The following is a 72,089-nucleotide window of genomic DNA, read 5'->3' as shown; positions in this document are numbered from 1 at the left end:
TTTGTCTGGAACACTGAGAACAATGTGTCAGTGAGAGATGCAGTACATTCACAGGTTAACTATCATGGGGATTGCCAATGTTTTCTATGAGAGGGAGATTAAAACAAAAACAGGCCATTAAAGGTTACTAAAGGTGTTATGGAAGCCCTGGGGCTTGACTTGTGAGAATGCTGCCTTTAATAACTTGGCATGGTCTGGTTGTGACAGACATGACATTCAGGCTCTCATTATGAGCAGCCCATTAGCTGTGCCAATCAGCATTTCAGAGGGAGTGCAGAGACACAGCACTAAAGGGAGGAGCAGCACATTCTTCAAGAGTTTTCCCAGGTGAGCCCCAGACAAGACCAATGTGAGTCTCAACTAGGGCTGTTGAGGAGACCGTATTACCGCAAAACCGGCGGTCACGAGTCATGAAGGCAGTCAAATTCCACGTGACCGTTTAGTCATGTTATTAAGCTTCTCCAAGCTCTGATGCTGCTGATGGTCATTAGTAGCCTACCAAACTTGCTAACTGCCTGGTACTCAGCACTCTATTGTCCCTCTAATCACTCTGACATCAATGCAAATGTATTAAAAAAATCGAATCAAACACTTCATGAGAGCTCATTTTGCACAACATTTCAATAGACTATACCATTGTTCCAGAAAACAGAGTGATGGCCTCTACTAAAATGAGGAGGATCAGCTTTCTATAGGCTAGGCCTACTATATTTATTTCTCAACTTTCCTAATATTAAGCACATTTGCTTATATTTACAACAGGAGTATAGCCTACCTGGCTGGAATAAAAACAAACCATGAGGAAAAGTGTCCTCCATTCACTATTTAAGTGCAGAGATGACATGTATTTTTTCCCGCTGCCCCGTTTCGATACAGGTGCATGATAATGGTCCATTCTAAATCCCCCCAAAATTCACACATGTATTATTTAGTATACAAAAAGACAAGATTAAATCAGGAATAGTCTGATGGTGACAATATTAGCCTATCACTTGTGAATGATATATTATCATGATGCCCAGCATAAGAAACAATGCCTTTTTTTGCAACTTTTTTTAATCATAGTCGTACACCTACGTCATTGTAAGTAAGAATTTGTTCTTAACTGACATGTCTAGTTAAATAAAGGTTAAATAAAAATGAAGCACATTAATCCGCTTTATACGGTGTGTAGAGCCTAACTAGCATACATAAGCAGTGCAGTATGCGTTTCAAGTTTGGGGAAGATCATTGGTGCTTGCCTACGGAGCTGTGAGGGGAACGGCACCTCCGTACCTTCAGGCTCTGATCAGTCCCTACACCCAAAGAAGGGCACTGCGTTCATCCACCTCTGGCCTGCTCGCCTCCCTAACTCTGCGGAAGCACAGTTCCCGCTCAGCCCAGTCAAAACTGTTCGCTGCTCTGGCACCCCAATGGTGGAACAAGCTCCCTCGACGCCAGGACAGCGGAGTCAATCACCACCTTCCGGAGACTCCTGAAAACCCACCTCTTTAAGGAATACCTGGGATAGGATTAAGTAATCCTTCTAACCCCCCCCCCCCCCCCCCCCCCAAAAAAAAGATATAGATGTACTATTGTAAAGTGGTTGTTCCACTGGATATCATAAGGTGAATGCACCAATTTGTAAGTCGCTCTGGATAAGAGCGTCTGCTAAATGACGTAAATGTAAATCATTTTCACCATAAAAATTCACCTTATAATAAAAGCATTACATACATGATTGTATTTGCGGTCACTTTTGATAATGTTGTTTTCCACTAATGGAACATTCGTGGGGATAGTAGATTGACATAGGCTGGTGCTTTTGTTGTTCGTTAGGCCTACTCATCTTCTTGGCTGACGAAAAGTAAATGTCGACAGTTCTTTCAATATCTTCAACATGCACCATGTAATTGGGTAAGGATGTGCCCAGTTGCGTCTCCGATGTGTCTGTCTTCCCTTGTAGCCTATGAGAAAGACCTGATCAACTGATGGAGTGCGCAGCACTCCGGGAGACAGGCACAACGGCCACTGGCAGCAAAAGGCATGGATTTTTTTAGGGTGCATTACGGCCACACAAAGGGGATGCCAGCATGAAATTCCAGGCATTATCAAGAAAGTGTCAAATTGTGAATGAGTGACTGATGTAGTGTCTACAGCCTGCACAAAAATCTGTTTTCAAATCATCATTAGAGTCTCATCATGCAGCCTTACACTGTATTAAACATCTAAACATATAGCCCAACGTTTGTAGAACAACTAAAGTTACATTAATAACTCTAAATGAAGCATATAGGAGTACCTATTTCTTAGTTAACCACGCAACACAGAATAGCCGCATGTGCGCACTCCCTCAAATCGTTTGGAGAAAATATATTTTCTGTTTTATTCAGCTTTGTTCAATTGTATTCTTCATACTATAAAATAAAGCCACGTAATTCTAAGCAAATCTAGTCTGCTAAATTAACTAGTCTAGCCCACAGCCAATTGGCATAGCCAGATCAGGACCTAACATAAAGACAACTCAGAGTATGCTATTCTGTTCCTCTGAGATAGACCTGTCTAAAATAAATAATGGGTTTATTGTGAAGGTGTAGGCTATATTACATGGATTTATTACACTTTTTAAAATGTAGATGTTCCAATGTGTGGAAGCCAGGAGATGCTAAATGTGTTTATGTTAATTAACGGTCAATTACCGTGAAACCGACTTGACAATCACCAGCTAACAAGATTTTGTGACCAGCAAAGCCCTAGTCTCAGCCTCACCTCAAACCCACTGTCTCTAACATGCCCACACACACGCACAAATACACACACAGATACACACACACAGATACAAACACAGATACACACACAGCCTAAACATCTAACTAAATACAGGTAAATGATGATGCCATTTCAACTATCAAAGGCTCAAATTTCCTAAAATTCTACATGTATCATTACACCACCAGTCAATACTACTTTGATGGAATCAAAGCAACAATAAGTTTCAAGTGAAGAAGTTTCTTTGTAATTTAAGATATAAACAAATATACAACAAACAAAGCATCTCATTTGTTAATTTGTGATGACAGAAAAGGTCATGAACCTCAGAGTGTAGGAAAAGAAGTGTGTGGAACCATATTGCAATTACGCTCCACATGAGTGTCTGTCTCACCTCACCTTATTTTACTGTACACGCCACTTGATAAAAAAGAAGCAGGGAACATTCTGGAGAACATTTGCTGCACGAGGCAGGAGCCAGCCATGCTTCATTTAGCAGCACCCTGGCTCATCCTGAAGTACAGAAAATGACAGAGCAATTAAGTATTGCCTGTGTGTGACGCGGGGAGTGTTACCGACTGCTGCCGTTCTAACGTCGAAATAAGTCAGCAATTAGAGCGATGTAAACATGTTGCTTTCGCCGCCAAAACAGACGACGGCTGCCGCTCGCCAGTCACACCTCCCTGTGTCAATCACGGCTTGTCACAATACATCAGCTACATGGCCAAACAGTGGAAAACTCTCCCTGACAGCGCCACACCTCACACCTGTGGGAGCTGCTTCCCGTTACTGTGGACCCGCACTCAGCCCAGAGAAGATCCAACACACTTTTAATTTGGAGTGAATTGAATTGAAGTTAATGACAGCCTCAAGTTGGACTATTTTTATTAAATATAACTCTCTGATTTATTCATAATTTATATTCCATTCTCTTTTCTTTCTTATTTATGAAGTTCTTTAATTTCACAGAGTCAACATGGAACATGAATCAAAGACAAGGATCACAAGGTAGAGAATTTTATATAATTTCCCCAGATACAGTACAAGAAATCAGAAGTTAATTTCACTTTTACAATATACATGTGACACCAGACCATAGGTCTAGCCTTGTCACCCCACAAAACGTTGGGTTATTGTATGTATTACACATACTCTGAGTTTGCTAGGACCCTCTCCTCCTCCCAGTTCTTAACTAAGGTGTGCTAATTCTGGTCTGTGCCCTCCACTCTTCCCGGCCTGGGCACACACACACCTAGCAGCTCGGATCTCTGCAGACAGGGCCCATCTGCCACCTGCTCCACTCCCTGTCTCTCTGTCTCAGTGACAACTGTCGAGGAGCGCAAGATTGATTATCAGTCAAGACACATCGTGCTGCACCAGATTTTGCTGGGTTAAGCTTGCTGATCCAGCAAAGAGCCGGTGCAAAGCCTCAGCGTGTCGTGCCAATGGCGCAGGCATCATGGCGCTCGGAGAACAGCAGTGCGTGTCGCCATGAAACCCAGCCAAGGAAACACAGCTGCAGCACAGAAGTTCCGGGCTTCAACTTGGCGCTCGACAAAGGGTTCATAAATAAACTTAGCTGTGGATGGCACAGTTTTAGCATCTCTGGTGCCAGGATAAAATGGCACATGAACTTTTGAAACCCCTCTTTGTAAAAAAAAAATATGAAAAAAACTTGAGAAACATCTCAATAGGGTTTCTAATCAGGTGTTCTCTGTAACTGAATGCATAGTCTTACTTAGATGTTTTATTTAATTATTTAGAAATTACTTAAAATAGGACAATTTACACTAAATGTTTTGTTTATATATGCTCTTCCAAGAAATACAAATACCATTCAGATTAAAATACAACCTGATGCTAACCCGACTGATGGCACAGTATTGTACTAAGTAGAATTTCCTGCCCAAAATCTTATCATCTCTTCAGCTCCCCCGTGTCTGAATAGTGATTAGTAGTGATAGTGGTTAATAGTGATTAATAGTAATAATAGGGTTAATAGTGATAAACCCTATTAATGAAGAGCTGTGGGTTTAGCTTGGGGATCCATACCTCAGATATCTCTTTGTGTGTCCAGGAAAGCATCTCCAATTGAGACGAACACCTCTAAATCGATGGCCAGATCCTTAGGTAGAGAAAGCTCTGTACCGACTGACAGGAAGATCCTTCTGGCTGCAGAGTTTAGCTTCAGGTTAGATGTGACCTCCTGAAGCTGAAATACCAACAAGGCACAAGTATCATTAGGATTCAAGGGGGCTTTGTATAAATCAGGGGTGCCCGCAAGTGGGTCCAATCCGGCCCCAGGGTGGTTTGAATTAAAATAAACTCCAAATACTTTAAAATGACTAAAACCAAAATCTAAACTCTGTTGAAATTATAATGGACCTACATTTATACAGTTTCTTGACTATGTCCAGCACACAAAAAAATCACCAAAATTAAAGCTAGACAGTCAGAGAGCTTCAAAAAATCTAAAAACGATGGATAGAGGAAATATAACCAATGTGGCCCTCCGGACCTCGTTGAAGACCGAATGCGGCCCCGGGGCAAAATGAGTTGGACACCCCTGGTATAAATACAAAATGTAAAGAAAACATTTGTGAAAAAGGTAGAGAGGAACTTCACTGTGGTTATGTTAGAAGCTGTGACTTTAGCAGAGGTTTCTCTTGTCCCGTTCTTGTAGGCAATCACTCTGATTGTATGTGGCTGGCGCATAAAGACGGGAGGCTTCCCGGCAGATCAGATTCTTAATAAAGACATATAAAATAATATAGAGAAATAAAAAATATTCATACACACACCATGCCTATAAGTCATGTCAAAATGTACAATTATCCTAAAAAGTATTTGAGTACATTAAGTTAATATTTAAAAGCTTTGTTCTTTAGTTTTGTAAAAGGTCATAGAATTGTTGGAATTCATTTCCTCCTACAAATGGAATGGCATCAAATACCTGGAAACCATGGAAACCATGTATTTGATACCATTCCACCAATTCCGCTCCAGCCATTACCACAAGCCTGTCCTCCCCAATTAAGGTGCCACCAACCTCCTGTGTTATGGATTAGGTGGAAACATACTATACTTCTAGATACCGAAGTCCAGAGACAGGGGCACTGTGGACTCTTCTTCCCTGGGGTGGGGGTCTTGAACTTGACCACTCCTTTACTCTCTTTAAGGTCAAAGGTTATTGGAGCATGGTGCTTTCTCCCACTCGTCCTCCAAGAGCTCCTGTTGCCAGCATATGTCAAGGAGGATTGTCTGTAATCAGAACATAGCAAGACAATAAAAGATTACACTTATCTCATACTGTACTTTACAAAAGCTATGATAAATCCTTTCAAATTAAAAATGATTAAATTTAAATGTGTGTGATTAAGTATGGTGAAAAGGAACACTTAGAGTAACGTACAAGTAATGTGATTTTGCAATAGTAGATCACACCAGTCCTTCATATCTCTGAAAACATTTCCTTTGATGCAGCATCAAGACAGTGGGGATACCTACTGTAGCCCCCACTCTAGTCAGTTTGCCTGCTCTGAGGAACAATTCCCCCATGAGGCCAGAGATCCTATTGAAAAACAGAACAACAACTCCAGGATGTGACCACTTACTCCAGGATAGGTATGTGGTTTGGGCCTGTGAGGCAGCACTCTGGTGGTGAGTTCACCCCATGGATAATGACAGTTGGCAGGGATGGCGCCATTCCCCCTGGCTCCCAGCCAAACGACTGTCGGTCAAACTCCCCTCCTCTGCCTCTCCCTTCATTCTGCCGAGGGGACTATTGTGAGAAATTTGCATTGGCTGGTAATTCTGTGTGGACACAGTGTGTCACGCTGCGACATAACTCTTTAATCCGTCATTACTCACGTGTTCCTTTCTCTCCATGCTCTGCTGAGCTACCTCTGTGCCGTCGCAGGTGTTACAGGGACCTTTGCAACCTTTTTCTCCCTGGTCCTCTTTCACTCGCTGACAAGTAGGGGGTAAGCCATCTTGTGTTACATTTCACTGTAAAGGGAAAATCAAAGGGCCCCCCCATCCTGACGGAGACATCAGCCGAATAGCCTGGCAGCCAGCCAAGACCTCAACATTCTTCCCTCTCGTGGATGCCAGGGCATAGAGACTGGTTTCTCCTTTCTCTCTCTGGATCTTCTCTCCCTCCCTCTTTCTTTCTTTCTTTCTTTCTTTCTTTCTTTCTTTCTTTCTTTCTTTCTTTCTTTCTTTCTTTCTTTCTTTCTTTCTTTCTTTCTTTCCACTCCCCCCAGTGTCAGTAGAGTCCCTCCGCTCCGCTTAGTCTGGGTTCGGGTTCGGGGGCACGAATGTCGGTGAGAAACAATGGGAAAACTGGGGGACAAAGCTGCCCACTCTACTTGAATTACAAGTGGTTGGTGCTCCTTGTGAATAATAGGTTCTTCAATGGTCTATTCAAGGGGAATCATGGATCCTCACCTTAGGTGCATGCTGGGCAGAGACACACAGGCTGATAAACATCCACAAACAACCTTGAGTAGCAATCTCATCGTCATTACTGTACAAACAGCCTGGGTCTCTCTGGACATGTTGACCTGGTTATGTTGTGCTAAATACAAAAAGTGCCTCAGCATTATAATGCATTTGGGGAGATTTGCCCATTTTGCTGATGAAAGACTAGCAAACATCACAGGAGTACACTCGGTCAACCCAGTTCAGAGCACCAAAAAGTATACTGGAACTAACGTTACAGCATTAGGACAAACCCTACTGCAACTTGAGATGAAGTGCATAGGGATGTTAGGTGATTCCTAGGGGAACTGGGAGTGGTACCTCCATTCTAAATAGAGTTACAAGCCATTCAATCTACAACATTACAAAAGTCTGCATTCGAAACTCGTCTATACGTGTGAGGGTGTGAAAATGCTGATCTTGTATGAATGACATCAGAGCAGGTTACCTGGGCAGAGAGGGGAGAGGAGGATGTTGACGGGCTTGTACTGGTACTGAAGTGCTGGCTGTACTCCTTCACTAGCTCTTCCTCTAATGTGTATTGATGCATGGTCACTCCACCCCTACCTACATGTACAAATGACCTCTAACCTGTACCCCCCCACATTGGTTCAGTACCGGCACCCCCTGTTTATAGCCTCGTTATTGTTATTTATTGTGTTACTTTTTATTATTTTTTACTTTAGTTTATTTGGTCAATATTTTCTTAACTCTTTCTTGAACTGCACCGTTGGTTAAGGGCTTGTAAGTAAGCATTTCACAGTAAGGTCTACAGCTGTTGTTTTCGGAGCATGTGACAATTAAAGTTTGATTTGATTTGATCTAGGAGAGGAGGATGACATGCTGCTACTCCTACTGCACCCTGACTTTGACCACTGGTTGCCGCTGCCGCTGCCGCTACCGCTGGCCTCCCTTCTCCCCTCAGCCATCACTGGCAGGAGATCATCATATCATCATTATTGCCTAAATCACTTGTATCACATTCTGTTAGCAGATGTCCTTTGACCGAGCCAGGGTTAGGGTTAGGCACGCAACCTGTAGACCTACCCTCTGAAAAAAAGTTAAGAAGATATTACAACACAATCAATGTAATACAATTTTACCAACATATCTACAGTACAGGCCTTGGATATATCAACCATATAACATGTGTATGTAAGTGAACCATAAAACCACATTTCCACAGTGGATATGCCTGTAGGTAAAAGTGACGCAGCATTACGTCATACTTCCAGTGTCAGTCCTCTATAATATTTTGAATGGGCTTGGCAGTGATGTAATCAAATTTGTGAAAACGTGGTCTATGCATCACACCAATAGGGTTAACCCACCAATTTTAACGCCACTCAAATAATGTAGCGAGGATCGCGACACTGGTCGGAATTGTAATGTACCTCATAGAGCGAGTATCGCTACAATTGTCACGGATTGCCCGGTACTGCTGCTCATTCGTTTCACCAGCTCCAGAGGTCTACGTCACCGGCTTTCTAGGCATCACTGAACTGGATCATTACCACCAACCCGAGACTGTCTTGTCTCATTATGCACCCCTGGTTCCCATTCCCCCTGATTACTATGTGCATGTAAGTGCCCTCTGTTCCCCATTGTCCTGGTTGATTATTGTTCCACGTCCGTTGGTCTTGTGAGTACCTGTGCTCTGTTGTATCGGCTTGCGTGTTACCATGTTAGTGTGCACTTGTTATTATGGGTCTCATCCCGTGTATTGTTATTACGGGTCTCATCCCGTGTATTGTTATTACGGGTCTCGTCCCGTGTATTGTTATTACGGGTCTCGTCCCGTGTATTGTTATTACGGGTCTCGTCCCGTGTATTGTTATTACGGGTCTCATCCCGTGTATTGTTATTACGGGTCTCGTCCCGTGTATTGTTACTACGGGTCTCGTCCCGTGTATTGTTATTACGGGTCTCGTCCCTTGAATTTATTAGAGGTTTACACCTGGCGCTTTGCTTGGGTTACCTGTGTTAAATATATACAGTTGAAGTCGGAAGTTAACATACACTTAGGTTGGAGTCATTAAAACTTGTTTTTCAACCACTCCACAAATTTCTTGTTAACAAACTATAGTTTTGGCAAGTCGGTTAGGACATCTACTTTGTGCATGACACAAGTCATTTTTCCAACAATTGTTTACAGACAAATTATTTCACTTATAATTCACTGTATCACAAATCCAGTGGGTCAGAAGTTTACATTCACTAAGTTGACTGTGCCTTTAAACAGCTTGGAAAATTCCAGAAAATTATGTCATGGTTCTAGAAGTTTCTGATAGGGTAATTGACATCATTTGAGTCAATTGGAGGTGTACCTGTGGATGTATTTCAAGGCCTACCTTCCAACTCACTGCCTCTTTGCTTGACATCATGGGAAAATCAAAAGAAATCAGCAGAGACTTCAGAAAAAAGATTGTAGACCTCCACAAATCTGGTTCATCCTTGGGAGCAATTTCCAAACGCCTGAAGGTACCACGTTCGTCTGTACAAGCAATAGTATGCAAATATAAACACCATGGGACCACGCAGCCGTCATACCGCTCAGGAAGGTGACGCGTTCTGTCTCCTAGAGATGAATGTACTTTGGTGCGAAAAGTGCAAATCAATCCCAGAACAACAGCAAAGGACCTTGTGAAGATGCTGGAGGAAACAGGTACAAAAGTATCTATATCCACAGTAAAACGAGTCCTATATCGACATAACCTTAAAGGCCGCTCAGCAAGGAAGAAGCCACTGCTCCAAACCCGCCATAAAAAAACAGACTACGGTTTGCAACTGCACATGGGGACAAAGATCGTACTTTTTGGAGAAATGTCCTCTGGTCTGATGAAACAAAAATAGAACAGTTTGGCCATAGTAACCATCATTATGTTTGGAGGAAAAGGGGAAGGCTTGCAAGCCGAAGAACACCATCCCAACCGTGAAGCACGGGGGTGGCAGCATCATGTTGTGGGGGTGCTTTGCTGCAGGAGGGACTGGTGCACTTCACAAAATAGATGGCATCATGAGGATGGAAAATTATGTGGATATATTGAAGCAACATCTCAAGACATCAGTCAGGAAGTTAAAGCTTGGTCGCAAATGGGTCTTCCAAATGAACAATGACCACAAGCATCCTTCCAAAGTCGTGGCAAAATGGCTTAAGGACAACAAAGTCAAGGTACTGGAGTGGCCTCACAAAGCCCTGACCTCAATGCCATAGAAAATTTGTGGGCAGAACTGAAAAAGCGTGTGCGAGCAAGGAGGCCTACAAACCTGACTCAGTTACACCAGCTCTGTCAGGAGGAATGGGCCAAAATTCACCCAACTTATTGTGGGAAGCTTGTGGAAGGCTACCCGAAACGTTTGACCCAAGTTAAACAGTTTAAAGGCAATGCTACCAAATACTAATTGAGTGTATGTAAACTTCTGACCCACTGGGAATGTGATGAAAGAAATAAAAGCTGAAATGAATCATTCTCTACTATTATTCTGACATTTCACAATCTTAAAATAAAGTGGTGATCCTTACTGACCTAAGAGAGGGAATTTTTACAAGGATTAAATGTCAGGAATTGTGAAAAACTGAGTAGAAATGTATTTGGCTAAGGTGTATGTAAACTTCCAACTTCAACTGTTTATACACGTGTTTGCTTTAGGCTTCGTCCCTGTCATGTTCGTATTTCCGATCATTATACAACGTGACAACAATATACAATTATATTTGTGTATGAATTTACTTCTGACAGATGCCTTTAATTAAGTTTCTGTGTTTCTGTCAATTGAAAACCATTCAAAAAGCCTATAAAAGTTCAAAAACAACAAGGCTACTTCCTGGAAAATACTGCGTCACTTTCACTTTCAGACCGTATTAATTGCTCAGGGGGAGGCTGGTGAGAGTCTGGTAGACCCCACGTGTGCCAAGTGAGTTCTTTGGCAGGAATACATGCTTATACCTGTTCTTTTTATTTGATATACATTCAGTGTGTTTCATTTGTTTTTGTTTGTCTTTTTAAAATATTTTCCAGACTTTAATTTGTCAACTTATTATTTAATAAACCCATTTTGCACCTTTTAAAAAAAATGTTTTACTTTGCCTCATGCTATTGTAACGCGGGTCGTATAAAGGTGACCAAGGTGCAGCGTGTAAAGTGCTCATATTTCCTTTTAATGATAACACTTAAACAAAATAACAAAAACGACAGCCAACAGTTCCGTCAGGTACATAGACAAAACGGAAAACAACTACCCACAAAAACCCAGGAAGAAAAACCCCTACTTAAATATGATCTCCAATCAGAGGCAACGAGGACCTGCTGCCTCCAATTGGAGATCAACCCAAAAAACAACAACATAGAAATAGAAAACCTAGAACATAAACATAGAAATAGAAAACATAGAAAAACACAAAACACCCCCTGTCACGCTACTATAGAAAATGACATCTTTCTAAGGTCAGGACGTGACAGTACCCCCCCCCCCCCCAAAGGTGCAGACACCGAATGCAACAAACCAACAACAACAAAAAAACACAAAACAAAAAGGGAGTGTAGGGAGGGTGATAATTGTCTTTGGCGGCTCAAATGCAGTCCACATAACCTCCAGCATAGGAGGCGGCTCCGGTTCTGGGCATACTCCCCACTCCACCCGCTGATCCTTCTGCTTTATTACCACCTGACCGTGGATCATCGTCGAAGGAACCGGACTGTAGATCATTGCTGGAGGTTCTGGGCTGCAGGCCGCCGCTGGAGGTTCTGGGCTGCAGATCGCTGAAGACTCCGGGCTGCAGACCGCTGCTGAAGACTCCGGGCTGCAGACCGCCACTGAAGACTCAGGGCTGCAGACCGCCGCTGAAGTCTCCGTGCTGCGGATCGCCGTTGAAGACTCCGTGCTGCGGACCGCCGTTGGAGGCTCCGGACTGGGGAGCGTCGCTGGAGGCTCCGGACTGGGGAGCGTCGCTGGAGGCTCCGGACTGGGGAGCGTCGCTGGAGGCTCCTGACTGAAGAGCGTCGCTGGAGGCTCTGAACTGAGGAGTGTCGCTGGAGGCTCCGGACGGAAAAGCCTCGCCGGAGGCTCCGGACTGGGAGGCGTCATAATAGGTTCCGGACTAGTGACCGTTGCTGCTGGCTCCATGCCATGGATCATCTCTACAGGTTCCACGCCAAGGATCATCACTGGAGGCTTCTTACCATGGATTATCTCTACAGGTGCCGGGCCATTGATTATTCCTACAGGCTTCGTGCCATGGTTTATCCCTACAGGTACCGGACCATTTATAATCCCTCCAGGCTTTTTGCCAAGGATTATTTCTTCAGGTTCCGGGCCATGGATTACCTCTTCAGGCTTCGTGCCATGGAATATCCCTACAGGCTCCAGGCCATGGATCATCACTAGAGGCTTAGTGCCATGGATCATCTCTACAGGCGTCAGACCATCAATTATCACTGGAGGCTTTGTACGTGGAACAGGAACCGGTCTCACCGGACTGGGGAGACGCACTGAGGACCAAGTGCTCAAAGCAGGCACCGGCCGTACTGGGTTATGGATGCGCACTGGAGGGAGAGTGCGAAGAACAGGCACAGGACGTACTGGATTCTGGAGGCGCACTGGAGGGAGAGCGCGAGGAGCAGGCACAGGACATACTGTGCTATGGAGGCAGGCACATGCCCCCCCCAAAAAAAATGTTTGGGGGGCTGCCTCTCGTTCTTCCCAGGTAGGCTCCGGTATCTCTCGATTACCTGGCCCCAGGTCCAATTTCTCCTCTCCGTCCACTCACTATGTGACCAGGTGTCCATTTCAGCCCGGGCACGCCATGGTGGGTAGTTCTGTAACGTGGGTCGTCTAAATGGGACCAAGGCGCGGCGTGTGAAGTGCTCATATTTCCTTTAATGAATACACTTAAAACAGAAAACAACAAAACGACCAAACAGTTCCGTCAGGAACTACAGACAAAATGGAAAACAACTACCCACAAAAACCCAGGAAGAAAAACCCCTACTTAAATATGATCTCCAATCAGAGGCAACGAGGAACAGCTGCCTCCAATTGGAGATAACAACATAGAAATAGAAAACCTAGAACACAAACATAGAAATAGAAAACATAGAAAAACCCAAAACACCCCCTGTCACGCCCTGACCTCCTCTACTATAGAAAATGACATCTTACTAGGGTCAGGATGTGACAGCTATGTCATGCCCAAGACACGCTACCTCTTTCACAAGGCCAATTCCATCATATGATGCAATGGCAATGGCATATGCACATCAATGTCAAAGCACACAGCTATTTCCAATTTGATCAGTAGCCTACATTCAAATGTTTAAACACTATTGAAATGAAACTCCACTCATGGTACTTTTTCAGACAAAGCCTGGCTCGTTCCTTATTTAATGAGTATCTTGGCATCAAACAGGCTGCAGCTAACCACTCATCTGCTCTCTCTGGGGAGATGAATGCTCTTCCCCGCTCACTCTGGGGAGAGGGTCACATTGAGCACCACCTGACAGTTCTCCGGTTCGCCCCACACACCTTCGAAGACACCTAGCACACGGTTGAGCCGCGCTCACCGCTTCAACAATTTCTGCAAATTGAGACGGGTAAGATGTGTGATGTACTGTAAAACTGACACCTTTCTACACTACTTCAATTCTCAGAGACAAAACATCTGTAAGCTAAACCTTCCAGGTCTCACTGTCTTTGTTTTTTTTTATAGCTTATTAAGCCATCACCAGTATGAGTGATAGTTATATTTAACAACATTTGTGTTTGGTAGATTTTCATTACTCTATACCAGACGTATAGATTTATATTATTATACATTTGAAATGTTTTCTTGAAAGAAACAAATGAATTCCTGTAGGGACCTTATGAAAAGCTTGAACCAAAAGGGATTTCAAATATGAACTAAACAAGTAGTTAAAGAGCAGCAGTAAAATAACAATAGCGAGACTATATAGTGTGGTACCGGTACAGAGTCAATGTGTGGGGGCACCGGTTAGTCGAGGTAATTGAGGTAATATGTACATGTAGGTAGAGTTATTAAAGTGACTTTGCGTAGATAATAACAGAGTAGCAGCGGCGTAAAAGAGAGGGGGGGGGGGGCAATGCAAGTAATCAGGGCAGCCATTTGATAAGATGTTCAGAAGTCTAATGGCTTGGGGTTAGAAACTGTTCAGAAGCCTCTTGGACGAAGACTTGGCGCTCCGGTACCGTGACGAGGGCAACATTATGGAGCATTATTGATGCTTTATGGATGCATACTTCAGTGATGGACACCACAGGTGATGAATATCATCCATTTTCGGCAATTTATCAGCGTGCTAATATGTTCCATGATTCAAACATCTATTCAGTTCAATGGTTAGTTAAAAGTTAACCTGATCTTATCAAATCCCAAAGAAAAGAATGAAAGGTATTTTGATGAAAGTACTTTGTGTACTTTCTTGGTTTCCGATGCAAGGAAATATTTTGCCAGCATTATAATCAACATATGAGCAATTAAAACGTTATATTAGTAACTAATACAGTCACAGAAAGTGAAACATCCATTCAATTAAAACGTGAGTGTCTTAGTGTGATCAACAAAACAGAAGAAAAATACTAATCTAATATCTATTTTTGTTGCCAACTGAATGACTCAAACTCATGGGTCAGTAATTCCATAAATTAACGAGACTGACAAGAACACCAAGGACAGTGAGGTATTATTATACCTTTATTCATACCCTAATGAGCATGCACAACTCCCGTTCAGAATCACTTCAATCGCTAGTCAGAAATAAACATGTCTCAAATTAGCAGTGAAGTACAACTGAAGACAAGTTACGTTGTAGCTGAGTTTCTCAATACAACTTACGAACAATCTGTCACTCGTATGCTGCATGAGCTTGCTATCTATCATAGCGATAATTTAAGCAGTTTGCAAATGAGCTACAAGACGTGAACTGAAGGTGTGCGCAATATTTTTCACCTTAAAATCTTAATTGTAACTCCATTCGCAACACAGTTAACGAATTACAGCTTCCTTAATAGTCATGCACATGTTAGTATTTTATTGTTCACTGCAGTTCTGTAAGATGCAATGCAATAGAATTGGTATGGTTTGCCTTAGTCTACCTTTCAGAATAGGCCAACTAAGTAATTGATATTTTATAACAAATGATTAATATTTAATCACATACACAATGTGTATTTTCCTCATCTGATATAGATTATAAATGTGGGCTGAGATGCAAGCCAATCCTCCTGCATGTCAAGTCTTATTCAGCTGTCATCTATACCATATGTTATTAGCTCTAAATACCAATCAAATCCTTGATTTGTGGATTTATACACTCCATATGTGTTGACAATGAAAATTTTGAGAGCGTGATGGGGGGAAAAAGGCAGGCATGCATATGCTTTTGAAAGCCTGGAAAGAGACAAATATGTTATTAAATATGGCCTAATAAAAGGAAAGGCTTGAGAGCGAGAGAGAGACAGAAATCGAGAGAGAGAGACAGAAAGCGACAGAGAGAGAAAGCCAGAGAGAGAGGTGACAGGGAGGGAGAGAGAGAGAGAGAGGTAAGAAGCTAGCTAGCTAACGAAGAACAACAAAGAATATCTAGTTAACAGAATAAAAGAAAGAGAAAATCAGGACAGAAGAAAAAGGATATCAAAGTGAAACAGTTCTCTAAAGACACAAGAGACAATAATACAAGAAATAACACTTCTGTAGCTTGTCAACTATGTGTCTGTCTATCCCTGTTCTCTCCTCTCTGCACAGGCCATACAAACGCTTCACACCGCGTGGCCGCTGCCACTCTAACCTGGTGGTCCCAGCGCGCACGACCCACGTGGAGTTCCAGGTCTCCGGCAGCCTCTGGAACTGCCGGTCTGCAGCCAACAAGGCTGAGTTCATCTCAGCCTATGCTACCCTCCAGTCCCTAGACTTCCTGGCGCTGACGGAAACATGGATTACCACAGATAACACTGCTACTCCTACTGCTCTCTCTTCGTCTGCCCACGTGTTCTCGCATACCCCTAGAGCATCGAGCCAGCGGGGTGGTGGCACTGGAATCCTCATCTCTCCCAAGTGGACATTCTCTCTTTCTCCCCTGACCCATCTGTCTATCTCCTCATTTGAATTCCATGCTGTCACAGTTACCAGCCCTTTCAAGCTTAACATCCTTATCATTTATCGCCCTCCAGGTTCCCTTGGAGAGTTCATCAATGAGCTTGACGCCTTGATAAGTTCCTTTCCTGAGGATGGCTCACCTCTCACAGTTCTGGGTGACTTTAACCTCCCCACGTCTACCTTTGACTCATTCCTCTCTGCCTCCTTCTTTCCACTCCTCTCCTCTTTTGACCTCACCCTCTCACCTTCCCCCCCTACTCACAAGGCAGGCAATACGCTTGACCTCATCTTTACTAGATGCTGTTCTTCCACTAATCTCATTGCAACTCCCCTCCAAATCTCCGACCACTACCTTGTATCCTTTTCCCTCTTGCTCTCATCCAACACTTCTCACTCTGCCCCTACTCGGATGGTATTGCGCCGTCCCAACCTTCTCTCTCTCTCTCCCGCTACTCTCTCCTCTTCCATCCTATCATCTCTTCCCTCTGCTCAAACCTTCTCCAACCTATCTCCTGATTCTGCCTCCTCAACCCTCCTCTCCTCCCTTTCTGCATCCTTTGATTTTCTCTGTCCCCTATCCTCCAGGCCGGCTCGGTCCTCCCCTCCAGCTCCATGGCTCGACGACCCACAGAACAGGGCTCCGGGCAGCCGAGCGGAAATGGAGGAAAACTCGCCTCCCTGCGGACCTGGCATCCTTTCACTCCCTCCTCTCTACATTCTCCTCTTCTGTCTCTGCTGCTAAAGCCACTTTCTACCACTCTAAATTCCAAGCATCTGCCTCTAACCCTAGGAAGATCTTTGCTACCTTCTCCTCCCTCCTGAATCCTCCTCCCCCCCCCCCCCTCCCTCTCTGCGGATGACTTCGTCAACCATTTTGAAAAGAAGGTTGACGATATCCGATCCTCGTTTGCTAAGTCAAACGACACCGCTGGTCCTGCTCACACTGCCCTACCCTGTGCTTTGACCTCTTTCACCCCTCTCTCTCCAGATGAAATCTCGCGTCTTGTGACGGCCGGCCGCCCAACAACCTGCCCACTTGACCCTATCCCCTCCTCTCTTCTCCAGACCATTTCCGGAGACCTTCTCCCCTTCCTCACCTCGCTCATCAACTCATCCTTGACCGCTGGCTACGTCCCTTCCGTCTTCAAGAGAGCGAGAGTTGCACCCCTTCTGAAAAAACCTACACTCGATCCCTCCGATGTCAACAACTACAGACCAGTATCCCTTCTTTCTTTTCTCTCCAAAACTCTTGAACGTGCCGTCCTTGGCCAGCTCTCCTGCTATCTCTCTCAGAATGACCTTCTTGATCCTAATCAGTCAGGTTTCAAGACTGGGCATTCAACTGAGACTGCTCTTCTCTGTGTCACGGAGGCTCTCCGCACTGCTAAAGCTAACTCTCTCTCCTCTGCTCTCATCCTTCTAGACCTATCTGCTGCCTTTGATACTGTGAACCATTAGATCCTCCTCTCCACCCTCTCCGAGTTGGGCATCTCCGGCGCGGCCCACGCTTGGATTGCGTCCTACCTGACAGGTCGCTCCTACCAGGTGGCGTGGCGAGAATCTGTCTCCGCACCATGCGCTCTCACCACTGGTGTCCCCCAGGGCTCTGTTCTAGGCCCTCTCCTATTCTCGCTATACACCAAGTCACTTGGCTCTGTCATATCCTCACATGGTCTCTCCTATCATTGCTATGCAGACGACACACAATTAATCTTCTCCTTTCCCCCTTCTGATAACCAGGCGGCGAATCGCATCTCTGCATGTCTGTCAGACATATCAGTGTGGATGACGGATCACCAGCTCAAGCTGAACCTCGGCAAGACGGAGCTGTTCTTCCTCCCGGGGAAGGACTGCCCGTTCCATGATCTAGCCATCACGGTTGACAACTCCCTTGTGTCCTCCTCCCAGGGTGCTAAGAACCTTGGCGTGATCCTGGACAACACCCTGTCGTTCTCCACTAACATCAAGGCGGTGACCCGATCCTGTAGGTTCATGCTCTACAACATTCGCAGAGTACGACCCTGCCTCACACAGGAAGCGGCGCAGGTCCTAATCCAGGCACTTGTCATCTCCCGTCTGGATTACTGCAACTCGCTGTTGGCTGGGCTCCCTGCCTGTGCCATTAAACCCCTACAACTCATCCAGAACGCCGCATCCCGTCTGGTGTTCAACCTTCCCAAGTTCTCTCACGTCACCCCGCTCCTCCGCTCTCTCCACTGGCTTCCAGTTGAAGCTCGCCTCTGCTACAAGACCATGGTGATTGCCTACGGAGCTGTGAAGGGAACGGCACCTCCATACCTTCAGGCTCTGATCAGGCCCTACACCCAAACAAGGGCACTGCGTTCATCCACCTCTGGCCTGCTGGCCCCCCTACCTCTGAGGAAGCACAGTTCCCGCTCAGCCCAGTCAAAACTGTTCGCTGCTCTGGCACCCCAATGGTGGAACAAGCTCTCTCACGACGCCAGGACAGCGGAGTCAATCACCACCTTCCGGAGACACCTGAAACCCCACCTCTTTAAGGAATACCTAGGATAGGATAAAGTAATCCTTCTAACCCCCCCCCCCCCCCCCCCTTAAAAGATTTAGATGCACTATTGTAAAGTGGTTGTTCCACTGGATATCATAAGGTGAATGCACCAATTTGTAAGTCGATCTGGATAAGAGCGTCTGCTAAATGACTTAAATGTAAATGTAATGTAATGTAAGGGAGTGAGAGAGAGAGAAAATAATTACCTCAAGGCTGTGAGCGATCTAAGAGACAAGGAAAGAAGGACCATCTATACCATCAAAAGGAACATAAAACTCAACATCCCAATTAGGATCTGGCTAAAAATACTTAAATCACTTATCAAATCAAATCAGGGGTAAAGTGACTATGCATAGATAATAAATAGAGAGTTGTAGCAGCATAAAAAAAGGGGGAGGGGGGCAATGCAAAAAGTCTGGGTAGCCATTTAATTAGCTGTTCAGCAGTCTAATGGCTTGGGGATAGAAGCTGTTAAGAAGTCTTTTGGACCTAGACTTGGCACTCCTGTACCGCTTTCAATGTGGTAGCAGAGAGAACAGTCTATGACTAGGGTGGCTGGAGTCTTTGGCAATTTTTAGGGCCTTCCTTTGACACTGCCTGGTATAGAGGTCCTGGATGGCAGGAAGCTTAGCCCCAGTGATGTACTGGGTCGTTCGCACTACCCTCTGTAGCGCCTTGCGGTCGGAGGGCGAGCAGTTGCCATACTAGGCGGTGATGTAACCATTCAGGTTGCTCTCAATGGTGCAGCTTTAGAACTTTTTGAGGATCTGAGGACCCATGCCAAATCTTCTCAGTCTCCTGAGGGGGAATAGGCGTTGTCGTGCCCTCTTCATGACGGTCTTGGTGTGTTTGTATCATGATAGGTTGTTGGTGATGTGGACACCAAGGAACTTGAAGCTCTCAACCTGCTCCGCTGCAGCTCCGTCGATGAGAATGGGAGCGTGCCCGGCCCTCCTTTTGCTGTAGTCCACAATCATCTCTTTTGTCTTGATCACACTGAGGGAGAGGTTGTTGTCCTGGCACCAAATCAAACTTTATTTGTCATATGCGCCGAATACAACAAGTGTAGACCTTACCGTGAAATGCTTACTTACAAGCCCTTAACCAACAGTGCAGTTCAAGAAGAGTTAATAAAATATTTACCAAATAAACTAAAGTTAGAAATTATAAAAACTAAAACAATAAAATAAGAATAACGAGGCTATAAACAGGGGGTACCGGTACCGAGTCAATGTGGGGGGGTACAGGTTAGTTGAGGTAATTTGTACATGTAGGTAGGGGTGGAGTGACAATGCTTAGATAAAACAGCGAGTAGCAGCAGTGTACAAAACAAATGGGGGGGGGGGGCATTTGATTAACTGTTCAGAAGTCTTATGGCTTGGAGGTAGAAGGAGCCTTTTGGTCCCAGTCTTGGCCCTCCAGTACTGCTTGCCATGCGGTAGCAGAGAAAACAGTCTATGACTTAGGTGACTGGAGTCTCTGACAATTTTTGGGCCTTTCCTCTGACACCGCCTATAATATAGGTCCTGGATTGCAGGAGCTTGTCCCCAGTGATGTACCACACTGCCAGGTCTCTGACCTCCTCCCTATATGCTGTCTCATTGTTGTGGATGATCAGGCCTACCACTGTTGTGTCTGCGGCAAACTTAATGTTGGAGTCGTGCTTGGCCACGCAGTCATGGGTGAACAGAGAGTACAGGAGGGGACTAAGCATCCACCCCTGAGGATCAGCGTGGCAGATGTGTTGTTACCTACCCTTGCCACCTGGGGGTGGCCCGTCAAGAACTCCAGGATCCAGTTGCAGAAGGTGGTGTTTAGTCCCAGGGTCCTTATGAGCTTTTAGGGCACAATGGTGTTGAACCCTGAGCTGTAGTCAATGAACAGCATTCTCACATAGGTGTTCTTTTTGTCCAGGTGGGAAAGGGCAGTGTTGAGTGCAATAGCGATTGTGTTATCTGTGGATCTGTTGGGGTGGTATGCAAACTGAAGTGGGTCTAGGGTTTTTGGGATGATGGTGTTGATGTGAGCCATGACCAGCCTTTCAAAGCACTTCATGGCTACAGACGTGAATGCTACGAGTCGGTAGTAATTTAGGCACATTACCTTTGTGTTCTTGGGCACAGGGACTATGTTGGACTACTTGAAATATGTAGGTATTGCAGACTCGACCAGGGACAGGTTGAAAATGTCAGTGAAGACACTTTCCAGTTGGTCAGCACATGCTCAGAGTACACACGTCCTGGTAATCCTTCTGGGCCTGCGGCCTTGTCAATGTTGACCTGTTTAAAGGTCTTACTCACATTGGCTATGGTGAGTGTGATCACACAGTCGTCTGGAACAGCTGGTACTGTCATGCATGCTTCAGTGTTGCTTGCCTCAAAATGTGCATGTAAGTAATTTAGCTCGTCTGGTAGGCTTGTGTCACTGGGCAGCCCATTGCTGGGCTTCCCTTTGTAGTCTGTAATCATTTACAAGCCCTGCCACAGGGATTCAATCTTAGTCCTGTATTTACGCTTTGTCTGTTTGATGGTTCGTCTGAGGGCATAGAGGGCATATGCCTACATGACTACCGACCCGTAGACTTCCTTAATAATTGAATTCACCCACCAGCTGTTATTGACAAATAGACACAGACAGGCTACTGTAGATAATTCATGTAGTCGTTCGGTCACGACTTGGTGAAACATAAGATATTACCGTTTTTAATGTCCCGCTGGTAGGATAGTTTTGAACAGAGCTCATCCAGTTTATTCTCCAATAATTGCACGTTGGCCAATAGGACGGATGTTAAAGGCAGGTTACCCACTCGCCGACGAATTATAACAAGGCACCCGGACCTGCGTCCCCTGTATCGGTGTCTTTTCTTCATGCGAATGACGGGATTTGGTCCGGTATCTGGAGTAAATCCTTCGCGTCCGACTCGTTAAATGAGGTAAATAATCGCTGTTTGTCACGGCTGTCTGTGGAAGTAGACCAAGGTTCATCTTTGAATTATAATTAACTAACAAACATGATACAACACAAAACAAGAAAACCGACAGCCAAACAGTACTGTCAGGTGCAAGACACTAAACAGAAACAATCCCCCACAAAACCCTAAGGAAAAACAGGCTCCTTATGTGTGACTCCCAATCAGCAACAACAAACTACAGCTGTGCCTGATTGGGAGCCACACACGGCCCAAAACAAAGAAATACAAAAACATAGAAAAATGAACATAGAACGCCCACCCAATGTAACACCCTGGCCTAACCAAAATAAAGAACAAAAACCCCTCTCTATGGCCAGGGCGTTACACTGTTCTGATATCCAGAAGCTTTTTTCGGTCATAAGAGACGGTGGCAGAAACATTATGTACAAAATAATTTACAAACAACGTGAAAAAACACACCATATAGCACAATTGGTTAGGAGCCCGTAAAACAGCAGCCATCTCCTCTGGCGACATTCTAAAAACTCATTGCCCTCTAGAACTCATTGCCCTCTATGGTTGTGAGGTCTGGGGTCCACTCACCAACCAATAATTTACAAAATTGTACCAACACCCAATTGAGACTCTGCATGCAGAATTCTGCAAACATATACTTTGTGTACAAAGCTCCAAACAATGCATGCAGAGCAGAATTTCAACTATATCAGCAAATTATCAAAATGTAAAAAAGAGCTGTTAAATTCTACAACCACCTAAAAAGGAAGCAATTCCCACCCATTCCACTACAAAGCCCTCACCTACAGAGAGATTAACCTAGAGAAGAGTCCCATCAGCCAGCTGGTTCTGGGGCTCTGTTCACAAACACAAACCGACCCCACAGAGCCCCAGGACAGCAACACAATTAGACCCAACCAAATTGTGAGAAAGCAAATAGATAACTATTTGACACACTGGAAAGAATCAACCAAAAAACAGAGCAAATTGGAATGCATATTGCGCTAAACAGAGAGAACACAGTGGCAGAATACCTGACCCCTGTGACTGACCCAAAATTAAGAAAATCCTTGACTATCTACAGACTCTTTGAGCATTGCCTTGCTATTGCACTTCCTCACCTCCTGCCAAATGTACAGTATAACCACATTAGAGACAATGCACAATGCACTGTACATGGCTGATAATATAACACCTGACATGTATTTATCTTTCTGAGTGCAATGTTTACTAATGGTTTTATGTTGATGTTGTTTATGTTTATTCTCACTTATGTTTATATTTTATTTTACTTGCTTTGGCAATGTAAACATATGTTTTCCCTGCCAATAAATCCCCTTTGAATTGAAATGAGAAACACACACACACACAGAGAGACACAGAGAGACACAGAGAGACAGAGAGACAGAGAGAGAGAGGAGAGAGAGAGAGAGAGAGAGAGGAGAGAGAGAGAGAGAGAGAGAGAGAGAGAGAGAGAGAGAGAGAGAGAGAGAGAGAGAGAGAGGAAAAACAACACAGAGCAAACTGGAATGGTATTTGGCCCTAAACAGAGAGTACACAGTGGCAGAATACGTGACCACTGTGATTGACCCAAACTTAAGGAACGCTTTGATTATGTACAGACTCAGTGATCATAGCCTTGCTATTGCCGTAGGCAGACCTGGCTCTCGAGAGAAGACCGGCTATGTGCACACTGCCCACAAAATGAGGTGGAAACTGAGCTGCACTTCCTAAACTACTGCCTATGTATGACCATATTAGAGACACATATTTCCCTCAGATTACACAGATGTACAAAGAATTTGAAATCAAATCCAATTTTGATCAACTCGCATATCTATTAGGTGAAATACCACAGTGTGCCATCACATCAGCAATATTTGTGACCTGTTGCCACAAGAAAAGGGCAACCAGGGAAGAACAAACACCATTGTAAATACAACACGTATTTATGTTTATTTATTTTCCCTTTTGTACCATAATATAACATTTGAAATGTCTCTATTCTTTTGAAACTTTTGTGAGTGCAATGTTTACTGTTAATTTCTGATTGTTTATTTCACTTTTGTTTATTATTGATTTAACTTGCTTTGGCAATGTAAACATACACTGAGTGTACAAAACATTAGGAACACATTCCTACTATTGAGTTGAACCCACTTTTCCCCTCAGAACAGACAAAATTTGTCCGGGCATGCTTTACAAGGTGTCGAAAGCGTTCCACAGGGATGCTGGCCCATTTTGACTCAAATGCCTCCCACAGATGTCAAGTTGGCTGGATGTCCTTTGGTTGTTGGACAATTCTTGATACACACGTCATGACGTTGGCCTGTGGGTAAGGTTTATGACCCCCCCCCCATAAATACCTTTCTCTCTTCCCCTCTCTGAATCTACTGAAGGACGTGAATAGCCTGTGTTAAATATAGAGAGTCTGGGAACATCAAACAAATGGGGAAAAGGAACCATATTTTGTTAATAAAACCAGTTGGAAATATGCTTGATAAAGTAATGAGTATGGATTTCATTTCAGTTGTCATCTGAGACATTATGATTGATGACAGGACGACATAAACTGTACCTGGGAAAGTATCCACCCTCTAGTTATCAGAGTCACATGGAATTGTTATGCAATTGAAATGTTTGATATTGAAAATGTTTGTTAGGAGATGAAATGTAATTTTAGCTTCCAAACGAGAGAATTGGGTTTTCATAAGGAAAGTGCCCTGCTCGATCAGTGGCCCAACCCTGTGAAGAGACAGGGGTTATAAACGATGAAACACCTCCCTCCCCCTCTCCACTATATAATCCTTTGACGAAAAGATAACCAAGGTTGTTCCAGTACGGGAGGTCTGCAGCCTCTACGTTAGAAGGACACACATGTCAAGTACAGAACTAAGCCAACCTCGGCGTGAGCTTTGGTGGCGAATGGTATGAACTTTGAGCTTATTCACTAAAGAAGTGCTACTTCCTAGCCGTTGAGTTAGCAGCGGCCGCTGCTTACGTGGGCTAGGAAAGGACGGACGACGGATCCAGTCTAACAGACGGACGAAGATACCACCACTTATCCAATTTACCACCAGAGACATTCTTAAGAGTTTACAGGAAGATCTGTTGGCCAACCCGGCCAGCATCTACGACCAATCTACCGAAGCGCAGCTCAGAGTAAATATTTATTGCATTTTCCTTTTCCAAATGGGCGGTCATTTAGAATGCATAAGATAATGTATTTACGATAGCATAGCTGCTGTTTCTCTGTTCCTAAATCTTCCCGCTCTTTCATTCAAGCCCAACCCCCTTTCCTTTGTGTAACCAGCTTTCATACAGGTTCCGTTCACCAGGGACGTTTTCTGTATGACATCATTGTATTCTGTGTATTTGTAATTCTGTGTGATTAGTTAGGTATTTAGTAAATAAATAATTAAACCCAATTTTGTATTGCTGATTCAACTTGTTAGCCAGGGTTCGTGAAGATAACCAAGAATTTACAACTTTCATTATGAGACTGAAAATAAAACAAGGGTTAATATTGACTGCTATCGATGTAAAATATTACAAAGTATTTTAAGAGTTTATTCGGAAGATAACGGCTCTATAAACGTTCTTCCGTGGTGCCCCGACTTTCTAGTTAATTACATTTACATGATTAGCTTAATCAGGTAATATTAATTACAGAGAAATCATTTTATAAGTTAGCATGTCATATCACTTAATCCGGCATAGCCAAAGACACGACACACAGGAAACTGTTGAGCGTCATAAACCCAGTAGCATTGCAGTTCTTGACACACTCAAACCGGTGGAACCTGCTACCATACCTCGTTCAAAGGCACTTAAATAATTTTGTCTTGCCCATTCACCTTCTGAATAGTACTCATACACAATCAATGTCTCAATTGTCTGAAGGCTTAAACATTTCTCCTCCCCTTCATCTACACTGATTGAAGTGGATTTTTCAAGTGACATCAATAAGGGATCACAGCTTTCACCTGGATTCACCTGGTCAGTCTGTCATGGAAAGAGCAGGTGTTCCTAATGTTTTGTAGACTCAGTGTTTGTTTCCCATGCCAATAAAGGCATTTGAATTGGAAAGAGAGAGAGAGCGCATTTCTCTGTTGAGTGAAACATGAGCATGCGCACTTCTTCGCATGATATTCCTCGAACTAAAAAAACAAATGCCCGTAGCAGAGACAAGCATTAACTTGTATCCAAAGTAATTCCTAGTTTTCAAAATGTTTTAAAACATTATTGACTTGTAAGATGGTAACGTGCTGGACGTTTCTTATCCCAGATGTGCTTGGTGCATGCCCTGCATTTAGCTAACGTTAGTTTCCATGGAGATCCTCTCATCCGTGTTCTTATGTCTGTATTGCAATATTTACTTCGTGTAGAAAAATGTAATATCCCGTTCAATTACTGGCTCAATGGCTGAAACCGACGATAATTAGTACTTGTACAGATATTGAACTTTTATGCATAATTCGTTGATGACAATAGGATCTATATTTATAATATAGCACATCATATTTTATCTCTAAAGCGCTATAGGACATGTTTCCGCGGGGGCTGTAAAAACTGATGCACACGCTTACACAGGGGCATCACGTGACACAGGCACGCGGCTGGAAAAGCAAAGTGCCAGACATTTGTATAATGTGCTGGTTTCAGCTTGCTAGTATTACAGCGCTTTTGGTTGAACCCTTTTGGAATTACGATATATAATGCAGTTTAACAAACGAATATTTTGATGTCATGTTTATAACGATAATGTTTGCTGACTGGTTAGCCTGCAACGAACACGTGGACATTGTTGTTGTTAGCCTTGTGGCTAGCTGTCATTCATAGGCGACGAAACGGTTAGATCGCACCTATTCTGGTAATGAAACTACCTTGCTTGGCTCACAAATTTATTCAAAAGATGATTGTTTTCTCAGCATGACAAGTGAACGTAGATCCCAGAAAGACTGGTATTCTATACTTGAATCCAGTCCATCGGATGGGTTACAAGACCTCAAACAGAAGTACCAAAGACTGGCCTTAATGGTATGTGTAAACTCTGGCGTTCTCCTGTGTCATGTCTTTTCAATTGTACTGATGAATAAACTGCTGTTAGGTTTATTTGCATCTTGATGAACCATGTCAAAATAGGTCCCAATAATTGAGTGAGAGGCGGGGTGAGAAAGTATCTTGACATCACGTTACTGTTGGTCCGTTAGCACTTAGCTTGTATTTCTAGAAAGTAATACATTTTATGAATATAAACACACCCAAGACTACATTAATCCACTGCGCTCATGCTTTGGCATGAGTTCTGGGAGTGTCTTCAAGATAAATCTTCTAGGTGTCGGGCAAGGTTAGGCTACTTATCATGCAAGCTTAGATTGTCGATGTGATTGATGACTGTATGATGAAGTATTAACTGCATCTTGCCCTCTGATATTAATCTGTAAATTTCTTTTAATCCTTGACAGAGAACAACATAAAATGGATTTGTATAATCCAAAACCCATTTTAATTACTGAAATCACCTAGAAACTGTAAAATCAATCATACTCTAATCAATAAGCTATAACCTAAAAACTATTTTGGTGTTGATTTTCAGAGTAATGCTTTTTTTATCTGAAAATGTTTTTGTCTGAAAATAGCTGCACTGTTCTATAAACACAGGGCTTTGAGCAAGAGTATGTTAGTTCTAGTAATTATGTATGTTTATTAGCACACGGTAAGTAGGACATAGGCGTAGGCCACAGATATCACCATTAACTGATTACTGGGTATTATTTTGTCAGACTTTCTGGATTTAAGGTGCTGTTGGATTTCACATAAACCATAGGCTTTATGCTTATCAATTGTAAAAACATTCAAACCTCAAGCTACCATCAATGTCAACATTTCTTAAAATAATATTTGATTAATCCAATGTTACTTTGAACAAAACATCCTAGACTTTGCTGTTGGCATTCCCCTTCCCCCCTCAGTAATGCCCGCTCACGTCCGGCCTCCCTCAGACATTAGGGGGCAGTAGTGTGATGATGGTGGCCTTTTGCTCTGCCACCAGCTCATCCGCTCCCATCTTCTGAATGCCTGCACAGCACACGCCTCAGCCTCGTGGTAGAAACAGACAAGTCTGATACAGCACAGAGGGAGAGAGAGATGATTCATGGTAAGAAGCGCCTAGTGCTCCAAATTGCCAGTGCTTTATATTGTGTTCCAGCCTCTCTAAGCTCCATTAGCCCCAGTAAATGAATATTTTACAATGCGTGCAAAGAGACATCAATTAAAGTACGTAACTCCACAGGAACGGAGGGTGGGCCATTTTATAAGAGCCGGGGCTTTTCATTGTGTTATGTATTTATGAAAAATAACCTGAGCTGCATGGGGACTCAGAAGTGGGGGGGAGGAATTACAGCAAATAGGTTTCTCTGCTGTAAAATGTCAAAATACTGTCTGTGGCTAGAATTTTTACAGTAGATGAAAATATGTTTAATTCTGAGCTTCAAATTTTCTCAAATGTCATTAGCAAATAGTCAATCACCAGGCTATAGTGAGTTTTAATCAGAAACTTGTGAGAAGTACTGTAGCAGCATGGACTAGTGGGTCTGGAGATGGAGGTGTAGGCTGTTTTCAAGCCTTACACCATGTCTACACTGGATTTTGTCTCCCCATACCAAACGCGATCACGACACACAGGTTGAAATATCAAAACAAACTGAACCAATTATATTAATTTGGGGACAGATCGAAAAGCATTAAACATATGGCAATTTAGCTAGCTTGCAGTTGCTAGCTAATTTGTCCTATTTAGATTGCTAGCTTGTTGTTGCTAGCTAATTTGTCCTGGGATAAACAACATTGAGTTGTTATTTTACCTGAAATGCACAAGGTGCCTTCCAGGCTTTTTCTTCTTTGGACTTTATATGGCGATTGGCAACTAACTTTAATAATAAGGTGTATTACCATAATTTACCTCAGTTCATCTTTCTATCACCCATGTGGGTGTTACCAATGAGATGGCACGTGGTTATATGCTTCTAAAAGCCAATGAGGAGATGGGAGAGGCAGGACTTGCAGCGCGTTCTGCACCACAAATACAATCAACTTCTATTTTAGCGCCTGGCAACGCAGACGCTCGCGAGCAGTGTGGGTGCAATGATTTGAATAACATGTATGTGTAAATTTATTTTGCAACACTCGTGCACGCGATGTGACCGGTGTGGTCAGCATGTTAGTTCCACAGCCAGATACTTCACACCTGTAAGCTTCCAGCACAGAGCACTGTCACAATCAGATCACAAATGGGAGTTGGACATGCACACCCTCTGGGACTATATCACCACTGTGGAAACAAGCAGCTTCTCTAGGTTTGCTTTGATTTCCTTCAGGATTTGAGAGAGCCACAAAGCTGGTTCAATGGTGTGAGAAGGATTTTGTAATGTTCTTTAGAAAGAGAACAATATATTTTTCTGTCAGAATGTTGACTGAATCAGTTCCTCACCCCATCCATCAGAAAGCCAGACCCATTTCTTGATCACAGGCGCCTGGTCACGTACATATACTTGTCATTTGCATTGTGTGACCGCTCTGAATGTTTTAGAAAATGAGCTTCCTTTCTCAGCCTTCTGTTGAGTCTTTGTCCTTTTAAACTGTAACACTTCCATTGCTGAACAATACTTTTAAATAGGCTAGACGATAAAGAGGTTAGCACTGGTGTTACAGGTTTTGTTTTTTCCATTTATGTTTTGAGGTTGGACTATTAGCACGTATAGCATGTAGGGTGCACCGATTTGGTGTCACCTCGTTAGTCAGTATGTGTTACACCTGTGCTGGCCCAGGTGACAGTTACGAGTGGCTGGACCAGTGCTCCAGTTGTCTTGAGAGATGTGGAGGGTCAACACCTTTAGTTGGCTCTCCCTATTTGATTTCAGAAAAACATTCCTTTGTCTGATCTTCCCTGTTTTTTTGTTTTGCTCAACTTTTTTGTTTGCTTCCTGTCTTAAGTTTGGTGTGGGTTTTTCTTTTATTTGCCTCTTAGTGGGCACATTTAGTGGGTGCTCATGGTGGGTGTCTTTTAGGTCCCAGTTGTTGTTGCTAGTCAACTGTCAGTGCCCCATGAGTGTCTTTCAGAACCCCTCCTAAAATCCCACATTTTGTTTTGTCAGTGACTCTTTGTTAATTCCTCCTTATGTTTCAGCATAAGTTTGGTTGTCTTGCACGGGAAGGTAACACAATGGGGGCTCATCCAGGATCTATTTTCCCATGAGTATGGTAGTTGCTCTAATCACCTACTCTGAAGCTTTGCTCTGCCCACATATTGGAGTGTTCAAAAGACACATTTGTGGTGGAGTTTCGGTCCCTGAACGGTTATAAGATTGGTGGAATCATTTTGAAACTTGCATAAACACACAGCCTTGTAAAAATAAAAAGCCATGGACTTTAAGTTGGAAGCATTTGTGGAAAACCCTACATGGGAGATGCTAGAAACATGTACGAAGGTGAATATGCTCATCATTGCAAAGCATTATGACATCAAGGTGGCATCTGGCGATCCAAAAGCAGTAGCGGTAGTTGGTCACTGCTCCTCCAAAGTGTTCTTGTGAGAAAAGCTCAGTGTACGCTGCTTTATCTCTTGATCAGAGTTCAGATTATGACACTGTTAACCTGTTGAGGACAGACGTTCCGCTAGCGGAACCCCTAGCCAACAGCCAATGGCATCGCACGGCGCGAAATACAAAACCAACTAAAATACCACAATTCAATTTTCTCAAACAATCAACTATTTTACACCATTTTAAAGATAAGACTCTCGTTAATCTAACCACATTGTCCGATTTCAAAAAGGCTTTACAGCGAAAGCAAAACATTAGATTATGTTAGGAGAGTACATAGACACAAATAATCACACAGCCATTTTCCAAGCAAGCATATATGTCACATAAACCCAAATCACAGCTAAATACAGCACTAACCTTTGATCTTCATCAGATGACACTCCTAGGACATTATGTTATACAATACATGCATGTTTTGTTCAATCAAGTTCATATTTATATCAAAAACCAGCTTTTTACATTAGCATGTGATGTTCAGAACTAGCATACCCACTGAAAACTTCCGGTGAATTTACTAAATTACTCATGATAAACGTTCACAAAATACATAACAATTATTTTAAGAATTATAGATACAGAACTCCTTTATGCAATCGCTATGTCCGATTTTAAAATAGCTTTTCGGCGAAAGCACATTTTGCAATATTCTGAGTACATAGCTCGGCTATCACAGGCTAGCTAATTTGACACCCACCAAGTTTGGGGCTCACTAAACTCTGAATTACTATTAGAAAAATTGCATTACCTTTGCTGTTCTTCGTCAAAATGCACTCCCAGGACTTCTACTTCAACAACAAATGTTGTTTTGGTTCCAAATAATCCATAGTTATATCCAAATACCTCCGTTTTGTTTGTGCGTTCAGGTCACTATCCGAAGGGTGACGCGCATTTCGTGACAAAAAAAATCTAAATATTCCATTACCGTACTTAGAAGCATGTCAAACGCTGTTTAAAATCAAGTTTTATGCTATTTTTCTCGTAAAATAGCGATAATATTCCAACCGGGCAACGTTGTATTCATTCAAAGGCTGAAAGAAAAAAATGGAGAAGTCTCGTGACCGCGCATCTCCAGTTTCACTGTCCCCAGGCTGACCACTCACAAACAGAGCTGCTGTACTTTGCCCAGAGACAGCAGACACCCCATTCCACTTTCTGGCGGCTTTAGAGAGCCAATGGAAGCCTTAGAAAGTGTCACGTTACAGCACAGATGCTGTAATGTCGATAGAGATGCAACAGAAGGACAACAAATTGTCAGACAGGGCACTTCCTGTATGGAATCTTCTCAGGTTTTGGCCTGCCATATGAGTTCTGTTATACTCACAGACACCATTCAAACAGTTTTAGAAACTTTAGTGTTTTCTATCCAAATCTACTAATTATATCCGTATTCTAGTTTCTGGGCAGGAGTAGCAACCAGATTAAATCGGGTACGTTTTTTATCCAGCCGTGAAAATACTGCCCCCTATCCCAAAGAAGTTCAAGCTGCTATCCTTCGGGCTTACGAGTTGGTCCCAGAGGCATACAGACAACATTTCCATAAATTACGAAAGACAGAATCGCAAAATCATGTTGAGTTCGCAAGGGAACAAGCATGTCTTTTTGATCGGTGGTGTGGTTCTCAGGAGGTCAAGGACCTTGAGGACTTAGACACTCATACTTCTCCAGCAGTTAAAAAATTGCCTTCACAAAAGGGTTGCTACCTACATTTGAGCACAAGGATCTCTCTTGAGAAAGCTGCAGTTCTTGCAGATGAGTTTGTTTACACCCAAAACTACCATCACAAATAAAGCACCCAGTAGTTATGTGTTTAGCCTGTGTGTAGCCCTGGCACACATTTTATTTTGATGTATGTTTTTCCATTTTGGAGATGTTTTTGTTTGGGCTTGTTCCAAGGGGACAAGAGTTACAGAAACATACATGAGTTTTTCAAAACCTCTGAGTTTTAGGCAACTATGTCCCCCCCCCCCCAAAAAAGTATAAAATAAAAACTAAATAAGAAAATATTGTCAAAAAGAAGTGGGTGTATATATTAGAGGTCGACCGATTTATGATTTTTGGAGGACCCCAAAAAAGCCGATACCGATTAATCGGCCAATTTATTTATTTGTAATAATGACAATTACAACAATACTGAATGAACACTTATTTTAACTTAATATAATACTATAAATTTAGCCTCAAATAAATAATGAAACATGTTCAATATGGTTTAAATAATGCAAAAACAAAGTGTTGGAGAAAGTAAAAGTGCAATATGTGCCATGTGAAAAAGCTCACGTTTAAGTTCCTTGCTCAGAACATGAGAACATATGAAAGCTGGTGGTTCCTTTTAACATGAGTCTTCAATATTCCCAGGTAAGAAGTTTTAGGTTGTAGTCAGCTATTATAGGACAATTTCTCTCTATACGATTTGTATTTCATACACCTTTGAATATTGGATGTTCTTATAGGCACTTTAGTATTGTCAGTGTAACAGTATAGCTTCCGTCCCTCTCCTCGCTCCTACCTGGGCTCGAACCAGGAACACATCGACAACAGCCACCCTCGAAGCAGCGTTACCCATGCAGAGCAAGGGGAACAACTACTCCAAGTCTCAGAGCGAGTGACATTTGAAACGCTATTAGCGCGCACCACGCTAACTAGCTAGCCATTTCACATGGGTTACACCAGCCTAATCTCGGGAGTTGATAGGCTTGAAGTCATAAACAGTGCAATGCTTGAAGCATTGCGAAGAGCTGCTGGCAAAACGCACGAAAGTGCTGTTTGAATGAATGCTTACGAGCCTGCTGGTGCTTACCATCGCTCAGTCAGACTGCTCTATCAAATCATAGACTTAATTATAATATAATAACACACAGAAATATGAGCCTTAGTTTCCGGATTCGACCATATTAATGACCTATCACGTTTATTCTTTCAGTGAAATACGGAACCGTTCCGTATTTTATCTAACGGGTGGCATCCATAAGTCGAAGTATTCCTGTTACATTGCACAACCTTCAATGTTATGTCATAATTACGTAAAATTCTGGCAAATTAGTTCGCAACGAGCCAGGCGGCCTAAACTGTTGCATATACCCTGACTCTGCGTGCAATGAATGCAAGAGAAGTGACACAATTTCACCTGGTTAATATTGCCTGCTAACCTGGATTTCTTTTAGCTAAATATGCAGGTTTAAAAATATATACTTCTGTGTATTGATTTTAAGAAAGGCATTGATGTTTGTGGTTAGGTACATTCGTGCAACGATTATGCTTTTTCGCAAATGCGCTTTTGTTAAATCATCCCCCTGTTTGGCGAAGTCGGCTGTCTTTGTTAGGAAGAAATAGTCTTCACAGTTCGCAACGAGCCAGGCGGCCCAAACTGCTGCATATACCCTGACTCTGTTGCAAGAGAAGTGACACATTTTCCCTAGTTAAAAGAAATTCATGTTAGCAGGCAATATTAACTAAATATGCAGGTTTAAAAATATATACTTGTGTATTGATTTTAAGAAAGGCATTGATGTTTATGGTTAGGTACACATTGGAGCAACGTGTACCTAAGCGATTATATGCAACGCAGGACAGGCTAGATAAACTAGTAATATCATCAACTATGTGTAGTTAACTAGTGAGTATGATTGATTGTTTTTTATAAGATAAGTTTAATGCTAGCTAGCAACTTACCTTGGCTTCTTACTGCATTCGCGGAACAGGCAGGCTCCTCGTGGAGTGCAATGTAAAGCAGGTGGTTAGAGCGTTGGACTAGTTAACCGTAAGGTTGCAAGATTGAATCCCCGAGCTGACAAGGTAAAAATCTGTCGTTCTGCCCCTGAACAAGGCAGTTAACCCACCATTCCTAGGCCGTCATTGAAAATAAGAATGTGTTCTTAACTGACTTGCCTAGTTAAATAAAGGTGTAAAAAAACAAAATTGGCCAAATTGGTGTCCAAAAATACCGATTTCCGATTGTTATGAAAACTTGAAATCGGCCCTAATTAATCGGCCATTCCGAATAATCGGTCGACCTCTAATATATATACATTTAAAATGTTTATTTTGGAGGAGGCGACACATTTTAGTTGTGAAATGGAAGTTGTTTTCTGTTGGTGAGAACTTGTCCAACAAAAATATAGGATATATTTGTTGTCTTAAGGGGGAAGGTGTCACAGGTTTAGTTTTTCCCATTTATGTTTTGAAGTTGGACTTTTAGCACGTATAGCATGTTAGTACGTAGGGGGCATGAATTGGTATCACCACGTTAGTCAATGTGTTACACCTGTGCTGGCTTGTCCATCTCGTTAGTCGGAAGGTGTTTAAGAGTGGCTGGCCCTGTGCTCCAGGTGTCTTGAGAGATGTGTGAATGCTGTCCCCTCAGTCATAAAACACAATTCTGCTTCAGTTCAGTGCAAATTGCTGTTAATGATTCAATCAGGAAGTACATTTTTGGCTTGTTGTAAAGTTGCTTTTTTTCTCATCCTATTCAGATTGTCCTTTTACAAAGTGAAAACAACACTGTGTAGTGTAATATTTGATAATGCCTCAGTGCGTTGTAAGGAAATGTCGTGGTTGGACTCCAAGGGTGTGTGTTTTAGGTAGTGAGTTGTGATTGTACACTGAACAAAAATATAAATGCAACCATTTCAATGATTTTACAGTTACAGTTCGTATAAGGAAATCTGTCAATTTAAATAAATACGGCCCTAATCTATGGATTTTGACATGACTGGGAATACAGATATGCATCTGGTGGTCACAGGTTCCTTAAAAGAAAGTTAGGGACGTGGATCAGAAAACCAATCAGTATCTGGTGTGACCACCATTTATTTGCCTCATGCAGCGTGACACATCTCCTTGATTGTGGCCTGTGGAATGTTGCCTCACGCCTCCTCAATGGCTGTGCGAAGTTGTTGGATATTGGCGTGAACTGGAACAAGCTGTCGAGCAAAGCATCCCAAACAGGCTCAATGGGTGACATGTCTGAGCTGGTAGGCCATGGATGGACTGGGACATTTTCAGCCTCCAGGAATTGTGTACAGATCTTTGCGACATGGGGCTGTGCATTATCATGCTGAAACATGAGGTGATTGTGGCAGATGAATGGCATGACAATGGGCCTCAGGATCTCATCACGATATCTCTGTGTATTCAAATTGGCATCGATTTAAAATGCAATTGTGTTCATTGTCTGTAGCTTATGCTTGCCCATACCATAACCCCACCGCCACCATGGGGCACTCTGTTCACAACATTGACAGCAAACAGCTTGCCCACACAACGCCATACACACTGTCTGCCATCTGCCCGGTACAGTTGAAACCGGGATTCATCCATGAAGAGCACACTTCTCCAGTGTGCCAGTGGCCATCGAAGGTGAGCATTTGCCCACTGAATTCGGTGACGACGCAGAACTGCAGTCAGGTCAAGTTCTTGGTGAGGACAACGAGCACGCAGATGAGCTTCCCTGAGACGGTTTCTGACAGTTTGTGCAGAAATTCTTTGCTTGTGCAAACCCACATTTTCATCAACGGTCCGAGTGGCTGGTTTCAGACGATCCTGCAGGTGAAGAATCCAGATGTGGAGGTCCTGGGCTGGCGTGGTTACACATAGTCTGCAGTTGTGAGGGCAGTAGACGTACTGCCAAATTCTCTAAAGCGGCATCTGAGGCGGCTTATGGTAGAGAAATTAATTAACATTACGTTAGGGCTGGGCGATATAGACTAAAAATCATATCTTAATTTTTTTTTAAGTTATGGGCTATTCACAATGTCTAAATGTTTGTTTTCTGTAAATAAGTGTTGTTGTACAATTTTAAGGTCAAATACACTGCATTTCAAACAGTCAGCAATAATCTAATGTAATCAGGGCTTATGAAGTTACACCTAGGCTAAATATAAGCCTTCCACAACCATAAGACCCACTAATAATTTAATTATTTCATAAATAATTTAACCTGCTTTTTTGGGGGGGCAATAATCACTCATCTGGCTTTCAAGTCTATCTATGAAAGTGCCTTTTTTTTGTTACAAATTTAACTAGAACCATGCATAATGCACATTCACTAATAATGGCTTATTGTATCAAGCATTAAGCTATAGAAAAGGAACACAGGTCTCATCAACAATCTCTCAAGCCTGCATGCTAGTGATTAGTCAGCTAATCTTTATATTTCAAGTTTAGCTAACTTGGATGTATTTGCTAGCTAACAAGGTAGAACAGTTGAATTGTTATGAGCACACCCTTCTGTCAACTGTTTGAAAAGCATGTTAGCCTGTCCACTTAGTTCAGATGTTCAAATAAAGTGGCCTAACTTATTTCTCAGAATGGGAACGAGTTGCCAATTCCGTATATAATTGTTTTATGCTTATTGCACATTTTATAAAACACAGACTAGACAGCTAGTATAACAGTCTTTGGCTAAAATGCTGCTAACAGTACGTAGTACCCCAATGCCAAACATGACACTGAGCATTCATTTTCCAGAATCAAACTTCACTGATTCTCGTTTTAGTAGTGTCTGCTCTGCGCGCAATTTGAGTAGTTGAGACATAAAAAGGGTATCGTTAGAAAAGGTAACTTCTTCTTTATAACAGTAAGATAATCTCTCAATGTGTTTGTGTCCTTACGACCGATTTTTCTGTTGGACCAAACCGCAAATGCAAATAGCGAGTTGAAATTGCTTGTCAGAGCGAAGGATTTCTCAACTTTGTTGGAGTGTGAGGTGTGGAGGGGCCTGGTCTGTGTAAACGATAGAGGAAGAGGCGAAACGAAGTTTCACTCTCGCTAAGATCTGTCCAAAATAAGGCCAATGCTTTTCTATGTGCTTATTTTGGACCTCAGGGAAATGTTGTGGTATGGTTATGTTAGATCTCCAAAAGGTGTTTGGTACAGTGGATCATGAGATTCTGTTAATCAAACTAAGAGCCATGGGCTTGAACAACTTAGATGTAAAATGGGTTAGCTTTTATCTACAAGGAAGAAAACACATGGTGAGTGTGGATGGGACCCTGTCTAAACCCAAAATCTTGAACTGCAGTGTACCCCGAGGGAGTGTGCTGGGTCCACTTTTCTTTCTGTTGTGTGTATAAATTATCTAAAATCTGCCTGTACATGTGACCTTTTCCTTTATGCAGATGATTCTGCACTGTTGGTTTCTTACAAAGACAAAATTGTGGTTGAGGAGGCCCTCAGTGCTGAACTTCTGAATGTCAGTAAACGGTTATATTATGACAAGCTGTCACTTCACCTTGGAAACAGTCCATCTTGCTCGGGTCCAAAGTGAAACTGAGGAAATCCCTGGATTTTAAGGTGGTAGTAGGTGACTTAGTAGTTACAGCAAAAGAGTCTGTTAATTATCTTGGATGTGGGCTAGATAACCTTTTGTGCCATGCTCTCCCCTGTCAGATGGTTATATCCAAAGTGAACCATAAAATGTGGTTTCTGGCAAGAACCTCCAAATATCTGGATAAGAATGCAATGGTGGCATTGGTAGGGGCTCTTGTTCAGTGCCACTTCGACTATGGGTCGTACTCAGCTGCCATTCTTTGGAATAGTCTTCCGAGGAATTTGAAATGTATACCTTCAATGGGTAGTTTCAAATTCTCAATGAAAAAATTGCTAAATAGTTGCATGTTTCAAGTGAGTCAAGATTATAGTACAGTACGTGGCTGAGAAGAAAATACCCAGGATAGCATGTGGTCTGCCTATTGTCTATCATATTGTGAATGTCTTGTATATATTAGGGATTGACTTGTTTTATATGTTAGGGGTATGAGAGACAAGGGAGATGTACCTATCAATTGTTGTTTATTAGTAAATTGAACTAGTAATTAGCTAATTTTATGAAACAACAATTTTGTCTGTCATTGTGTGTTGCCAATGCAGTTCCTAATCTTGCTGCATTCCCCTCTTCCCCCTCCAAAAGGACCACAATGGAAATAAGCTGCTAAGCTTTATTGTGTTATCCTTGACGATCTTTCTTAAATTGTATGTGGAGGCGGACATTATGTATTTTTTTTTAATTGTTTGCCAGTCTTCAAGTTACTTAAAATGTAAATTATATTTGCGGTGGACATGTATTTGCCTAGCTGAGACCATTGGTCATTGTAGTTCAGTATCACCCCATGTATCATTACCCGTTCTTGAAGAGCTTCCGTTTCTGAACTACAGTGACCATACAAGAACACACGCAATGGTCTGTGTGAATGCTGCTAGGATAGATCTAAGTTTTCCAAAAGCCCCTCCACCACCTCCCTCCTCTCCCATAGGCGGATCAGGAGCCCATGATCCATCCTCCTGCGACCCTCACTAATCGGTGGCTGAAGGCTGGACTGCATAGACCTGCAGGAGGAAATTAGAGCTGTTCCATGTGCAAGGAAACACACAGACAGGGCCGTCAGTATCCACTAGAGAACAGGGACATACCTCAGGGCCAGTGTGAGCATTACATGAGGGGATCCTTCAATATTGATATTAGTCAGCGGATGACATAATGCAGATATTGCTATAGCCCCTCTCCCCTAACAAAACAACAATAAAACGCAAAAGAGAGCATGGGTGGTATTGCTACTGTATTTGGCCAGAGGTGTCATGGGATGGCCAATACTCTTCTCCAGCTCTCTGCCCAAAGCTGTCTGGGATAACGGTTCTGTCCTCTGATGTCTCAATCTAGTTGTGTTTGCAAAACTGTACTCTGCCTCCTCTGGTAAATTGTCCAGAAGAAGAGCATTGGTCCATCAGCAAATTACCCAGAAAAAGCTGACAGTGCAGGTGCAGGCTTTTTCACTGGCAGATTGTCAACGACTACTATGGTCTAATTAACCTAGCTTCTGTCTAGTGTGTCTGAGCCATCCCCTCTCCTCTCCCCTCCCACACCTCTCCTCTCCCCTCTACCATCTCAAACAAAGTACTGGTTCAAGGGACTGATGGCTGCTGTGATTTTGGTCATTGTTTCTGTTGTGATGGCTGTTGTCAGTCTTGTCATTGTGGCTGTCTCTAACCTGTGTTTCTCCTGTCCTCTGTACTGGCTGACAGTATCACCCCGACAAGCAGGGCCCAGGTGTGACTGTGACTGAGGCAGAGGAGCACTTACACAGGTTCATTGAGGTCGATCAGGCTTGGAAGGTCCTGAGCAACCAGGAGACAAAGAGAGCCTATGATCTGCAGTTGCGTGGTAAGTCGTCCTTCCACAGTTCAGAGGAGTCTCTCAGAGGAACACACTACAATCCGGCTCCGTTAAACATTCACTCTCCCATAATGTACATTACATCTACACTAGCATATTGTACTCCCACTCTCTGATGCTCTTCTTTCAGCCACCATCTCATCCCTCTCACTCTTTTTTTTTTAATAGCTCTGCTGTGATTCATTTGAACATGAAACATGATTTTTCATTTCATTACACGTTTGGAATTTTATATTTTTATTTATTCTTACTGGTTGGTTCATGCTCAATTAAATTCAATAGCAATTCCCCTTGGGACCATCCCTTGCTTAATATTGAGTGATAAAGAGTGACGCTGTGTGAAGTCACTAAGGCCACATATAACTAGTAGGCCTATTTTGTGCCTGAAAAGGTCACACTAAATGAGGCATGAACCAATCCAGTTTGCATAACTTAAATTCTATTTCCAAGATTTCCTTGAAACTTTAAAAGTCAGAAGCAATAATAGTCTCTAGTACCGACTGGCCTGTTTTACGAAGTATGTTCACGTGATCATTTCTCACTTATCTGGGTGCACAAGAAAGGGCAGAGAGTGTGTTTTGCAAAGACCCTCCTATTCACCCACACACACAGCAAAGACATGAATAAAACAAGCAAGAGATTGTGTCGGGCTCCTGACAATGGTTGTTTTCTGCCATCTCTGTCCCTCATAAAATGCTCCTTGGAGGACAAGAGGGGAGGAGAGCAGGGGCTTCTGGGAGGAGAGAAGGGGGAAATGTAGGTCAGGCCTGTTACACATGGCCTAGCTTTACATGAAGTGATATGCTCCCCCGTGATCCCAGGAAAGAGGTTCCCCTAGCTAGCTCTCCATTAGGACCTTCAACAACTCTACATCCAGGCCCTGTGTGTGTGTCTGTGTGCACCATTAGCAGGGGAGAGCTCTCATCGCCTTTGGGGGCAAACACTCAGCCAGCCAGCCACAGCACAGTGCCACTCTATAAGGCAACACATTCCAGCCATAGCATTGACATATAGAGTGTCTGTAATATAAAGAAACCCCTCTCTGGCCCTCCATAGATGGTATTGACTTTGTCTTCCATTGTATGCTGCCTTACAATAACCAAACTCCAAAGATTCCCTCCGTAAACACCCTTTTTTAACCGCTTTTTAAATCATTTTTTCACTCATCCTCTGAATATCTAACATTTAGATCTCCATGGACAGTTATCCATTATGACCTAACAATGAGTAGGAAAGAATTGAAGGTTGTGTTTTCATTTAACAATCATTTTGATTTCCAGCATGAATACTTTATATCCAACACACATTTTTATAACACAGACAAATCAGAGTTTCTCTGTTGAATGTGAAATCTGGGCATTCTTTGTTGGCCGGTCTAAGAATATTGTATGTACTTCATGGCTGGTTGCAGGGTGATTGTTGTATGCACCCAATAGCAGAGGTGTAAAGTACTACTTAAGTCGTTTTGGGGGTTATCTGTACTTTACTATTTATATTTTTGACAGCTTTTACTTCACTACATTCCTTAAGAAAATAATGTACTTTTTTACCCCATACGTTTTCCCTGCACCCAAAAGTACTCGTTACATTTTGAATGCTTAGTGGAACAGGAAAATGATCCAATTCACGCACTTATCAGGAGAATATCCCTGGTCATCCCTACCTCCTCTGATCTGGTGGAATCACTAAAGACAAATGCTTTGTTTGTAAATTATGTCTTGAGTATTGGAGTGTGACCCTGGCTATCCATAAATTAAAAAAAGAATGTCGCTGTCAGGTTTGCTTAAAATAAGGAATTTTGAAATGATTTATACTTTTACTTTTGATACTTAAGTATATTTTAGCAAATACATTTACCTTTGATACTTAAGTATATTTAAAACCAAATACATTGACTTTTGCGCAAGTATTTTATGCAAGTATTTTCTCTTATGGTATCTTTCTTTTATGACAATTGGGTACTTTTTCCACCACTGCCCAATAGGTAGGGTTGGGTAGTAGACTAGCAGCGCACAGCTCCCATCTGTCTGGCTGCTGTAGATCTCTGTAGTGTTCAATCAGAGGCAGATCTCCAGTACCTACCAGTAAACATCACCATAGTGTTTAATGTTGCCCAGCCATTCAGAAGGACTGGCTCATTCTCCACTGTGATCAAGTGGGGCTGATAATTAAAACAAACACGACTGAAGCCAGCTCAAAGGCCTGTTTCATCCAGATTTCAGAGGAACTCAGTCAGTCCTCCTGTTGTTTATCAGAGGGAGATGGATGAAACTCTGTTGCTAGGCCCTTTTGAACTTCATCATGAGTGGAATGTTTTATCTTCTTGCTCATTAGAAATGAAGGGGGATGGATATTCATCCATTACTATCCCCATGTCTATTACAACTGATAATGTATAGCCTTTCCTTCCTCAAAGTGATATTCAATACCATTACAACAAAGAAATAGTTAAAAGCTGATAGTCTCAAAGCATTAGGAACCAATCCCATGTTGGCTGGCAAACTATATCATAAACAACCGGCGTTGCAAATCAGTTTGGTACTGAGACCAGGGTTGCATTTTCCTGTGTTTAGGCAGACATGTATGGTAATTACTAGGGACGGTAATTGTGTTTTGTGGCGGAGGGAGAAGTGTGTGTGTGTGTGTGTGTGTGTGTGTGTGTGTGTGTGTGTGTGTGTGTGCAGGGTGGACTCGTTCTGCTCCAGGTCTCTGACACGCTGTTGGGTTGTCTAGGAGCGATGTGCAGCCGGCCCTGACTAACACTAAATCATCTCATTCTTAATGTGCACCACCTCCACCGCCCCATCGCCAAACACATAGTGGTCGTCTTCCCGGGTTGTTTCAGGGCACCTTGCAGCAGCCCACTGGAGAGCATGTTTCTCCACCTCCCCAACACTGAGACCAGTGACCTCCATAGATCTCCAACCGCTCGCCACGAGGCAAAATACATGCTTTAGTTAACACTATCTGCTCTAATTCACTCACAAAACAGTAGCTATGCTATGTAGGCCTACATCAGGGGTCGGCAACAGGTGGAAGGATTGTTTTTTTCTCCCTCAAAGTAAAAAATAAATACAAATTATGTGCGTGTTTTGTGGGGGATTTCAGTTTTTAGTAAAATAAAACACAAATCACCAGGAGTTTCATTTAGTAAATCTGTTCCCAAGTATTCCCACAAATAAAATGAAAGGATGTGATCGTGTCTCAGTCGTATGTTTTAATTATCAGCCCCACTTGAGGTATGAAATTATTATTTTGAAATACAATCTCTTTTTGAGCTTAGTTGTCGTCAATTTCCTGTGTACAAATGATTATTATCATTATGTTCGTGCCCCCGACCATCCGCGCTGACAAAAATGGTCCCGCGGCTGAATGGAGTTGCCTACCTCTGACCTGACCTACATAATTCAAGAAGATTTAAATGGATATTCCCATGAAACTGATTGAGATGAAATTATTGACTTGTAGATGCAGTTTGGACATTTCACCTGTAAAACGTGAAGAATTATCATTCATGATTGACAGTGATGGCCTAATTTGGTGTATTGCGAAAATATACACCAAAAATATGCCTATGCAGTGGTAGCATTTTGAGGAGGCATTTTATGCACTTTCTAAAATGATATTCAATAGGCTACATCTTGTCGATACAAACTTAGAGAAATGCTGACGTCATAAAAAATGGTGCTCCGGCACCTGAATAAAATAGCAGTTGTTCATGGGACCTGGCAGAGCCTCCTTGGGATCTCTCAGTAGTGACTGGCTGTCATCTGGGCCTTCTGGGCAGGGTGCATCAACTGGCTGAGTCACCCTATTATTAGGACATGGTCACTCTGACTCCCTCAACACTAGCAAGACTACAGTGTCCCTTCAAGACTACAGTGTGCAGTGTAGTTGATCTACTTTTGTTCCTTTACAAGTCATTTTGAGGCTCTGATCAGGCATGGACATTTATTTGCCCTGTAGTATTAGCTTAACTGTTGAAGCACTGTGACAAAGGGTACCAGTGAATGTATAGCCTCGTTTTGTATGATGTATTGAATCACCTAGATGTAGGACTGTAATTTGCACCTGACCACTGGCAAATTATGGTCTCACAAGATTGCAGTAACAACGGCAGAAGTTACACCAATCAAAATGTAGATTTGGTTATCTGTCATTTGAGCCTCATCCCTAAAATGGTACAGTATATCACCAGGATGAATTAATAGACACCTTTACTCAATCTCACTGTACCGCTACTTAAAACACTCATGAGAACAGCAGGTGAAAATGTATTCACCAAACCTATCCAATGATATCCATACATAGCTGTGAGGTAGGCCACTTAGGCTCGTCTCCTGACTAATTAAAGACCAGCATTAAAGAGTGGCATCAAAATGTGCTAATTACCGTTTCCTCACAGAGACTGGTGAAGAGGTACTGCTGGGAATGGAGTGAAGTGTTAATATCTATTACTGTAGTTGTCTGTCTTTGTTCTTATATTAACAGTAGGCTGGCCCATAACGTCAAATGTCTGACACAGTTTGAAGTACAATACAGATAAGACTAGGCTATATGCACTGTTATAAACCAGGACGTTTGGGTCCAGGATACTGAGACATAGTTCATCCATCCTTTGCAGGGAGGTATATCTGTATCTTGCATATTCAGCACTATGTGTCCTAACGTTACCTAAGAGCGTGTCGGAATTGTCACCAAAGATGACCGCACTACTCTGCGTACTTTCAAAGTTCTTGAAATGTTCCGGATTGACTGACCTTCATGTCTCAAAGTAATGATGGACTGTCATTTCTCTTTGCTTATTTGAGCTGTTCGTGCCACAATATGGACTTGGTCTTTTACCAAATAAGGCGATCTTCTGTATACCACCCCTACTTTGTCACAACACAACTGATTGGCTCAAACGCATTAAGAAGTAAAGAAATTCCACAACTTAAATTAAGGCACACCTGTTAATTGAAATGCATTCCAGTTGACTACCTCATGAAGCTGGTTTAGAGAATGCCAAGAGTGCAAAGCTGTCATCAAGGCAAAGGGTGGCTACTTTTAAGAATCTAAAATAAAATATATTTTGATTTGTTTAACACTTTTTTGGTTACTACATGACTCCATATGTGTTATTTAATGTCTTCACTATTCTACAATGTAAAAAATAAAGAAAAACCCTTGAATGAGTAGGTGTCCAAACTTTTGAGTGGTTCTGTATAAAAACATATAAACAATCCTGGAGGGGCTGCCTAATGCCTTCATATTCCTTACTATGTAGACAGAGATTCATGCAAGATCTCAATTGTCTTCCCCAAGAAACTACCATTGAATGAGATCAGAGTCCAACATCTCACATCCTCCCATCTCCCCTCTATCTGCCTTTCGTTTGTGTGCTTTGCCTGTGATACTCTTGAATCTCCTGTGTCACTCTCTTGAACACTGAATGTCACTGGCACAACAGTAGCCTACAAATATTTATCTGAGAGCGTCAATGTGATTTTTAAAATCTGTATTTTCTATTGTCAATTATTGTATCATTGTGGAGTGACACTTTTTTTTAAATATAGATTTGTGATATTTTCATGTTTCTTCTGTGTCTCAATACAGCCAGCGAACTGAATCAGAGTTGGCCAGTCGACGCCTGTGTCTGTCTGGATGACATGACTTGGGATGACGGTGAGTCAAGTTATAGTCATCTTCTTTATCTTACTTATTTAACCATGATCTCTTCTCTGCTGCCATTGAAGTCATCGTAGATAGATCCATAAAGTCCTTCTCCACCTGTCTCATCCCATGTGCCCCTTTTCTCTCAGCTGTCTGTGTTCTCTTTTCAGATAACGAGGTGTACACGTATGGCTGTCGCTGTGGAGGGGAATTCTCCATTGGAAGAGAGGAGGTGGAGGGGGAAGAGGCCATTGTGTGCTGTGATACCTGTTCACTCAGCATAGAAGTCAAGACGACAACCTGACTGACTGTCTCATTGTTCGCCAGATGCCTCTAAATCCTGAAGAACTAGATCAAGGAGGTTCATAGTTTTATTTTAATCTACATCCACCGAACACGTGTCACATTTGAACCTCTTTTTAAATGTGCACCCCATGGGACCTTGTGCACCTGTCTATTGGACAATGAAAGCAAATGTGATTTTGCTCCTTTAAATGTCATGCAATAAAATCATGGTGCAAAATTCAACTAACAACCAATCAAGTGAACTGTGTCATGGTAATGGGTGTGTGGGTCTCACATGCACGCACATATAATGGGCTCTAGTTTAACAGACCTTACACAATGGTAAATCTAAGGGCTCTAGTTTAACAGACCTTACACAATGGTAAATCTAAGGGCTCTAGTTTAACAGACCTTACGCAATGGTAAATCTAAGGGCTCTAGTTTAACAGACCTTACACAATGGTAAATCTAAGGGCTCTAGTTTAACAGACCTTACACAATGGTACATCTAAACGCAGGTGGTAGCGCTATAGGTTCAGGGGTGTGTCTGAAATATGTTTGCTATTTTCATAATGAAAGATATCGGCGCACTTGCTGCTGTTGGTGCCGAAAGGGCTGGGTTTTGAATAAACAGTGTGTAGAGGCTTGGCCCCTCACTGGCCAATCAGAACATGCTCCATGGTGAAATATTTGGTTGCTTCAAGTTGTGTATTTAGGGTCTTTTATGTATTGCCTTGGAATCAACTCCAATTCCAATGTTAGTCCGTTTTATAGTTTAAATAATACAAAATAAAAAAATGTATACCTTTGCTAAATACATTAACTTGAACCCATTTGTTGTGGCTTCAATAGCATTCACACTGGTTTAGGGGTTAGGACTCCTGTAAATTGCATTATGGCTGAGCATGGACATGTCAAACATTGTCAATGCACAAGATTCAATTCATTGTTGATAAGGCCTAGAAAGAGAGCGAATAATTTGAAGCAAGTTCTGAACAAAACAACTTGATCTTAAATAGGCTGTGTCACACTTACAGGCACCATCATTTCTCCCTGTGGGCATATAATATTAAAACAACGTGGAGGGTTTTACGTACATCCAAACTTTCAAAAGTAGCTGGACAAAATCCACTGTAAAGAGAGAGATAATGTCCACTCACTGTTATAGTGCTCCCAAATAGGTCTATGTTTTCTGAACATAATTGAAACCTATTAGATCGCATTCAGATCGGGGGTTTTATGCACGTCCAAAAAAAGGGACCTGCATGGCTAAAATAATGTGGGCATGCCTACAGTGCATATATAAAAAGGGAATGCCAGCTCCCTGTTTTACTCCTCTCAAACTTTAATAAATCTTTGGTGATTTTTAAGATTAATTTCCAAGCGGTCTCAGGAGCCAAACCCTTTATCGACAGTCTTGACTACTTCGTGATTGCATTGGGCAGGACCAAAAAAAATTACTTAATTGAGAGGAGGGAAGGCTATGCTTGGTTTTTAACCAAATAAAACGAAATGGGGAAAAAACATTTAGTGTTTTTGTTTCTCAATACGATGTATACAGGCACCAAAAGCACATTAGGTTCCTCTAGTTCCATGTTCATATGGGCAGTGGTCATCACGGCTAGATGGGCAGTGTTTCCACTGTCAGAATTCATGCCATAACTGTGTTAATGCTAAAACCTGCTTTTGATTGGTCTTAACTATCCCTGTCAACACTGCCTGAAATTAGCACGTTTTTAAGGCCACACCTAAAATATTTCCACCTCTCCCATCTGAGCGCAAGCGAGCTGATATAAGACAGGTAAATTGCCAAACCTGGCGTTAGGCCTGGAAAATACCAGTGTGCCAGTTTTTACATGACGAAATTGCAAACTATAATGCGTTTGACACTTTTGATGCCTTAACGCCAGCAGAAAATGGAGCCCTTAGTCTCTGGTAGATCCTGAAGTCCTGTTGAGTAGACCCTGAAGTCCTATTGAGTAAAATAATCTGCACTTTGTTTGCACCCCCCTTCCATTGTGAAAAGCAAATGGCTCGGTAACTTGTTAGCTCTTAACTTTGTTTGCATGTAAATAAATTCTTTTTTTATAGACTCAATGCGGTTACAAACGGCGTCCACACTTCACCACAGAAGACCACCCTAGTGAATGCCAACATTTTTGTCTTATTGTCCCTCAGCCCCCATGTTGGCAGATAGCAGAGGTTACAGCAATGGGACGGGGTCATGGCTTCATTATACTTCAAACAGAGTCATTAGGCTGTTCGCTAAAATCTATCCTTTTGTAGCAGAAACAGCTTGAGCGGGGCGAACCACACTTTTCACCAATATCCCACAGTCTGAACCAGGGCTAGACCTGCCATTGGGCCAGCAACAGTCCGAACCCTAATCCACTGTGACATCAATTAGGAATAATCTCATCACTTTTAGAGATTGGGCTTGTCAAAGCTTTAATTAAGTTCTCTCGGTGTCTCTCCTATATAGTGCAGACAAGATCAACAACACATTATGGTGTAGTGATGGACATTAGAATCCCAGAGGCGATATGTGTGGATGTCACTTTTAACCTGGTGTGAACTTGGGTTTCTGTTTGGAGAAATCTTCTATATTAGTTTACAGTTGGAAAATGTGTATGTTCAGCTCCGTATTGATTTAAATGACTTCCAATAGTAGTCGGAATGAACGATCGATATGATGGCATTTTGAGCTTTGTTTTGTTGTGACTTAGAAATGTTGTAGATTCCGATGATCCTCTGTAAAGGTACAACAGTGGGGTCTGAAATTATTGACACTTGATAAAGATGCAAAAATGACTGTATAAAATAAATAATTCAAATACTGAGCTATATTGTATGCTCCAAAAAATTGGGAAATCTTATTATTTTATACCTGTACTATTGCTCAGAGAGATTTCCTTTTTTCAATACCTTTCAATACCTCAGCGTGCGAGGATAACAGCACTGAGCCTTTTTCTAAATGTTTTATGAGTTGGAGAACACAATGGGGGGATCTTGGACCATTCCTTCTTACAGCATCCTTCCAGATCCTTTATATCCTTCATCTGTGCTTATGGGCTGCCCTCTTCGATCCAAACCACATGTTTTCAATGGGTTTCAAGTCTGAGATGGCCATTGCAAAATGTTGATTTGGTGGCCAATTAACCATTTCTTTGTGGATTGTGATATGTGCTGTTTTCTGCTCAGGGATTCTCATTTTGATGCCAAACACACCACTGGTGTGTGTGGCAAAGAGCTTGACTTTCATGTCATTCAACAAATGTAAAGCCTGGTGTTTGCTAAAAGGCATTGGCACTTGGATTGAAACCAGTGCTTTGGTCAAATGACATGAAAATGGAGCTCTTTGCCCACGCACACAAGTGGTGGGTTTGGTCTCGAAATGAGAAGACACAAGCCGAAAATAACCCCATACCTACTGTCAAATATGGTGGTAGCTCTGATGTTATGAGCTATTTTTCTTCCACTGGTCCTGGGTCCATTGTTAAGGTCAACGGCATCATGAACTCTACCAAGTAACAGGACATTTTAGTCAAAAACCTGGTTGCCCCTAGCAGGAGGCTAAAATGTAGCCTGAAGTGGATCTTCCAGCAAGACAATAACTCAAACACACGTCAAAATCCAAGTGTTATGAATCTTATATACAGGATACACATGGTATACACTGTCCAACCAAATGCTTACTTGCAGGTTTCTTCTTGACAATGCAAGAACCTTAACATCATTCTCTTACCCTGCCACGGTAATTCACCTAACCTGCCAAGTTAGTTATCCTAACCTGCTATGTAAACAAATCATCTGTGTCGAGAAACCATCAGTCTCATAACAACGGAACTGACCAGTGGCAGGTGTCATTGGGCGTTTCCTGATATCAAGAAATGCTCCGAATTGTGGTCTGCAATATAACCATATTGCACCCCCCTGGGGGGCCCCTGTGTTAAGTCAGTGTGGAGGAGGTGTTGTTGCCAATCCTCACAGCCTGTGGTCTGCCCGTCAGGAAGTCCAGGATCCAGTTGCAGAGCATAGTGTCCAGGCCCAGGGCATTGAGCTAGGAGGGAACAATGGTGTTGAATGCTGAACTGTAGTCAATGAACAGCATTCTCACATAGGTGTTCCTCTTGTCGAGATGTGTTAAGGCTGTGTGAATAGCGATGGAAATGGGATCTTCCACATGGATTTGGTTAATTGGCCACCAAATCAACATTTTGCAATAGCCATCTCAGTCTCTGGATTTGAAACCCATTGAGAACCTGTGGTTTGAATTGAAAAGGGAAGTCCATAAGCACAGACAAAGAATATCAAGTCTCTGGAAAGATTATGCATGGAGGAATGGACTAAGATCCCTACCAATGTGTTCTCCAACTCAAAACATTTGAGGGAAAGGCTGTGCCGTTATCCTCGCAAGGTGAGGAATTGAAAACGGGGGTGTCAATAATTTTAACCCCAACTTTTTTTATTTTTTAAGTATATTACTTGTTAAACAAAATCGAATATTTCCCCATTTTATGAAGCATATATTGGTCAGAATCTTTTATTATTTCTATGAGACAGTAATCTTGAACCTCACCGTATATACTGTACGGGAAAAAAGTGGGGCCTCCTACTCTCTCCGCTAGTTGTTGTCACGATATTGGAGGAGAAGGAGTCCTGTGGCGCTGGGTCTTTCTGTGTGAATGGCAGCCGTAACCTGAAACCCCTGTCAAGTGTGAACAGAACGAAGGAGAGACTTTCACAGATCTCCTTCCAAGTTCACAGGTATCTTTGAAAAGAACGCCTGAAAGGGAGGCTCACACTCAAAGGGGGAGGGAGAGAAAGCCACTCTTTCTCCTAATCAACCTCAATGGATTTTCTTCCCTAGTTTTTCCTCTGGAACTCCGACTTAATCTCAGACGGACAAAGGAAGGACCCCCCCCGCCTCATCTAATTTATATCCCAACACACTGAGATCTGTAGAAGTAGTGCTCTGCTATTATTACCACCAATGGAATTGCCGCTCCCAGAGACTTGGTGTTAGCTGGACAAAAGGTGGGCTTTACAGTACACTGCAGGTGTTACTTAGTTTGAAAATCACATGCAGTAAAACAGTAGGATTTTTGAACGCTCATTAATGTAAGCTCAATATTAGAAACCGCTTGTCTTCTAGCACAAATAAATGATGAATAACTGGTCATTTCTTTAGTGGCCATTATTGTTGGACATCTGTTAGAGAAGGACTCATGACCAGCAGATCATCTAAACGGCAAGTCAATTGTTTGGCAATATGTACAATATTTCCTCCTTTCAGTTAAGTGAAAGTCTTGTGTTGTGCTATCTAGTACCTCCTCAACATGGCTTAATGCAGAGAAGGATACCAAGCCCTATGCAAACAACACTGCCTCAGAGAGAAAGACCCTAGTAAACGCTCGGCTTGTTATTTGGAGTTTGTCTGAAGCATTGTGTTAACACTGAGACTTGTTAGATAGTGAGATAGACTGTGTGAGAGTGACATGTTGTCAACACCTCAAACCACCATGTTTCTCCTCTTGTTTGCCTTAGAGCTCAGTGGGCAACCCTCTTTACACAGAGCCCATCTTAAACCAGAGGGTAAACAGAAGCCTTCCCTTAATGTGACATTGGTCCCATGCTTTAGCCTAGCTGCCAGGAGGGGACAGACAGAGAGAAGTCTACTCTGCTTGACTTTACTGCTAAACGAAGGCCACATCCAATACACAGATATAAAACCCACCGTTGGAACCATTGATTTCAGTTCAGGTAGAGGAAAAATAATACGGTACAATCTCTTTCAGAATGAGATTTTAATGATCAATCAGAATCGCTAAAGTTAAGGTGGTACTTGGTTTGGGTTGTTAAGTTGAATTACTGGAGCTGTATTGTAGTTAGATGGGTAAGGCCAGTCAGTATGTAATGAGACTGCTATAGCAGTCCTAAGACTGCCTCTTTGTTTATGTCTGAGCCTGTTTCAGAGCCAGAGGTTTACTGCCCATCCCATCAGCCTGTCAACTCAGCTGGCAATAATACTAACAGCCCTGAATGCAATTGTAGACCTGTGTGTGTCTGTGTGTTTTGAAAGGGATAGACAAATGAGAACAAGATTAAAACATGACTGGTTTCTAGTTGAACAATAGATGTACAAAATAACATGTATAAAGGACTCATTGCACTGTTGGTTGCGTTCTGATGTAGGGTGTCTGATACAAGTTTTCATATTATTTTAGTCTACCTACAGCCGCTGTGAGCAGAGTCTAATATTGTATTATTAGAAAATTATAATATATAACAAGATCTTTCCATCATTTGGAGGACAGGAGTTTTAAAAGCAATTTCCTGGTTGAACTCCACTATGTACGCTGGGGCAGAGTGAGCGACAGCCATATTGGTTAGAGAAGCCAACTAACCCTTTGGGAATTTTAACATTGTGTGAGTACTGGTGAGGGTAGGAATACCTGGCTGAACTCCCATATGTACGCTGAGGCAGAGTGAGCGACAGCCATCTTGGTTAGAGAAGCCATTTAGCCCTTGGGTTTTGCCTGCTACATGTCAGGACCTGCAGATGAACATAGCTGCAGCTTGTTAGTGACATGACAGCCCCACCCTGGCATCCCCAGCTGATCACTAACCGGTCTAGAGATGTTTATTATACCCTAACTAACTTTACACCTCACTGTTACCACACTACAATCAGAAATGTTTATTATACCCTAACTAACTTTACACCTCACTGTTACCACACTACAATCAGAAATGTTTATTATACCCTAACTAACTTTACACCTCACTGTTACCACACTACAATCAGAAATGTTTATTATACCCTAACTAACTTTACACCTCACTGTTACCACACTACAATCAGAAATGTTTATTATACCCTAACTAACTTTACACCTCACTGTTACCACACTACAATCAGAAATGTTTATTATACCCTAACTAACTTTACACCTCACTGTTACCACACTACAATCAGAAATGTTTATTATACCCTAACTAACTTTACACCTCACTGTTACCACACTACAATCAGAAATGTTTATTATACCCTAACTAACTTTACACCTCACTGTTACCACACTACAATCAGAAATGTTTATTATACCCTAACTAACTTTACACCTCACTGTTACCACACTACAATCAGAAATGTTTATTATACCCTAACTAACTTTACACCTCACTGTTACCACACTACAATCAGAAATGTTTATTATACCCTAACTAACCTCACACCTCAGTTACCACACTACAATCAGAAATGTTTATTATACCCTAACTAACTTTACACCTCACTGTTACCACACTACAATCAGAAATGTTTATTATACCCTAACTAACTTTACACCTCACTGTTACCACACTACAATCAGAAATGTTTATTATACCCTAACTAACCTCACACCTCACTGTTACCACACTACAATCAGAAATGTTTATTATACCCTAACTAACTTTACACCTCACTGTTACCACACTACAATCAGAAATGTTTATTATACCCTAACTAACTTTACACCTCACTGTTACCACACTACAATCAGAAATGTTTATTATACCCTAACTAACTTTACACCTCACTGTTACCACACTACAATCAGAAATGTTTATTAAACCCTAACTAACTTTACACCTCACAGTTACCACACTACAATCAGAAATGTTTATTATACCCTAACTAACTTTACACCTCACAGTTACCACACTACAATCAGAAATGTTTATTATACCCTAACTAACCTCACACCTCAGTTACCACACTACAATCAGAAATGTTTATTATACCCTAACTAACTTTACACCTCAGTATTACCACACTACAATCAGAAATGTTTATTATACCCTAACTAACTTTACACCTCACTGTTACCACACTACAATCAGAAATGTTTATTATACCCTAACTAACTTTACACCTCACTGTTACCACACTACAATCAGAAAAGTTTATTATACCCTAACTAACTTTACACCTCACTGTTACCACACTACAATCAGAAATGTTTATTATACCCTAAATAACTTTACACCTCACTGTTACCACACTACAATACGAAATGTTTATTATACCCTAACTAACTTTACACCTCACTGTTTCCACACTACAATCAGAAATGTTTATTATACCCTAACTAACTTTACACCTCAGTATTACCACACTACAATCAGAAATGTTTATTATACCCTAACTAACTTTACACCTCACTGTTACCACACTACAATCAGAAATGTTTATTATACCCTAACTAACTTTACACCTCACTGTTACCACACTACAATCAGAAAAGTTTATTATACCCTAACTAACTTTACACCTCACTGTTACCACACTACAATCAGAAATGTTTATTATACCCTAAATAACTTTACACCTCACTGTTACCACACTACAATACGAAATGTTTATTATACCCTAACTAACTTTACACCTCACTGTTTCCACACTACAATCAGAAATGTTTATTATACCCTAACTAACTTTACACCTCACTGTTACCACACTACAATCAGAAATGTTTATTATACCCTAACTAACTTTACACCTCACTGTTACCACACTACAATCAGAAATGTTTATTATACCCTAACTAACTTTACACCTCACTGTTACCACACTACAATCAGAAATGTTTATTATACCCTAACTAACCTCACACCTCAGTTACCACACTACAATCAGAAATTTTTATTATACCCTAACCTACCTCACACCTCACTGTTACCACACTACTATCAGAAATGTTTATTATACCCTAACTAACCTCACACCTCACTGTTACCACACTACAATCAGAAATGTTTATTATACCCTAACTAACTTTACACCTCACTGTTACCACACTACAATCAGAAATGTTTATTATACCCTAACTAACTTTACACCTCACTGTTACCACACTACAATCAGAAATGTTTATTATACCCTAACTAACTTTACACCTCACTGTTACCACACTACAATCAGAAATGTTTATTATACCCTAACTAACTTTACACCTCACTGTTACCACACTACAATCAGAAATGTTTATTATACCCTAACTAACTTTACACCTCACTGTTACCACACTACAATCAGAAATGTTTATTATACCCTAACTAACTTTACACCTCACTGTTACCACACTACAATCAGAAATGTTTATTATACCCTAACTAACTTTACACCTCACTGTTACCACACTACAATCAGAAATGTTTATTATACCCTAACTAACTTTACACCTCACTGTTACCACACTACAATCAGAAATGTTTATTATACCCTAACTAACTTTACACCTCACTGTTACCACACTACAATCAGAAATGTTTATTATACCCTAACTAACTTTACACCTCACTGTTACCACACTACAATCAGAAATGTTTATTATACCCTAACTAACTTTACACCTCACTGTTACCACACTACAATCAGAAATGTTTATTATACCCTAACTAACCTCACACCTCAGTTACCACACTACAATCAGAAATGTTTATTATACCCTAACTAACTTTACACCTCACTGTTACCACACTACAATCAGAAATGTTTATTATACCCTAACTAACCTCACACCTCACTGTTACCACACTACAATCAGAAATGTTTATTATACCCTAACTAACCTCACACCTCACTGTTACCACACTACAATCAGAAATGTTTATTATACCCTAACTAACTTTACACCTCACTGTTACCACACTACAATCAGAAATGTTTATTATACCCTAACTAACTTTACACCTCACTGTTACCACACTACAATCAGAAATGTTTATTATACCCTAACTAACTTTACACCTCACTGTTACCACACTACAATCAGAAATGTTTATTAAACCCTAACTAACTTTACACCTCACAGTTACCACACTACAATCAGAAATGTTTATTATACCCTAACTAACTTTACACCTCACAGTTACCACACTACAATCAGAAATGTTTATTATACCCTAACTAACCTCACACCTCAGTTACCACACTACAATCAGAAATGTTTATTATACCCTAACTAACTTTACACCTCAGTATTACCACACTACAATCAGAAATGTTTATTATACCCTAACTAACTTTACACCTCACTGTTACCACACTACAATCAGAAATGTTTATTATACCCTAACTAACTTTACACCTCACTGTTACCACACTACAATCAGAAAAGTTTATTATACCCTAACTAACTTTACACCTCACTGTTACCACACTACAATCAGAAATGTTTATTATACCCTAAATAACTTTACACCTCACTGTTACCACACTACAATCACGAAATGTTTATTATACCCTAACTAACTTTACACCTCACTGTTTCCACACTACAATCAGAAATGTTTATTATACCCTAACTAACTTTACACCTCAGTATTACCACACTACAATCAGAAATGTTTATTATACCCTAACTAACTTTACACCTCACTGTTACCACACTACAATCAGAAATGTTTATTATACCCTAACTAACTTTACACCTCACTGTTACCACACTACAATCAGAAAAGTTTATTATACCCTAACTAACTTTACACCTCACTGTTACCACACTACAATCAGAAATGTTTATTATACCCTAACTAACTTTACACCTCACTGTTACCACACTACAATCACGAAATGTTTATTATACCCTAACTAACTTTACACCTCACTGTTACCACACTACAATCAGAAATGTTTATTATACCCTAACTAACTTTACACCTCACTGTTACCACACTACAATCAGAAATGTTTATTATACCCTAACTAACTTTACACCTCACTGTTACCACACTACAATCAGAAATGTTTATTATACCCTAACTAACTTTACACCTCACTGTTACCACACTACAATCAGAAATGTTTATTATACCCTAACTAACCTCACACCTCAGTTACCACACTACAATCAGAAATTTTTATTATACCCTAACCTACCTCACACCTCACTGTTACCACACTACTATCAGAAATGTTTATTATACCCTAACTAACCTCACACCTCACTGTTACCACACTACAATCAGAAATGTTTATTATACCCTAACTAACTTTACACCTCACTGTTACCACACTACAATCAGAAATGTTTATTATACCCTAACTAACTTTACACCTCACTGTTACCACACTACAATCAGAAATGTTTATTATACCCTAACTAACTTTACACCTCACTGTTACCACACTACAATCAGAAATGTTTATTATACCCTAACCTACCTCACACCTCACTGTTACCACACTACAATCAGAAATGTTTATTATACCCTAACTAACCTCACACCTCACTGTTACCACACTACAATCAGAAATGTTTATTATACCCTAACTAACTTTACACCTCACTGTTACCACACTACAATCAGAAATGTTTATTATACCCTAACCTCACACCTCAGTTACCACACTACAATCAGAAATGTTTATTATACCCTAACTAACTTTACACCTCACTGTTACCACACTACAATCAGCAATGTTTATTATACCCTAACTAACTTTACACCTCACTGTTACCACACTACAATCAGAAATGTTTATTATACCCTAACTAACTTTACACCTCACTGTTACCACACTACAATCAGAAATGTTTATTATACCCTAACTAACCTCACACCTCAGTTACCACACTACAATCAGAAATGTTTATTATACCCTAACCTACCTCACACCTCACTGTTACCACACTACAATCAGAAATGTTTATTATACCCTAACTAACTTTACACCTCAGTATTACCACACTACAATCAGAAATGTTTATTATACCCTAACTAACTTTACACCTCACTGTTACCACACTACAATCAGAAATGTTTATTATACCCTAACTAACTTTACACCTCACTGTTACCACACTACAATCAGAAAAGTTTATTATACCCTAACTAACTTTACACCTCACTGTTACCACACTACAATCAGAAATGTTTATTATACCCTAAATAACTTTACACCTCACTGTTACCACACTACAATACGAAATGTTTATTATACCCTAACTAACTTTACACCTCACTGTTTCCACACTACAATCAGAAATGTTTATTATACCCTAACTAACTTTACACCTCAGTATTACCACACTACAATCAGAAATGTTTATTATACCCTAACTAACTTTACACCTCACTGTTACCACACTACAATCAGAAATGTTTATTATACCCTAACTAACTTTACACCTCACTGTTACCACACTACAATCAGAAATTTTTATTATACCCTAACCTACCTCACACCTCACTGTTACCACACTACTATCAGAAATGTTTATTATACCCTAACTAACCTCACACCTCACTGTTACCACACTACAATCAGAAATGTTTATTATACCCTAACTAACTTTACACCTCACTGTTACCACACTACAATCAGAAATGTTTATTATACCCTAACTAACTTTACACCTCACTGTTACCACACTACAATCAGAAATGTTTATTATACCCTAACTAACCTTACACCTCAGTTACCACACTACAATCAGAAATGTTTATTATACCCTAACTAACTTTACACCTCACTGTTACCACACTACAATCAGAAATGTTTATTATACCCTAACTAACCTCACACCTCAGTTACCGCACTACAATCAGACATTTTTATTATACCCTAACTAACTTTACACCTCACAGTTACCACACTACAATCAGAAATGTTTATTATACCCTAAATAACTTTACACCTCACTGTTACCACACTACAATCAAAAATGTTTATTATACCCTAACTAACTTTAGACCTCACTGTTACCACACTACAATCAGAAATGTTTTTTATACCCTAACTAACTTTACACCTCACAGTTACCACACTACAATCAGAAATGTTTATTATACCCTAACTAACTTTACACCTCAGTTACCACACTACAATCCTGTAGTCCAGTAGACACAGTAGGATTTACTTCCTCCTCCAATTTAACTGGCACTAGTACATCTGACATAAAAAGGTAGCCTTCTATAAATTACATTTCATCCCAATGTGTAGGCTATATTACAACCTGTTCCCATAACACACTTACCTCTCCACCCAGTTTGGGTAGGTGGATGACGCCTCATCGGCTTGTTATTGTTGCAGGGTAATGAGTTCTGCATTTTTCTCCACATTGCTCCTGTTGATGGCATTAACTAAAGCAAGCAGAGCGGAAAGCACCAGGAGCTTTATGAATGACATCCTACAGATGGGAACGGATTAGGCCTTGCTCTCTTCGTTACAGCGCCAGGTGGCTTTTTCCTTCTGCAAAGGTGTTACACTTAATCCCATTACGTCGCTATTAAATCTCACAGACATCAAAATGATCACCCCCCCCCCCCCGCTCTCGCTGCGCTGCTGCCCCCTCACAACCTCCCTCTCTCCTCCTCTCCCTGCCCTCCTGCCCCCCTCTCCTCTTCCTCTCCCTACCCTCCTGCCCCCTCACAACATCCGTCTCTCATCACTCCTCCTTCTCTTCCTGCCCTCCTGCCCCCCTCACAACCTCCCCCTCTCCATCACTCCTCCTTCTCTTCCTGCCCTCCTGCTCCCCTCACAACCTCCCCCTCTCCATCACCCCTCCTTCTCTCCCTGCCCTCCTGCCCCCCTCACAACCTCCCTCTCTCCTCCTTTTCTCCCGGCCCTCCTGCCCCACTCACACCCTCCCCCTCTCCCTCTCTCCTCCTTCTCTCCCTGCCCTCCTGCCCCCCTCCCATCCTCCTGCTCACTTTCCATCCTTTCTCTTTCCAAGTGACTGGAGGTGGCTTCACCTGAAAGGAGTGAAAATCTTCAGGCAGCTGCTGTTTTAGCCGGCGCGCCGACTCGCTGAGAATGCCAATCTTCATCTAATTTCAGCACACTGGTGGCCCCTTATTCCCCGTCCAATAACGTGTCTGCTGGAAAAATCCCACTGCTACAAATCAAATCTATAATCCTAGCAAGGGACCTCATGTCAATCTCGTTTTACAAACCCATGCTGCAGGTTTCCCCTTTCTCTTTCTCTCTGTGTATTGCCGGTTGGCCTCTGGGGACAGTCCTTAAGTCCCACATCTCCTCAGAAGAATAGATCAGGGATCACAAAACATGACCCCCCCAGAACCTTGATATCACAATATTGCGACCCTTGGGGCATAAAACATAGGTGAGGATTAGGACTTTGCATAATAAGATTACACGCTGACTGGATGAAATCAAGGGAGGATCCATATGTGGCCGGCTGGCTCACTGTCACCTGCTGTAGGCTGAGGGATACGTGTCGCAGAGGGGGGCAGGCAGCCTAGGAGCTGCTGGAAATCAAATGGGATTGTGTTCTGAATTAGCTGTCCATTCCCAGCCACTGGTGTCCCATACTCACAGGGTCAGACTCCATCCCCCACAGCTGCATGTGTGGGGGTTTAGGTTGGCTCACGTGCAGTCCACTTACTCATAACCTACTGCCGACAACTACAGGTCGATGTCAAGTCAGCTTCATCTATAACCCACTAAGAATTTGGTTTACCAATGAACAATTAAGGAAGCAAAATAGAGGTGATTACACTTGGTATCACTGTTATCGTTTCTGTGTCTTTTAGAATGTGACATCCAGTGTATTTGCCATTGTTGTAGTCTCTGTAAATATGTACAAAATGAATGCTTTATCGAATAAATAAGTAGGTACCACAAGTAAAACTTACTATGAGACGAACCTTTCTCCTCTGTGTACCAGTTCCTTTCTCCCTCACAGAAATGTGTATGACCGGACACCATGCACCCGCTGTCCCCCAAATGACCAACAGGGAATGAGCCTTTGCAAGCAGCTCATGGTGTTCCATTTGCACCACTTGCCGGAGAGTTTTTACCTTGTCCTGTGTGTCATTCAGTGGTAGAACACCGTGAGCTGCCAAGGCTCATTCCCTGTTGGTCATTTGGGGGACAGCAGGTAGATAGTGTCCAGTGCTTATTGATCTGCTCAGGGAGGGGACGGGCAGGCCCATTTCCCACACCCTGTGGTCACCCTGCAGTGCATCAGGAAGCACGATCAGACACCTTTTTGTGAGGGAGAAAGGAACTGATACAAAGAGAACGGTTTGGCTCATAGTAGGTTCTACTTGTGGTTTAATCAGTTTGAGTCAAAACGGAACACATAATATACTGGGTCAAATGGTTGACTTTGCTGAACAGTTAGAGTCTTAGTTAGTATTCTAAAGGGCGAAGCGTGATCTATTGTCAACAGGATACTCTTTTTATTGTACTTGTGTGTCAAGAATCATCAGCCGATGATCGTGGACTTCAGGAAATAGCAGAGGGAGCACCCCCATATATACATTGATGGGACAGTAGTGGAGAAGGCAGAAAGTTTTAAGTTCCTCGGTGTACACATCACGGACTAACTGAAATGATCCACCCACACAGACAGCCTCAATAGGCTGAAGAAATTTGGCTTGTCACCTGAAACCCTCACAAACTTTTACAAATGCACAATTGTGAGCATCATGTCGGGGATGTATCACCGCCTGGTACGGCAACTGCACCACCCTTAGCCGCAAGGCTCTCCAGAGGGTGGTGCGGTCTGCACAACACATCACCGGGGGAAAACTACCTGCCCTCCAGGACATCTACAGCACCCGATGTCACAGGAAGGCCAAAAAGATCATCAAGGACAACAACCACCTGAGCCACTGCCTGTTCACCCCGCTACCATCCAGAAGGCGAGGTCAGTACAGGTGCATCAAAGCTGGGACCGAGAGACTGAAAAACAGCTATCTCAAGGCCATCAGACTGTTAATCTTAAGGATACGCCCCCTTTTTTTCAATTTTTACCTAAAATGACATACCCAAATCTAACTGCCTGTAGCTCAGGCCCTGACGCAAGGATATGCATATTCTTGATACCATTTGAAAGGTAACACTTTGAATTTTGTGGAAATGTGAAAGGAATGTAGGAGAATATAGCACATTAGATCTGGTAAAAGAGAATACAAAGAAAAAAATCAACATCTTTTGTATTTTTTTTGGTTACATCTTTGAAATGCAAGAGAAAGGCCATAATGTATTAGTCCAGCCCAGGTGCGATTTATATTTTGGCTACCAGATGGCAGCAGTGTATGCGCAAAGTTTTAGACTGATCAAATGAACCATTGTATTTCTGTTCAAAATGTTGTGTCAGGACTTCTCAAATGTGCCAAATTGGTTTATTAATAACTTTTCAAGTTCAAAACTGTGCACTCCCTCGCTCCAACAGCGCCTAAGGGCTACGTAGTGGCTATTATTTCACTGTAATAGCTACTGTAAATTGGACAGTGCAGTTAGACTAACAAGAATGTAAGCTTTCTGCCAATATCAGATATGTCTATGACCTGGGAAATGTTCTTGTTACTTACAATCTCATGCTAATCGCATTAGCCTAAGTTAGCTCAACCGTCCCGTGGGGGATCCACCGATCCTGAAAAAGTTGCCGTCACTAACACAGTGAGGCTGCTGCCTACATACAGACTCAAATCATTGGCCACTTTAATAAATGGATCACTAGTCACTTTAAATAATGCCAATTTAATAATGTTTACATATCTTACATTACTCATCTCATATGTATATAATGTATTTTATACCATCTATTGCATCTTTCCTATGCCACTTGGCAATTGCTCATCCATATATTTATATGTACAGTTGAAGTCTGAAGTTTACATACACCTTAGCCAAATACATTTAAACTCAGTTTTTCACAATTTCTGACATTTAATCCTTGTAAAAACTCCCTGATTTAGGTCAGTTAGGATCACCACTTTCTTTTAAGAATGTGAAATGTCAGAATAATACCAGAGAGAATGATTTATTTCAGCTTTTATTTCTTTCATCACATTGCCAGTGGGTCAGAAGTTTGCATACACTCAATTAGTATTTGGTAGCATTGCCTTGAAATTGTATAACTTGGGACAAACGTTTCGGGTAGCCTTTCACAAGCTTCCCACAATAAGTTGGGTGAATTTTGGCCCATTCCTCCTGACAGAGCTGGTGTAACTGAGTCAGGTTTGTAGGCCTCCTTGCTCACACATGCTTTTTCAGTTCTGCCCACACATTTTCTATAGGATTGAGGTCAGGGCTTTGTGATGGCCACTCCATTGCCTTGACTTTGTTGTCCTTAAAAGAGAGAGAGCGAGAGAGAGCGAGCGAGGGCCAGAGAGAGCGAGCGAGGGCCAGAGAGAGAGGGAGAGAGTGAGCTAGGGCCAGAGTGAGAGCTAGGGCCAGAGAGAGAGAGAGAGAGAGCAAGCTAGAGCCAGAGAGAGAGAGAGAGAGCGAGCGAGGGCCAGAGAGAGAGAGAGAGTACGAGCGAGCGAGGGTCAGAGAGAGAGAGCAAGCTAGGGCCAGAGAGAGAGAGAGCCAGAGAGAGAAAGAGAGAGCGAGCGAGGGCCAGAAAAAGAGAGAGCGAACGAGGGCCAGAGAGAGCGAGAGCAAGCTAGGGCCAGAGAGAAAGAGCGAGTGAGGGCCAGAGAGAGAGAGAGAGAGTGAGCTAGGGCCAGAGTGAGAGCTAGGGCCAGAGAGAGAGAGAGAGAGAGCAAGCTAGAGCCAGAGAGAGAGAGAGAGAGCGAGCGAGGGCCAGAGAGAGAGCGAGAGCAAGCTAGGGCCAGAGAGAGAGAGAGCCAGAGAGAGAGAGAGCGAGCGAGGGCCAGAAAAAGAGAGCGAACGAGGGCCAGAGAGAGGAGAGCAAGCTAGGGCCAGAGAGAAAGAGCGAGTGAGGGCCAGAGAGAGAGAGCGAGCGAGGGCCAGAGAGAGAGAGCGAGCGAGGGCCAGAGAGAGAGAGCGAGCGAGGGCCAGAGAGAGAGAGCGAGCGAGGGCCAGAGAGAGAGAGAGTGAGAGCCAGAGAGAGCGAGGGCCAGAGAGAGAGAGAGAGCGACGGCCAGAGAGAGAGAGAGAGAGCGAGTGAGGGCCAGAGAGATAGCGAGCGAGCGAGCGAGGGCCAGAGAGAGCAAGAGAGTGCGAGCGAGGTCCAGAGAGAGCTAGCGAGCGAGGGCAAGAGAGAGAGAGAGAGCGAGCGAGGGCCAGAGAGAGAGGGAGAGCGAGCGAGGGCCAGAGAGAGATCGAGCGAGCGAGGGCCAGAGAGAGAGAGAGAGAGAGAGCGCGAGCCAGAGAGAGAGCAAGTGAGGGCCAAAGAGAGCGAGGGCCAGAGAGAGAGAGAGAGCCAGAGATAGAGGTAGAGAGCGTGCTAGGGCCAGAGAGAGAGAGAGAGAGAGAAAGAGCGAGGGCCAGAGAGAGAGAGAGCGAGCAAGGGCCAGAGACAGCGAGAGCGAGGGCCAGAGAGAGAGAGCGAGGTCCAGGGAGACATAGCGAGAGAGATTTTATTAAACCTTTTTTTTTAAACTAAAGTATTAACACAAATATTTGCACACTACCTTTTCAGAAATTACACAACAAATGTGTCCTCCTTAAATAAACATATAAAAAATGAATACATTTAATAAAAACATTTTTTTATTCAACTTATTACATTAACAAAAAATAGTTTCCCCTCCTCCACAAAACACCGCTCCTTCATAAGTCCTCTTCTCCTCAAACAGTGGGAGGTCTTTTACAGCCGAGAAGAACTGAAAATCCACTTTTATTCTCGCTTTTACTAATCTTTTAAAAACACATCTTACATCCTTACTATAGCCCTTGTCTATCTTATTTTTCCTACTCAGAAAAATTGACATTTTAGCTTGTCCCAAAATAAAATTTAACAGTTGACATTCTCTTTTCTGCTGCTTACTGTATTGAAACCCCAAAATAAAAACAGTGTTATTGAAAATCTCCCCTACAGCTGTAAACAACGACTCTAATATTTCAAAGAGAGGCTTTATCCTCTCACACTCCATAAAACAGTGAAACATTGTTTCTCTTATATTACAAAAAGGACATCCATCTCCAACATCTGAATTAATGACAGATACAAAAGCATTAACTGCAATGATGCCATGCAAAACCCTCCATTGCATATCACCAGTACCCTTTTGTACCAGTGGCTTGTACAGTGCTCTCCATGCTGGTTTTACCTTGTCATCAAGTCACAGTTTTACCCTCAAAGGAGTGTCTTTTCTATTTTAAAATGTTTCTTTATTTAAAACCTTGACACACCCCCTATATAACTCCTTCCCATTCACCTCATCCAAACCCACCTCTTCCAACCCTCTCAAATCCACTAATAAAGCCTTTCTGTCTGACTCTGGCATATTGGGTCTAATCCTTAGTCTTGGAAATGGGGCGTCTTCATCTTGTGCCTTTTTGTAGTAACTCTTGAGCATAATCCACTCCTCTGCTGACAGAGCCTTCCTGCAACTTCCCAGCAGTTGTCCGACAATCCTTTCCGACCTCACCCCCAAATGTTCAGCCACCCGTCCTCCATCCATTAATGTGGGCCCAGCCATGTCCATTAACTTCCTTGAGGTGATGATTTTGCCCGTCAGCATCTTGGAGAAATGTGGAATAGCTTCAGTTGTACAATCCAGTCTTGCCCCATACACCAGAGGATCCTCCAACAGCCAATGCACTGACTCCGCCTTAGTGTGTCTGGACACCTTCATTATCCTCCAAACCCTAAGAAGGCCTCTGTAAAACGGAGATACTCCATCGCTACTATCAACCAAAAATAAAGCCGTCTTTAAATCTAATCCCCCTACCTTCTGTAATACCAGACCTGCCACCCATCTCCACACCACATTTTCCGGTCCATAGAGCAACCTTTGAATAAACTGGAACCAGAAAGCAGCGGCCCTACTAGCAAGATGTACAAGACCTTGTCCCGCCTCTTCTTTTGACAAATACAAAACACTTTGTGGAACCCAATGATATTTATCCCCCCAAAAACCTACTATAATTGCCTGTATCTCGGCCAGAAGGCCAGACAGCGGCTCTAACATGACAACCGATACCACAGTGCAGAGACAACCCCATTGTTAACAATAATAGTGCGCCCCCTATATGACATACGAGATAACAACCACCGCCATCTCATCATCCCTTCCACCATTTCAACCCCCCCATTCCAATTGTTTTCCATAGTCCCCTCATCCCCTAGGTACACTCCAAGATACTTGAAACCTTCCTTCTACCATTCCAACCCCCCGGCAAAGCCATGATCCCTCCAGACCATTTCCCTATCTGTAAAGCACAACTTTTTTCCCAATTTACCTTTGCAGAGGATATTCCCTTAAGCCCATCAACTATGAAACTCAAGCTATCCACCTCAGCTTGATTTTTCACCAATGTAACTACATCAGCATATGCTGAGAGACTAATAGGAGGAATATCCTCTGAAAGGTACACCCCTTCAATGTGACTTCTAATGCTATTTAGTAGTGGCTCTATAGCGATGGCATACAACATTCCTGACAACGAACACCCCTGCCTAATTCCTCTACACACTTTAAAAGGAGCACTCAAGCCACCGTTAACTTTCAATACACTTTCAATATCACTGTATATCACCCTAATCATGGCAATAAAACCAGAGCTGAAACCAAAAGCCTCAAAAGTGTGCCATAGGTATTGACGTTCAACTCGGTCAAATGTCAACCTCACTTGTCACTCTCGTGACCACTTTCTTTAGTCTAGCAATTTCTGGGCTTCTCAAACCTCCACCCGTTATGTTTTACATCAGAAACTTTGCTGATTCAATAAACAATTCACTTTCAGGGAAAAAATCTGTTACATTATAATCCTGCATATATTTCTTCCCTTTTATCAAATTCAGAAATTTACATTTACATTTACATTTAAGTCATTTAGCAGACGCTCTTATCCAGAGCGAAATTGACGTACCTTTTCAATCCCATACCTCCCTTCCACCCCATTTCTCTCGCTATATTTTGTGACGCATCAGATGCCTCACTACCACTATCATCCCTAGAAGAACATTCCATCTCTACAACCTGTTTATCCTCAACTGATTTATCATCTCTACAACCTGTTTATCCTCAACTGATTTATCATCTCTTCAACCTGTTTATCCTCAACTGATTTATCATCTCTACAACCTGTTTATCCTCAACTGATTTATCATCTCTACAACCTGTTTATCCTCAACTGATTTATCATCTCTACAACCTGTTTATCCTCAACTGATTTATCATCTCTTCAACCTGTTTATCCTCAACTGATTTATCATCTCTACAACCTGTTTATCCTCAACTGATTTATCATCGCTACAACCTGTTTATCCTCAACTGATTTATCATCTCTACAACCTGTTTATCCTCAACTGATTTATCATCTCTACAACCTGTTTATCCTCAACTGATTTATCATCTCTACAGCCTGTTTATCCTCAACTGATTTATCACCTCTACAACCTGTTTATCCTCAACTGATTTATCATCTCTACAACCTGTTTATCCTCAACTGATTTATCATCTCTACTTTCCTCTTAGAATTAGAACCTTCACCACCCCTTAAATTCTTCCTCTTACTCCTCGGTACTTTGAAAACGCTGTTTCATTTTCCATTGTTTCACTCTCCTCTTGAACTCCCATTTCATTCTCCAGCACCCCCTCAGCGACCTCAATCGCAGCCTCACCTACTGCCCCCCCCCCTTTTCTCTGCTCTATCACAACTTCCCCCGTAGGCACATTGCTCTCCTTTCCTATTTTTCCCACCACATCTGCCCACCTTCTCCCTTCTCCTGAACCCTTAGCCTGTTCATCCCTTCTCAGTGGTGCTTTAGCTGCACCAGCGCTAGAGCTTCTAACGGGCTCTGCACGCTCGTTCTCTGGACAATTATGCACCAAATACCCCTCTCTTCCACACCCAAAGCATTTCATTGACTCAGTAGAAGTGTAGAACACATCATCAAACCCATCAATCTTGAAACTGAATGCTAAATTCACTTCATCAGTATCCTTCTTTAAAATCATGTGCACTTGTCTCCTAAGAGATATGACATTTTTCAGCAAAGGCGATTTGCATCCTAAAATAACCTTTTTTATTGTAGAAACAAGTTGTCCATGATGAGATAACTCTCGCTCCAACACTTCATCTCATGTTAGAAAGTATAACTTTCTTCGCCGGATTCATAAGAGGGAACACTAACGTCTGTGTCTCCCGCAACACAACACCACTCTCAACTATCGTATTCACATTTTCAATGGAGTCTAAGAACATTACTATAGTGCTATTCATCCTTGAGGCTGATTTATTGCTATCATACCCAATGATAGCGCCCACTGCTAAACTACATTCTTCCACCGAACAACCTGTCACAGATGGAATCTTCACCCCATGCTGCCGACTAAGTTTTTAAAACTCTACACCTCCACGAGTGGCCATTAAAACCAACCCCTCCCACTGGTTGCGCCCTCGAGAGAAACAACCTCAATGGTCTCACCACCCCTACACGTGCTTAGTGATAGTGAGACAATACAACCTTAAAACAAATCAACTAATCAATATATACTGTGTATATAAATATACTGCTCAAAAAAATAAAGGGAACACTTAAACAACACATCCTAGATCTGAATGAAAGAAATAATCTTATTAAATACTTTTTTTCTTTACATAGTTGAATGTGCTGACAACAAAATCACACAAAAATAATCAATGGAAATCCAATTTATCAACCCATGGAGGTCTGGATTTGGAGTCACACTCAAAATTAAAGTGGAAAACCACACTACAGGCTGATCCAACTTTGATGTAATGTCCTTAAAACAAGTCAAAATGAGGCTCAATAGTGTGTGTGGCCTCCACGTGCCTGTATGACCTCCCTACAACGCCTGGGCATGCTCCTGATGAGGTGGCGGATGGTCTCCTGAGGGATCTCATCCCAGACCTGGACTAAAGCATCTGCCAACTCCTGGACAGTCTGTGGTGCAACGTGGAATTGGTGGATGGAGCGAGACATGATGTCCCAGATGTGCTCAATTGGATTCAGGTCTGGGGAACGGGCGGGCCAGTCCATAGCATCAATGCCTTCCTCTTGCAGGAACTGCTGACACACTCCAGCCACATGAGGTCTAGCATTGTCTTGCATTAGGAGGAACCCAGGGCCAACCGCACCAGCATATGGTCTCACAAGGGGTCTGAGGATCTCATCTCGGTACCTAATGGCAGTCAGGCTACCTCTGGCGAGCACATGGAGGGCTGTGCGGCCCCCCAAAGACATGCCACCCCACACCATGACTGACCCACCGCCAAACCGGTCATGCTGGAGGATGTTGCAGGCAGCAGAACGTTCTCCACGGCGTCTCCAGACTCTGTCACGTCTGTCACATGTGCTCAGTGTGAACCTGCTTTCATCTGTGAAGAGCACAGGGCGCCAGTGGCGAATTTGCCAATCTTGGTGTTCTCTGGCAAATGCCAAACGTCCTGCAAGGTGTTGGGCTGTAAGCACAACCCCCACCTGTGGACACGGGCCCGCAGACACATGCACATTTGTGGCCTGCTGGAGGTCATTTTGCAGGGCTCTGGCAGTGCTTCTCCTGCTCCTCCTTGCACAAAGGCGGAGGTAGCGGTCCTGCGCTGGGTTGTTGCCCTCCTACGGCCTCCTCCACGTCTCCTGATGTACTGGCCTGTCTCCTGGTAGCGCCTCCATGCTCTGGACACTACGCTGACAGACACAGCAAACCTTCTTGCCATAGCTCGCATTGATGTGCCATCCTGGATGAGCTGCACTACCTGAGCCACTTGTGTGGGTTGTAGACTCCATCTCATGCTACCACTAGAGTGAAAGCACCGCCAGCATTCAAAAGTGACCATAACATCAGCCAGGAAGCATAGGAACTGAGAAGTGGTCTGTGGTCCCCACCTGCAGAACCACTCCTTTATTGGGGGTGTCTTGCTAATTGCCTATAATTTCCACCTGTTGTCTATTCCATTTGCACAACAGCATGTGAAATTTGTCAATCAGTGTTGCTTCCTAAGTGGACAGTTTGATTTCACAGAAGTGTGATTGACTTGGAGTTACATTGTGTTGTTTAAGTGTTCCCTTTATTTTTTTTAGCAGTGTATATACACACACTAAAACCCAATAGGGTGAAAATAATTCCAGTTGCTCCCACAATTGCTCCTACTTCCCGACTCCCAGCATCCAGAGAGAGAGAGGGCCAGAGAGAGAGAGGGCCAGAGAGAGAGAGAGGGGGCCAGAGAGAGAGAGAGAGAGAGAGAGAGAGGGGGCCAGAGGGAGAGAGAGAGAGGGGGCCAGAGGGAGAGAGAGAGAGGGGGCCAGAGAGAGAGAGAGAGAGAGAGGGGGCAGAGAGAGAGAGAGAGGGGGGGCCAGAGAGAGAGAGAGAGAGGGGGCCAGAGAGAGAGAGAGAGAGGGGGCCAGAGAGAGTGAGAGAGAGAGGGGGCCAGAGAGAGTGAGAGAGAGAAAGAGGGCCAGAGAGAGAGAGAGAGAGAAAGAGGGCCAGAGAGAGAGAGAGAGGGGGCCAGAGGGAGAGAGAGAGAGGGGGCCAGAGGGAGAGAGAGAGAGGGGGCCAGAGAGAGAGAGAGAGAGGGGGCCAGAGAGAGAGAGAGGGGGCCAGAGAGAGTGAGAGAGAGAGGGGGGCAGAGAGAGAGAGAGAGAGAAAGAGGGCCAGAGAGAGAGAGAGAGAGAGAGAGAGAGAAAGAGGGCCAGAGAGAGAGAGAGAGGTGACCAGAGAGAGAGAGCGAGAGGGGGCCAAAGAGCGAGCGAGAGAGGGGGCCAGAGAGAGAGAGAGAGAGGGGCCAGAGATGGAGAGAGAGAGAGGGCCAGAGAGAGAGAGGGCCAGAGAGAGATAGGGCCAGAGAGAGAGAGGGCCAGAGAGAGAGAGAGGGCCAGAGAGAGAGAGAGAGAGGGCCAGAGGGAGAGAGAGAGAGGGGGCCAGAGGGAGAGAGAGAGAGGGGGCCAGAGGGAGAGAGAGAGAGGGGGCCAGAGAGAGAGAGAGAGAGAGGGGGCCAGAGAGAGAGAGAGAGAGGGGGCCAGAGAGAGTGAGAGAGAAAGAGGGCCAGAGGGGAGAGAGAGAGGTGACCAGAGAGAGAGAGCGAGAGGGGGCCAAAGAGCGAGCGAGAGAGGGGGCCAGAGAAAGAGAGCAAGAGAGAGAGAGAGAGGGGCCAGAGATGAAGAGAGAGAGAGTGCCAGAGAGAGATAGGGCCAGAGAGAGAGAGGGCCAGAGAGAGAGAGGGCCAGAGGGAGAGAGAGGGCCAGAGAGAGAGAGAGAGAGGGCCAGAGAAAGAGAGAGAGGGCCAGAGAGAGAGAGGGCCAGAGAGAGAGAGAGAGAGGTGACCAGAGAGAGAGAGCGAGAGGGGGCCAAAGAGCGAGCGAGAGAGGGGGCCAGAGAGAGAGCGAGAGAGAGAGAGAGAGAGAGAGAGAGGGGCCAGAGATGGAGAGAGAGAGAGGGCCAGAGAGAGAGAGGGCCAGAGAGAGATAGGGCCAGAGAGAGAGGGCCAGAGAGAGAGAGAGGGCCAGAGAGAGAGAGAGAGGGCCAGAGAAAGAGAGAGAGGGCCAGAGAGCACGAGAGAGAGAGAGGGCCAGAGAGCGAGAGAGAGAGAGGGCCAGAGAGAGAGAGAGAGAGATGGCCAGAGAGAGAGAGAGGGCCAGAGAAAGAGAGAGAGGGGGCCAGAGAGAGTGAGAGAGAGAGGGGGCCAGAGAGAGAGAGAGAGAAAGAGGGCCAGAGAGAGAGCGAGAGAGAGAAAGAGGGCCAGTGGAGAGAGAGAGGGCCAGAGAGAGAGAGAGAGGTGACCAGAGAGAGAGAGCGAGAGGGGGCCAAAGAGCGAGTAAGAGAGGGGGCCAGAGAGAGAGTGAGAGCGAGAGAGAGAGGGGCCAGAGATGGAGAGAGAGAGAGAGAGAGGGCCAGAGAAAGAGAGAGAGGGCCAGAGAAAGAGAGAGAGGGCCAGAGAGTGAGAGAGAGAGAAAGAGGGCCAGAGAGAGAGAGAGAGGGCCAGAGAGAGAGAGAGATAAAGAGAGAGAGAGGGCCAGAGAGAGGGCCAGAGAGAGAGAGAGATAAAGAGAGAGAGAGAGAGAGGTGACCAGAGAGAGAGAGAGAGGGGGCCAAAGAGCGAGCGAGAGAGGGGGCCAGAGAGAGAGAGAGAGAGAGGGGCCAGAGATGGAGAGAGAGAGAGAGGGCCAGAGAGAGAGAGGGCCAGAGAAAGAGAGAGAGGGCCAGAGAAAGCGAGAGAGGGCCAGAGAGCGAGAGAGAGAGAGAGGGCCAGAGAGCGAGAGAGAGAGAGGGCCAGAGAGAGAGAGAGAGAGAGAGAGAGAGAGAGAGAGATGGCCAGAGAGAGAGAGTGATAAAGAGAAGGAGATAAAGAGAGAGAGAGGGCCAGTGAGAGAGAGAGAGAGAGAGAGAGAGAGAGAGAGAGAGAGAGAGAGAGGGGGGGGGGGGGCAGAGAGAGCGCCAGAGAGGGAGAGAGAGAGCGCCAGAGAGGGAGAGAGAGGGACAGAGATGGAGAGAGAGTCACAGAGAGAGAGAGGGCCAGAGAGAGAGTGCCAGAGAGAGAGAGAGAGGGGGCCAGAGAGAGAGAGAGAGGGGGCCAGAGAGAGAGAGAGAGGGGGCCAGAGGGAGAGAGAGAGAGGGGGCCAGAGGGAGTGAGAGAGAGGGGGCCAGAGAGAGAGAGAGGGGGCCAGAGAGAGAGAGAGGGGGGGCCAGAGAGAGTGAGAGAGAGAGGGGGCCAGAGAGAGAGAGAGAGAGAAAGAGGGCCAGAG

General features: G+C 42.9%; 1 protein-coding gene across 1 annotated transcript; it reads left to right on the top strand.

Annotated features, from left to right (window-relative positions):
- Positions 1–26,369: 26,369 nt before the first annotated feature.
- On the top strand, positions 26,370–45,758 carry dnajc24 (DnaJ (Hsp40) homolog, subfamily C, member 24). The gene is made up of 4 exons (XM_014125524.3): positions 26,370–26,832; positions 39,414–39,552; positions 45,163–45,231; positions 45,390–45,758. Exons 1-4 carry the CDS (start codon positions 26,725–26,727, stop codon positions 45,521–45,523), a joined length of 450 nt encoding a protein of 149 aa, XP_013980999.1. The 5' UTR covers positions 26,370–26,724; the 3' UTR covers positions 45,524–45,758.
- The last annotated feature ends 26,331 nt before the right edge of the window (positions 45,759–72,089 follow it).

The sequence above is a fragment of the Salmo salar genome, chromosome 10, assembly GCF_965601325.2.
Source record: "Salmo salar chromosome 10, fSalSal1, whole genome shotgun sequence".
Classification (NCBI taxonomy): domain Eukaryota; kingdom Metazoa; phylum Chordata; class Actinopteri; order Salmoniformes; family Salmonidae; genus Salmo; species Salmo salar.
Note: the sequence above shows the minus strand (reverse complement) of the source record. Positions and strands in the feature narration are given on the sequence as shown.

Excerpts from the sequence above, each read along its gene's own strand:
- dnajc24 (XM_014125524.3), top strand. The coding sequence starts at position 26,725 with ATGACAAGTGAACGTAGATCCCAGAAAGACTGGTATTCTATACTTGAA. Across the intron at positions 26,833-39,413 it reads ACCAAAGACTGGCCTTAATG|TATCACCCCGACAAGCAGGG; the intron begins GTATGTGTAAAC and ends ACTGGCTGACAG. Across the intron at positions 45,232-45,389 it reads TGACATGACTTGGGATGACG|ATAACGAGGTGTACACGTAT; the intron begins GTGAGTCAAGTT and ends TTCTCTTTTCAG.